The 58,456-nt window shown below is 32.7% G+C and overlaps 1 protein-coding gene across 1 annotated transcript; it reads right to left on the bottom strand.

Annotated features, from left to right (window-relative positions):
• Positions 1-18,014: 18,014 nt before the first annotated feature.
• LOC107442948 (uncharacterized) lies at positions 18,015-57,215 on the bottom strand. Its single transcript, XM_043046327.3, has 11 exons — positions 56,939-57,215; positions 36,877-36,983; positions 35,308-35,381; positions 32,878-33,024; positions 31,536-31,677; positions 28,580-28,728; positions 26,298-26,506; positions 24,966-25,067; positions 23,668-23,823; positions 20,883-20,933; positions 18,015-19,368 (listed from the first exon to the last, which is right to left on the bottom strand). Exons 2-11 carry the CDS (start codon positions 36,887-36,889, stop codon positions 19,080-19,082), a joined length of 1,332 nt encoding a protein of 443 aa, XP_042902261.2. The 5' UTR covers positions 36,890-36,983; positions 56,939-57,215; the 3' UTR covers positions 18,015-19,079.
• Between the last annotated feature and the right edge of the window lie 1,241 nt (positions 57,216-58,456).

Genomic DNA, 58,456 nt, shown 5'->3' with positions numbered 1-58,456 from the left:
TTTTGCTGCCAAAGCTTCTTTGTGTTTAATTGTAAGAATGTGATCTGCTATAGCTGTTCGTCCTCCACTTCCAACTGAAAACGTTGCTCCACACATTGTACATTTTACTTTGGAAGAATTATCAGGATTCGGTTCAATAAATGGAAACTCGTTTTTCCAATCATCCAAATAATGGCATTTTCCTTTTTTTGTTTCTGTTGCCATATTGACATCTATTTTAAAGAAATAAAAATATTTTTCTAAATATCTGTTACGATAACAAATTATGAGGTTTTCAAAATGTAGAATAATTAGAATTTATAAAAATTAATTAGTCGTAAGTGATAATAATAACAATTTCATGAAAAATGGTTTTATACTTTATTGGTTAGATATTTATAAAATGTTTACCTGATTATAAGATGTTTTAGTTATTTTTCTAAACTAAAACGGAAATGTAGTAATTGTTGTTGTTTTTAGTGGAAATTAGCTAATATTGGCAGTTTATGTAACCCAAGATATTAATTGTTTTAAAAGCAGCAACTAATATTCATGTTACGTCTTGTTTTAAACTTCTTTTCTTATATAAACATGTCTGGCGTACAGCCTAGTAAAAATGTAAACATAACTAGATATTAAAGTTATGTGTTCCAAAATTTCTGTAGCATAAGTTATAGTGTGTTCTTAAAAACTAGTTTACATTTAATTTTCAATGCTTACATTAATTTGTATGAAAATTTTTGAGAAAATAAAAATTACATATAACATATTTTTATCAAATATTTTACACAAAATTTTTCAATTTTATAACCGGGGACAAAACCGGGGACGCAAACCGACCGGGGACACGAGGTCCTCGCCGGGGACAATCCCCGGAAATCGGGGACGTCTGGTCACCCTACGTATAAGCTAAATAAGCTGTAGCTTGGGGCCCCGAGATGACAAGGGCCCGTGTGGTGGACCGTGAAGTGGACTCGTGTTCATGAGAATGGGAGTTTGAATTCAGCCAGCATAAGAATACCCATGTATAAAATGGTGACTGGTGCATGTTAAATCTGTCGGGGTCACAAAGTCCTCCAAGTTCTCATAACAAATAAATACCTCTGGTTACTAATCTAGCAGTTCCCTTGTCTTCTGGATTGGGTTCAAAATTACAAGGCTACGGAGTTAAACATTGGTAGCCGTAAACTCAAAATTGAGTCGATTGTTCAACGGCGGTTACAAAAAAAAAATAAAACTAATAATCAAACTGTATTTTGTTGTTTTCTTTCTAACTCTTTGCATATTTTCTTCGCACATTCAAAATTTCATGTTTCTTTAGTCTTATAGATTTTGTAACGTAAAGCAAAAAAATCGCGAAAAAATCATTAAGAATTGCAAATAAAATATATTCAAAATGAATCTAAAAAAAAGAACTCTGTTGAATATATAGTGGCCCAGCACGCCAAATTTTTACTCTGTGCTTAAAATGTGTTTCTTTTGTAACTTTTTCCCTCGTTCAAAAAATATGTGCAATAAAAGAAAGGTTCTACATAATAGTCTCATCACAATTAATATACAGGGTGTTTATAAATTCCCGGACCCATTTTGATGTTCAATAACTCATAAAGTAATAAAGATATAAACAAACTTATGGCATTTTATTGATGGAATAACTCATATATTTTCCTTTTCAGGTTGGAACATCTTTACTTTTGTAAATATCGTCTACGCGTGTGGTTAATTTCAGATAATTTCATTTTCCAGTCCGAATATCTATACTTTTCTAAATAACGTCTGCTTATTAATTGCATTTTTCTCTCTTTTGTTTTTGGCAACTATTGCAATGTTATGTTTTATTCGAGCGGATATTAAGGAGAATGCATACACCACAAGAGAAAGCACAGATTTTATGGTGGTTCATAGAAACGAAATCGATAGTGCAAGCACAGAGAAATTGCAGATGAATTTACCAAAAAGATCCTCCATCCAAAGGCAGCATCTTGCGGTGGAAAAAGAATTTTCTAGAAACTGGAAGTATCGCAGATAAGAAACATTCCGGACGTCCCTGCACAAGTGATTTTGACGTTGAGCATGTCAGACAGACATTTTTAGACAATCCTTGAAGATCTGTGAGATCAATGGCAAGAGAATTGGATATGCCAATTTCGACGGTGTATAAGGTTATTAAGAAACAATTAAGACTACATGCATGCAAAGTTCAAATTGATCAATGTTTGGAACCGGACGATAGGCCTAAGAGGATGGCGTTTGCAACAGATATGAAAGGAAGGGTAGAAGATGCTGCTGATTTTTTGAAGAGCATAATGTTCTCCAACGAAGCATCCTTTCATGTTTCTGGCATTGTTAATCGCCATAATGTGCGCATATGGGGATCTGAAAGCCCCCATGAATACCATGAGACACAAAGGGTTTCCCCAAAGGTCAATGTGTGGTGTGGACTAATGCACGACCGAGTCATTGGGCCTTTCTTTTTTACAGAAAAGATGGTCTCATCAGTCGTATACTTAGACATGTTGGAAAACTTCGTATTTCCACAACTAGAAGAGCTTCAGCCACATGTCTTTTTGCAACAAGATGGTGCACCACCTCATTGGGGTATCATCGTTCTTATTTCTTTGAATGACCATTTTCCAGGAAGATGGATTGGGCGAGGAGGTCCAATTCCTTGCCCACCCAGATCAGCTGATATAACGCGGCTGGACTTTTTTCTTTGGGGATTTATAAAGGACAATGTTTACAGGAGGATCGTGTCGAACATTGATGACCTAAAAGCCAGAATTACAACCGCAATAGCCTCTGTGGTTGCCGACATGTTTGCCGCTACCTGGCGTGAAATTGACTATCGACTTGATATTCTCCGTGCGACGAAGGGGGCACACGTGGAAGTTCATTGACAAGGGTCGTGAAATTTTTTGAGTCTATATAGCCATTTATGTTATTAATTTTAATCTATTATTTTATGAGTTATTAAACATCAAAATGGGTCAGGGTCTTTATAAACAATCTGTATTTAACAATAAAGTAATATTATCAAATTTTTTAATAATGTAATGTTAATACTCAACAATAAAAAATAATGACAGTTTACTTTAGGTGTATAGAAATGGAATTGAACTTATAAGGGCCCCATCATTTTCAGTAGCTTAGGGCCCCACCAAGCTTAAATCCGGCCCTGCTTTTGTGAGTTGAGTTGTTGATGCTGAAGATGATGACGATGAGATGGTGAGAGTGCACGCTGTTCTTGAAGAAGCGAAACAAATTTACAGTGGAGATCAAAATTAAATATTTTTCCAAAGCACTTTTGGAGAGGAAGATTAGAAAAAATTAAAATCTAGCATTTGGTGGTTCCAATACTTTTGGAGAAACACGTTCATCAAAACAAAAAAATAAGAAAAACATACTCTTTTTCCCAGGCGCTCAGAGAGGCTTAAACTAAAACTTAAAAATTAGTAACTGCATTTAATTATGAATTTGAAAACTGGAGGCTAGAAACGCTTAGTTGAAATTAAAAAATCCACTAAATTTTTGAGAAGATTATCGTATTGGTTATAACTAAGAAGATGGTGAAGGGAGAGTGGAAAAACTCCGATTGAGGCGCGCAATGTTTGTCTCTGATGCTCGAATTTTTTGCATTCAAAGAGAAGGTGGATAGCAGATTCTGGAAGTTGACAATGATCGCACAAAGGGGAGTCTACGAGCCCTATTTTTGCATAAATTTCATTAAGTTGGATTGTGTTGCTTCGGAGACGCGAGATTAAGATATCGTATTTTCGGTTTGGGAGTTGATTGAGGGAAGTTTTATTAACAGGGTGATCAAAGGGGAAACGCTTGTGGTATTTTGAATTAGTCCGGAGGTTACTGAGTTCGCGGTTTGAGTCTAAAACTGCTGAATATGACAAGTCTTCAGGTGAGATAAAAGGGATGGCTCGAGGGGCATTGGTGGCGTGTTTGGTCGGTGTCATAGTTGTTTCATCCTCGGGTGCAGGTTTTCATTTTCCCTCCCCTTCGACTCAAAGCCTCATATGATTCTACTGCTTAGCCCGTAAACTAGCTTGGCGCGATTATCGCCGCTTTTACACCAAATGTTTATTGCCGATGAAACTTATAGATTTTATTTTATTGAAATTACATACATTTGCTGACTTGTGTGCTCAATATAGGCTTATAAGTCATTATCAAGTAGAAAATACAGATAGAACAATTCAGAGAAAGACATCACAAAGAATACATCCAGGGTTACGGCGGGATTCGAACCCGCTACCTCCACGCTTAACAGAGCGTTTGAACCGACGATACCGCTCGGCCAGGGAGGCCCCTGAAACTTATAGAATAAAATATATAACGAGGAAGAGCATGACGCTCTTCCTCACCTTTGGGTGGTGCGCTTGTAACCTTTTCAGCAATTTCTTGGGGGAAAAAAAGATTACAAGATCATGTACTTACTTTGTTTGAAACTGAAAGGGGAACAAACAGTATTATGTTTTCAACAATCAAGAAGTTAGAGACATGCTTCGTTAAATTTTGTTTTTAAAAATTATATTTTTTAAAATAAAAGTTTGTTTTTTAAAAGAAATTTAATAGGAATTTCTTGTTTTTAAAAATATAAGCATTCTTATTGAAGGAATTTTTATTTTTAATAACATTATTTATAAGTTTAAGGAAATTCTTAATTTCAAAAATCTGAATTGATTTTTTAAAATCATTATTTATTTTTATTACTGGTTGTAGGGAATTATTATTATTGCTTTTTTATTTAAAGAAAATCAAATTTTTATTATTATTTATAGGAAAATTCTTATTTTGTTGAATATTATTTATTTTCAAAAAACATTCTTTGTTTTAAAAATATTTAATTGTTTTTTAAAAACCTTATTTCTATTTAAAAACATTATTTTCTATATTTAAATTTTTCTTAAAAGAAATTCTTTATTTTAAAATATAATTTATTTTTTAAAACTATTACTTGTTTGGGGATTTTAATTACATGGTACATTTATAAGTAAAAAATTTTATTTTTTAAATCTTATTTTACTCTTCCTGTTAGCGATTTTTCTAGTAAATTTTATTCAAACATTTATTTGATTACATGATTACCTCTTCTAATATTACTTAATATTTTATATTAATATTTTTAAAATATGAATATATATATATCTTAATATTTTTAAAAACTATTATCTTCATTTATATCGAAACACAGCTAAATTAAGTTAGTAAATTTTTAAAAAAATTGCGGTTAAATATTTAAACTTTTAATCAAATTAGACTTTGAGTTTTCTATACATGGGATGTCAATAAAACTGTGCAGTGAATACCTCTTGATCTAAGGGTTATAGAAACATGGTTAAAATTGCAAATATTTTTCAAATTAAGTTAGTATCATATAATAGTTATGATTGCGTGACTTGTTTTAGTAAGTTTTTAGAAAAGTAACCTTTTTAAACCTTGTTTTAATGCTTAAACCTAAAATCAGAAAAATGCTCATTAAGTACTTTTATACAATAGTCTGTAAAAAAAGTTTTTTAAAAAGAATGGTAAAATTTACCCCTAAAAAGAATTTAAAAAATCTTTTATTACTTTCTCACAAAGAAATAGGAGAAAGAAGCATAACATTTTAGAAACCACAAAAAAACTTTCTCACTAACATGGTTGCAAACTTAACTGAACTGCAAACTAATGAAAATTAAATTGAACTTCACTAAACTGAATATCTTATGATAAGAGCCATGATGGCTCAGAAAAAGAGCCTTCAAATTAGATGAACAGGTTTCAAAAGCGGTAGACGGATCAAGGGTTAGTGTCCCCTTGCCATCAGCCTAACCATGATATGTTTTCGTGGTTTTCCTCTCCATGTAACACAAATACGGATTAGTTCCATCAAAAAGTCCTCGACGAAGACGCATTTCTCCCAACACTTGGTTGAGGAGTTCCCTTGTCTTCTGGATTGAATTCAAAATAACAAGGATACGGAGTTGAAGTGGGACTAAACATATGAAAAGTTTAAAATAGAAATACCTAAGAATGAAAGATTTTTAAATGCAATGGCCTCTTAAATGGATTGCATTATAAAATTTATTCTTATTTGGTTGAAATTATCCAAAGCTATTAGCACTAAAAAATGTATAAATGAAATGCATTGATAGAAAGAAAATAGTTATAATTAATATTTAATTATTTTTACAAAGTTTATCTCGAAGTTGATGGTTGACAGTTAGCAATTTTTCATAAATTTGAAAGAAATAATGAAAATTTTACTTCTATTTACTTTTTTTTTGTTGAAATATTTAAATAAAACTTTCACTTAATAATATGAAGCATATTTATGAAAATTGCTCAAGAAAAATAAGAAAGAATTAAAACAGTGAAATCTCAATTAAGTAAAAATACGATTTTATAAATTTTGTAAAGTGTATTTTACAAATACTTTGAAGTATGAAAATATTGAAGTTATTTCAGTTAAAATTAAAGTTCGGTTAAAATAAATAATAGTTTAAAAAAATATCGAGCAATTTTATATCATATTCTAAATTTTTAATCTTGTTTTATAATCAGTTAATCCTTTTTTCTTAACTATAAACGAATGCATTTTTAGCAATAAATAAAAATAAATATTATTTCTCATTTTGACAAGTTTTTTTTTATAATTAATCCCCTAATCAGTCAATTTTGACATCTAAAAAATACTATTTATTAATATACTCTAAAACAACTATTTAAAAAACTGTTTAAAAAAATAAAAATCTATTTACACATTTATTTCGCCGATCTTCCTATTTCTAAACTAAGAAAATTGTCCTACTCATGAAGTGAAATTATGAAAGTTGCACCTACTAATTTTATTAAGAAATTACGAAGTTTACTAAGAATTTATTAAAATATTACGACATATTTTGATTCTCACAATCAAAATATAAGTCAGTGAATAAGAATTGATCTAAAATAATACAGCATAAAGTAAAATTAATACTTGACCCATGAACATCATGCGCTTTTATCACGCACTTTTAATTATACGAGAGTTTTACAAAGTTTTGAAATATTAAAAATTCCAACTCACAAAATTTTTTCCCAATTGAAATACGAAATAAAATATTCTTAGATCAAAAAATCATGACAAGTAAGCAAGCCTTTATTAATATGTAATATTAATATATAGTATAAATAAGGATGTATAATAAGTATTTGGATAATGAATTAGAGCTGATAAAAATGAAGTTAAGATTAAGGTATGAGTAAGAATTAGCTTAGGTAAAGCCATATTAGACAGGTCTCTTTAAAAAAATTTTTTTTTTTAAGTATGTTTTAGTCTTACTCTGTAATACAAGCTTGATTGTTAATATACAGGGTGTTTATAAAGTCCCGGACACATTTTGATGTCTAATAACTCATAAAATAATAAAGATAGATTAAAATTAATAACATAAATGGTTAGATAGACTCAAAAAGTTTCATGACCCCTGTCAATGAACTTCCACGTGTGCTCCGTTCGTTGCACGGAGAATATCAAGTCGATAGTCAATTTCACGCCAGGTAGCGGCAAGCATGTCGATGTATGTATTCTCCTTAATATCCGCTCGAATAAAACATCACATAGAAAGATCATCACAAAGTAATTGATTTCACTTTTGCACTTGCTGAAACTATCTTATTTTGTAAGAGGAGGATGCTGTGAGGGGATTTATGGGTGGCTGAGATGAGGGCAGTGATTGCGGACTTACTGTCCGATAAAATAACGTAATCTAGATACTCGGTAGTGAATTTTGTGACTGCTTACCAAATCGCTAAAACTTCTCCGGTGAAAACTGAGTTAATAGGATGGATTTGAGAGATATAAGACATGTTGTTCCTTGAGTTAATAGCCGCAATACCCGTGTTCGTACTGGATTTCGAGGCATCGGTAGCCAGGATGACAAAGTCTTTCCAAAGGGTGTGGAGGGTTTCCTGATAGAGAGGGAGGATTTCGTTGGGATTTTTCGTAGTTTGAAAAGGAAGATCGTGTACAAAAAGACAGAGGTTCGGGAGATCTGTGAGAAAAACTGGAATGTGGAAGGGGATGATATTGAATTTACTTATGCCTTTTTGACTGAAGATGTCCTGAAACTTAAGGAAAAGGTGGGGTTTCTTTTTAAGTCTAGTAAAATGGAATTTATGCAAAAGGCGATTTATTGGGGAGTGAGAGCCAAGGGAACAGTGACGGAGGTAGAATTTTTTAGCTGCTAAAACAAGTCTGTGAGATTGAGTTAGTGCCGGCTTCTCTGTGGAGGATATGAATTGGAGTCCATCGTGGGAGGCCCATTGCTGCGCGGAGGCTAGAGTTGTAGATTGTTTCAATTACTCGGAGATGTGATTTTGGCGCAGAGAAGAGGATTGGGCTGCCATACTCTAAGATACTTCTGATTGTGGCATTTACAATCTGAATGAGGTGGTAGGTTCGAGACCCCCACTGAGTGCTAGAGATGCAGCGGAGTGCATTAATTTTTTTTAAACATTTCTTTTTTAGGTATTGAAAATGACAGAGGAAAGAAATGTTCGCAGTGTAATGGATGCCGAGAATTTTGATGGAATTAACTGGGGGAATTCGTTCGTTAAAAATTGTTAACTGAATCGTAGGTGAGAGACGTTTGTTAGAGAAATTAATAGTTGCACTTTTTGAGGGTGAAATAGCCATTTTCCACTCTGTGCACCAAGTTTGAATGGTGATGAGGGCATCTTGAAGTTTAGCAATAACCCTGTCAAAAGATTTTGCAGCATAGTAGATGTAGATGTCATCAGCGAACACAAGAATTTGAACTCCAGTGGGAAGGTGTTTGTGAATGTCTTAAAGGTAAAACATAAAAAGAAGGGGGGAGAGGACACTGCCCTGCGGGAGGCCCTGGGGTTGCTGGAAATCTTTAGACCGGGTGTTGCGCCAAGAGATGTAGAAGGTTCTATTGGAGAGAAAGTTTTGTAAGAAAAGCGCTGTTTTTCCAGATATGCCGACCGAGAGGAGTTTGGTGAGGAGACCATCAATCCATACGTTGTCGTATGCCGAGACTAGATCGAGTGCAACACAAACGATAAATTTTCTCCGTTCAAGTGCTTCTCGTATGTCATGGTAGAGTATTGAGTGAGTTGTATTACAGTCACGAAAAGGGAGAAAGCCAGAGTGGGAGGGGGGGGAAGATATTTTGCTGAAGGCTAAAATTAAGGAGCCTTTGTAAAAGCATACGTACGTAGACCTTGGCGAAAGTCGAGGTGAGAGCAATAGGTCTGTAGCTGAGAATTTCTGATGGGTTTTTTCCTGGTTTTAAGATCGGAATGATTTTTGCTTGGGTCCATGAACATGGAGGTTGGGCTGTATCTTGAACGACATTAAAGAAGTTAAGGAGCTTAGTTGGGTAACGGGAGTGAATAAATTTAATGAGAATAGCCGGAATGCGGTCTGGCCCGGGTGCCGTGTTCTTTGTTCGATGAATAGCTGCTTCCAGTTCGGTAGACGAGAAAGGGGTATTCAAGTGGCTGTAGCCTGTACCCCAGAATGAGAAAGGGATTGGACAGGGGCTTTGAGCATGAAAAAGGTGCTCCCCAAAAAGGTTCGCTTGGTCGATTGGGCAGGTGATAGCTGTCGCTTGGTGGGTTAAAATCAAGTTTTCGGAGGGAACAGAGGAATTTCGAGTTGAGATACTTTTCAAGATTTTAAAAATGTTTTTTGAGGAACCTAAATTGGAGCAAATTTTGTCCCAATAGATTCTTTTTCTGATTTTAATGTATTGGCGGAGTTGAGCGGAGTAGTGTTTGTATTTAAGCCAAAATGTGGATGAGACTTGTTTTTTAGCCTTACGCAAAAATTTGCGCTTTTGACCTAGCAGAAACGCGCATTCTTTATCCCACCACGGAGTCGTGGGATGCGGGGAAAATTTTGTAAATCGGGTATTATCTTTGACAACGGAATTGCAAGTATATTCTATGTTCCTTGCGTTGAAGTTGTTCTTTAACAGAGCTTGAGTGATTTCATTTTGTGCGTTTTGCAAATGGAGGTACGGGCGTGGTATGTTAGGGTTGTTTAAGGAGAATTTAACTTTGGTAATAATTGGAAAATGGTCACTATCAAAAGGGTCTGGGAAGACAGAGTAAGAAGATTTCTGGTAAAGTTCAGGGGAAACTAGGGTAAGATCTAATAATGACTGTTGATGATGTGGGCCGCCAAAGTGGGTGGGAGTCTTTGTATTCAAAATAGTAATATTATTTGTAAGGATCCAGTCGAGAAAGATATCAGCAGTTTGGGAGCACGAGACAGAGCCGAGGGCTCGGTGTCTTACGTTAAAATCTCCGACGATGATGAAAGGTTTCCTAATATTGGGAAGGAAATTTTCCAACCATTGTGAGGAGTAATTGTCGTCTGGTGAATAGATATTAACTACCGTGATTTGTCTATTATTAACTTGAATTTTTACACCTAGGGTCTCAATTCGGGAAGGGGGGAGATTATGGAAATAAATTCTTTGAAATGGGATATGTTTTGAAATAGCTAAGAGGGTGCCACCACCTCTATGGTTAGGAGGGTCACGATCTTGTCGGAGAGTAATTTTATTTTTAAAGTTAATTTGATCATCGGTTTGAAGGAAGGTTTCCTGAATTGCGATAATATCGGCTTCTGAAAAGATGTTTTGACTCAGCTAGTAGCGTTTATTCCATAGCGAGCATTCCATTGCACTATATTAAATATCGGAATTGACATAGTTTATAAGAAATAAAAATAAAAGTTTTTTTTTTAAAGTTTTTCTAAACGCCTGGGACAGAGTATATAGTAAGAGTTTTTCTTTTAAAAGATAAAGCATTTTCTTAAGGCTCGAGAGATAATTCATCCTCATCGTTATTCAACGGTATTAGAGGCATTGATAAGGAGTTGTCCATAGGTATAGGCGGATCTTGGACTAAAGGGTGATCAGCTGTTAGGAGAGGATTTGTAGTGAATTGCACATAAGTTGGGGGTGTGTTCGATTTCTTCTTCTTTTTTGCCCGTACTGGAGAGAAGTCGGACGAGTAGGTTGGGATATTGGTATCTGTGATTGCATCCTGGGCAATGGTGCTTCGTTGGATGTTAGTTATCGCGGGAATAAGAACATTATTTATAGAGGTCGTCAAATTCTCAACTTGGGCCGCCAGTATAGAAACTTGTTTTGCGCAGGTATTCTCGACTAGTTGTTTCATGGAACCCGCGAACTTGTTAAGTTCCGATTTTAACTCTGCTTGGGTAATGTATTCTCCTGGCACAGACTGGGTAATTTCTGCGTATGATGGCTTTTTGAAATAAGCAATTCTCCTAGCTTCACTCATCGGAACATGATGGGTAGACTTAATTCTCATTAGTTTCTCAAAATTTAAAAATGCAGGACAATCACGCTGAGTTGGATTATGATTGCCGTTACAATTTCTGCAGCACTGGACCCTAGTACACGGGCCCTGATGTTCAGAGGATAGGCCTCCACAGTTGTGGCATCTGGTTGGGGATTTACAGTATTTATCGGGGTGGCCAAAACTCCAACAGTTTTTACATAAGGTAAAGCTGTCTTGCAAGAGTTTAGTCTCATAGTATTGATACCAGAGACGGATTTTCTCTGGAACAACAGTACCTAAGACATTGAAAAGGATTGTGGTTGTCGGTTTCCCTTGTTTTAAAAACCGACGAATTTCTAGAGCCTGTGTCTTGTTTTCTAAATTGAACTCCCGACTAATGTCCGAAACCGAAGTTTCAACAGGAAAGTTCCGGAGGAGAAATTTGGTAGAAATACATTCTAGAAGGCATTTAGCCGTTACAGGAATCTCTAGGATTGTGTTAATCTTTAAGATGTGTTTTGCAGTTTCTAAGTCGTCACATTGAATAAGGAGTGACCCGCTTTTTTGGAATCTGATACTTTTAATTTTTTTTGTCGGTACAGAAGCATTTAGGTCTGCTTTAAGGCGTACTGGTGAGGTCTGTGGTATAGTACAAGATTTTTCTTTTGCCTCAATATTAAACCAAAAGTCTGCTGAGCCGTTGTTTTTAGCTTGAGCCAGAATATCTTTTATGGGCTCTTGGAGCACCACTGGTAGTCTAGGAGATTGGTCATTTTGACCGGATGGCCCCCAAAAGGTAAAGAGAAAAAGGGGCTTACCTGTTTCTTTGGTAATCCGAAAATAAGGAGGAAATTTTTTAACATCTTACTTTAAATTTATGGATGCACGCTTGTCATCCATACAAAAATAGGGGAATTCAGAAAATATTCGCTTGAAATTTAAAGGGCTTTTTTTTTAAAAGTTCGATTCAAACCCGCAAATTCATTATTTTTCTCGTTACTCGGTTTTAATAATAAAGTAAGGCAGCAAACAACGATTCAAAACTCGATCCAACTCTAAAGGAAGTGATTAAGAGAATTCCGATACTTCATGTGTCCTCCCCTCGATGTAAATGATTATGACTGAGACTGACGATCAGTTTTGGAGCTTTTTGCAGTTTGCAGCTTTTAGCTCGCTTATATATAAGGTAGAAGAAGGTAAGTGGATGGTGATTATAAAAAAGAGGATAGACTTTAGGTATTGCGTAACAAAAAGTATCTTGCGTTTGTCCGATGTGTCAATTAAGTACGAAAAAGACAAGACCCAAAGTCCTTGCTGTTTTTAAAGGTGGTACACTGTTGTTCAAACAGAGGGCAAACTAAAATAATGTGATCAATATCGGAGATTTGAAAGACTTCTAGCGCTTCAGGAAATTATCTAAAACATGAAATTAATGAAGAGTTAAAAAAAGGCAGAGAGATAATAAACTACATGAAAGGTGGTAACGAACGTTTCGTGTTCTTAGCATGGCGTTTGACCAACTTCACGGTGTGGCGTAACTACCATTACGAAAATTAAACATCAATTCACTGGTATGTAAGGCATGCTAACTTGATTCAATCACGAAGTAAATCAACTGATATGGACTCAACAAAGTCTACAAACTCTACTTCTGATTCCCTTTCTCCACTGGTGAACTCCACTCCACCCCCAATGGAAACTTCGGAAGAGTGCAATGTCAAAGAACCAGACCCATCCACTAGTGTACAGAAAGCTCAACCAGCCAAGAACCTAAAAGTTCTCATCCGAAGACTCCCTTTGAACTTTAATACGGAAATCCCTAGAATTAGGGAAACAGAATTTAGAAATCCTGAAAGTTGTTCAGTTCAGGAAGAGAGTGGGAGGATTCTATAAGCCACTCCCACTTTTCCTCATCATCCTACCAGAGATAGCAAACTACATGAAGATCTACCACATCGAATTCATTAAGGACTTTCCGATCAGTGAAGAGAAATTTAGAGGCGGCCAAGGGCCGCTACAATGTTTCCGATGTCAACGATTCGGACACTCACAGCGAACCTGCACTTCCGAACCAAGATGCATGAAGTGCGCCGAAGGGCACTATTCATTCCAGTGCAAAATGAGCAAAGATTCTCCTGCCACCTGCTGCAACTACAGCAAGGGCCATACTTCCAATTTCTCTGGGTGCGAGGCCCGCCCCAGTAGAAAAAGACACCAGCCTAAGGATACGCCTGCTACCTCAGCTCAATCGTTGCTTGTTTCAATCGTGAAGGAACTGCGGGAGATCCTAAAAAACCAAGAAGTGCTCAGTTTACTTCAAACTCTAATCCAGGGGTCATCCCCTACAAAATGATGTTCTACTATTACAACTCATGCCATATCCCAACAAGGGCTTGATATTTTTTTTTATCTATATCGTCATTATTCCAGGCACCCACGGGCACCATCATAGATGAAGGAGTGAAAAGTGTCAGCTTCGCAGACAGGTACTCCGTAATTGAACTCAGCCTAAGCCTCAATCACGAGGTACCTTTTGATAAATGAAGGTTGACATGATCTATAAATCCGCCCCCACATTGGTGACCTCCGAACGTGATTTGAACAGGCAGTTAAGCCCACCTCGATCTGGTAACGCCTATCTCGATGGATGGTCTACATGAAACAGTTGACTTGCTGCTTGTGACTGCGACATTATCCACCTCCTCACACTGTTGCTACTCAGTCTCGTCTCGATTAAACACAACGTCTGCAGCATACGCTCGACTGCTAATGGCAACACAGGAGCGATTACGACTGTGAAGTTAATACACCTCTCACATTCAGCACTAAAAAACCCGGTGAGCTTAAAACCAGCTCTCCCGGTCTTCCACAAGTACAGCAACTAGTGGTATACGTTCATCGAATTCTATCCCTAATAAAATTCTGGTGTTGGAGTATTGAGGCGTAACTACCACTACGAAAATTAAACATCAATTCACTGGTATATAAGATATGCTAACTTGATTCAACACGAGGTACCTTTAGATAGATGATTTGATAGGTTGGCATGATCGATAACTCCGCCTCCACAACGGTACCACTGATAGAGACGTTTGGGCGAGATTGTAGAATTTTATTGGTTTATTGTATTATTTTAAGATGAGGCATTCTGTGTTATTGCGCTTGATGTTTGAGATGATACTGGAGTAGTGATCTCACGTTGTGGATAAGTGGAAAAAGATTTGTTGTTCAGAGGAGTTGGTTCGATAGCTGAATTAGTTGAGAGAGAGGTCACGGGTTCGGGAGCAGTCCGTATCGGAAGATGATTATCTTGATCCCTCAAGAGACGGAATTTCTTCTTTAATGGGTGTGATTCGGGTACTGAAGTATCGAGTCGAGAAGTGAGGTTGTCTATTACTGTAAATAGTTTTTCAAACAGGATATCTTGACGTTTGCCGAGTACTTGAAGTTTAGCGTCAAAAGTTGTAACAACCTCGGGTATGAATATGACGCTCTTGACAATATTCTTTATGTTCTCCACTTTTGTGGTATGTTCAATTGCGTAAGTGGATTGGGAATTTTCAGATTTCAATTGTCGCCTGGCTTCAAAGAAGGATAGCTGTCTCTTGCATTTAAATTCGAGGAATTTAGCTTCTTTCATCCAAGATGGAAAAGTCTGGGTATTCACTGGATGGTTCCCTGTGCAATTAGAACAGTGTGGTACTTTGCTGTCGCATTCTGAAAAAATATGTTGTCTGCCACAGTATGAGCAAATTTGAGATTTAGATGGACATTTTTTCACAGAGTCGTTAAATTTATATCAATTAGAACACTGACTCGGGTGATCACAGAAGAGAGTAGGCTGTACAACATTGTACCAGAATTTAACCTCAGTTGGAATTCACGTGCCATACATTGTGATTAGGCATATTTTTGACAACTCTGAAGATTTCCTCTTGGTGAATCTCCGAATACTGTGAACAAATAGATTATAATATGAGAGTTTTGAAGCTAAAGCAGCAAATTGAATGATCGGTGGGAATTTCTTCAAGGAATCTCGTTGTGATATTTCCTGGAAAAACGTATGGTTGGGTTGGGATTCCCTTTAACTTGGTTATTTTACTTATTTCGATTGCAGCCGCCACGTCATTTGTTTTTATTATCAATTTTCCTTGACGTTTGTGTATACACGAGATGATTTTTTCAGGGCAGCTAACTGAGTTATTTAATCGTTATTAACACCTGAGTTATTAACAGGATCGGTTTTTTAGAAATGAATTTTGGCCATTAGGAGTAAAGAGGATAGCAGAGGAGGTGGATAACCCACCAGTCGTTGCATATTCTAGTTGCTCGATAACTGATTCTTCAAATCCAAGTATTGTTGGAGTTGACACTTTGGTAGGTCTTTCCAAATAAGAGTCTGTTCCGAAGTCCATTTCATCTTCCCTCATATTAAGATATGATGGAAGATTGTATTCCACAAGGAGTACTTACATTAAAGTGAGTTGGGCAATTCAAGCCGCACCGGTGGACGGTGCCCGAGTTGATAACCAGGTTATTTTGCCGAATTTCTTGAAAGGAAATACTGTAATACTAATACAGTAATTAGTTAAATGCACTATTTGAAATACGATACTTTAAACTAAGTTTTTACTACAAACACAGTAGCAAAGTCACAATCCGCAATAGTTGCACTCGATTAGACTGGATGTACACACGCCGACGTGATTCCACCCTCGAATCTGGTATGTAAATAAGCTTCTTAAAACCGGAAAAATTTTAAAAACTTCCTATGTATTCCACCGCCCATGTTATGCTTACGAGGCGATGTGTTAACAGGCTTAATATTCTAAAAAAGTTTTATTATTGTGATTTATGCTTAAATTAAAGCGTAATTTTTACCATTTATAAGAATTTTCTGTTATATATAATTTGCAATAGGTAGTGATCCTAAAACAATATAAAGAAAATTAATATCGCAACATAAGTAAAGCGTAAGGATTGCCTATATTAGTTCTCAATTTCTCTGCTTGTTATTTTTCGGATAGAATCGAAAAATGTTTGTGGAGTTTTCCAACTTCCTCTGTTGTTTGTTTCGTTGAAATTTAAATTGAAAGAACGTGTTATTATGTAAGCACTACAAGCATAATAATTTCGGAAGGCGAGCTTTTCAAAGCTCAGGCGTAAAAATCAATGGAAAATAGTAACCTGGAAGTCTTGCGACGAATTTTAACCACCGCTGCTTGTGCTTAGCTTTTCAGGATCAACCACAAATTGCCTCGAACGGTTACATACACCACAACTCTAATACATTTTAAGTCGTCAGTTATTTAATAATTCAAAATTACTTACAATGACGGAATAAATACTTTATGAAAATCATCATGATCATTAATATTTTTCAATGAATGGTTAACCTCGTAAAGCTAAGCACAGATGATGCCGGGAGTTAAAATTTGTCGTAAGACTTCCGGGTTACTACTTCCGATTAACTTTAACACCTAAGATTGAAAAAGCGTGTCATTTTACACTTGTAGTGTCTACTATAGGCGATCGTAACGCTCGAATACGCCATCTGGGAAGAAGATCGTTTCCATGCCTTTGGTTCTTCCTCCTCCTCCGAATCAGATACAACTTTGAATTATATAGACTCTATGGACAGCCACAGATAGTGCTGGTCATCCGAAGCAATAGATTAAGATGGCTTGGCCATATCTGGGGAGTTCCAGAAAACAATGCAGTACGAATCGCCACCTTGAAAAATCCTTCTGGATCTCGGGCCAGAGGAAGACCTCCAACTAAATGGCTGGATGATATTGCTAAAGATCTCAAAGTAATAAACATTAACAACTGGAAAAAAGTCGCCATGGATAGGAGGCGTTAGATGCTACGCGTGGTTGAGGCAGCCAGGGCCTGTAAGGGGCTGTCGTGCTGAAGAAGAAGAAGGTTATCCTCGTAAATATAAGCACAGATGACACCGGGCGTTAAAATTCGCCGTAAGACCTCCGGGTTACTACTTCCGATTAACTTTAACACCTAAGATGAAAAAAGCGTGTCATTTTACAATTGTAGTGCCTACTATAGGCGATCGCAACGCTCGAATACGCCATCTGGGGAAAAGATCGTTTCCATGCCTTTAGCCCTTCCTCCTCCTGCTCTTTTCAGTTGTCTAGGAATGTACTATGATATTTATCCTTTTCTTAAAACTTTGGTATTTAATTCCTAAAAATATATATTTTTTTTTAATTTCTATGATGCTTCATTTTAGAACTATGTTTAATGCAGTTTTCAGTTCCATTATTTTCCTAACTTAAAAGATTTTAATCTATCCCCTCACTCCAAATCATGACCGATTTAATGTATACCTTGCTGCAGATACACGCCGGTTATTTAATTGGTTGCCAGGGTTGAACTCACAACCTCCAGCTCTCCAGCAGCAGAGTGAGCGAAACCTTTATCAATGGCATACACCTGAGTAGCAATATTTATGCTTTAATGTATAATATAATATAATCTTTGATTTAAAAGTAGTTGTTTTAACAGTTGTTTCAAATCTATAATTTAAACATATGTATATAATACCTATGCTAGTTACGCAGCAGTATTCTCAAGTACTGGCAAAATAGATTGGTTTTTAAAAAATTTATGCCAGATTGCCAGATAATTTGTATTTGACTACCACTTTTATAGTGAAGATGCAAGACCTATGTTAATGTTTTTCAAAAATACAAAAAGGCTTTTTATTACTATTTTTTGTCTTTATTCAACTTCAAGATAAATGTACAATTTAAAACTATAAATGGATATGATATTAGTTTCAATAATAAACAAATTAGTTTCAATTACAGTTCAATCATGTTTTAATTTAGATTAAGACTTCTTTCAGTTCAGGTTATTTTTTAGTTTAGATAACATAATTATAGGTCACATAATTATCTAATTTTTATGACAAAAACTTTAAAAGTGCATATCAAACTTTGAAAGTACACAAAAAATTAATTATGCTTGGAGATTTTTTCTGGGATGTACCTTACATATCTACCCCATAGTAGTTTATCTACTTAATTCTTTTGTCAGTTGTCTCCAAGGAGGAGGAACAATTTGAAAATGCAATTTTACAAAAGTTTTTTTTTTTATTAGGAATTCGAATAAAGTTATATTTACGCATTCGCATTTGTCACTATTAGTGACAAATGCGAAAATTTATGAAAATTTATATGAGCCAGAAATATCTTAAAGATATTTTTGACTCATATAATTTTTTTACAAAATGCTTTTTTTGACAAATAATTTTATGTCAGTGTAAAAAAAAACTATAATTTTAAAAGTTTCCCAGCAGTATAATTTTTAAATCTACTGAAATAATCTATAAGGCATGTTCTTTAAGCGTTAAAATCAATTTTTTACCCAGATAATCTCAAAATCATTTAGTGTGGACTTGGGTTTGATATGCACCGTCTTATTTATTAAATCATTGTCAGGAGAACATGCTTCAAAAGTTCGCATGAAATAGCTGCATTTACTAGTGATATATGTAATATTTCTTTCATCAAGGAACTAAATAGTATAGTTAAAACTGTTCATAGTTTCGAACTAGTTGTTTCAGTTTTGCTTTCGACTTCTTTATACACATTTTCTGAAGTATGTCTTTACATTTTGTAGCAACTAAATATCTTTCACATAGTTTGTTCCATTTCTTTGTCGTAAAATCCAACGAGCTCACACTGTTTAAGTCACATGTTACAAAACTTAACCTCTCAGTTTGACACATTTGGTTCGCAAACACATTAGTTTAAGGAGTTCTATCCTGTTTGGTTTATGCAGAGCCCTCTCCTCTTCGCACCACATTCACAACAGTATTTAGCTCCAATAAGGGGGAATTTACTATTGCACTGATGGCAATAGAAATTCAATGGTGTGTCATCGTTACTTTCCCTACTCAAGGGTGGAAGAGAACCGTTACTGCTACCACTACTGCTTCCATTAGAGTTCATTGATTGGTCCAGATCCCCATTCCAGCACATTTTACCCATCCAAGTCCCAGGCAGCTCGCTGCTTGACACTTCTGGAAGAGTAGGTCTCTTATTCCAGCTGAAAGTATGGGAACAACAATCAGTGGCTTTATAATTACTGTAAACTTTAACTTAATTTAAAGTTTGTTAATCTACCACCTGATGTGTTTTGTGAATAGTAAAACCACTCAAAGAGTTTGAAAAAGTTTTCGGTAATCCATTACGATTTGACGATATAAAAAGAGGTGTATATTAATTAAATCTGTTCTGACTTTATAATTAAATCCAATTAATTTTCTTAATGAAGATTAGTTATACTTTGTGTTACGCAAGAATAAATCTAAACAACGTGAATAAAGCACAAATCATGGCAGAAAAAGGGGTAGATTCGGTTCTACAAATAATAGCCTGGTTTCTTAGGACAGGTCGGCGCCCGCTGGAAATCAGCGCTAACCTCTGATTGATCCATTTGTGAGTTTGATAGTATACGTCATCGAACGCTCATCTAGAACTACAATTGCCATTCAACTCAACTGCAGTTGTATTACAACGTGACGTTAACCACAGAAGCAATGGCGGACAACATCCAACAGCTGATTGAAATCAGCCAAGATTTTGATTTTGACATTAAACATTGCTTCTTCATTAAACATAGCACTCGTCATTTAGCTCAACTATAATGTGTTTCTTCTTGGACAAAGTCATTGTTTGTTCTCTAAAACACTGGTCGACAGTAACAAAACCAATACAAATTAAAAATAAATATTTGTTTACGTTATTAATGCATGCGCAATGAGAGATAATGTCTGCGTTGGACCGATTGCTCACGCAGAGCTAACAAAAAGGTATTTTTTTGGCGTCCGCTCTACGTCAACTTTCAGCTGACGCCCAGATAATGTGCTTGTCCTAAGAAACCAGACCTTTAAGTGTATTGTTACATGACTGAATTCTGACATTATAATTAAATCCATTCCATTTTCCTAATGAAGATTAGTTATACTACTTTGTTAATCTAAACAACGTGAATAATGGCACAAAAGAGGACATACAACAGATTCGGATCTACAAAAAAGAACCTTTCCCAACGTCGAAACACAAAATTTTGACTCTGACATTGAGAAGGTTTCTTGTTTATAAAACAGAAAGTATAGTATGTCCGTTTTTTTTTTTACTTTATTACTTTACGTAGTTACTTATGTGCGTTACGTTGTTTAGCTTTATTCATTTCATTTTACATTGTCAAGGAAAAAAATAATAAGTTTAGATGAAATAAAGTTATTTTTGAAGTACTTTGAGTGATTCATCAAAATGTTAATTTGTCTTCGAGAATGTTACATAAATAAGAAATTAATAATAATATCTCTGATTTAAAATATGAATTTCTCTCTTATGAAAAAACATTTTCTGAATCAACCTCACCTTCAATTTTTTATTGTGCCTGTCACAACATTTCAGATAAAAATCTTTCAACGATCTTTGCATTGTATGAATATGATTATTATCATGCAAAGCTACATTCAACAATTATTGTAACAATTGTAAGTGAAAAAAATTATTTTATAATAATTTAATAAAACACTTTTTATGTCTTACCTATTGGATGAACCACCACTGCTGGATGCAGATCTGCTGACATCTGTGCTTCTACAAAGAAAATAGTTACTTAGTGGTTGCTAAATTTCAGAATGTTTCAAGCCTATGAATTCATTGAATAATATCTGTTAAATTCTAAAATCTGGTGAAATGAAAATATTATAAATACGAAAAGGCAACCACCAGTCCTTTTTGTCACCTTTACTTGAAATAATGGTGGTAAATTAATGTACCACGTTATTATGAGAAAATCGACTATGATGAGAGTTTTCAAAGCGAGGGCTTTGATATTTTTTAAACATTTTCGTGAAATGATTAGTAAAAAAAAATAAATATTAAGTTGATAAGAAAAATTATTTCAAAAATTAGAACTCTGGTGTGCATGGAACAACAAAAACAATTTCAACAATGGATTGCTTTTCGAATTGTTTGGACTAAATTCTTTCTGTTTAGTTGCGCATAAGATTTAAATTAAAATACAATAAGCTGGTCCATAAAGCTTTTTGTTTCTCCAAATATATTTGGCGAAACATAGCTAATATTTAATCAGAAATATTTAAGCAGAAATAATGTAATCAGAAATAATTAAAAAACAAAGAAAATTAGACTTGACATCGTAGGAAAAAACTTTTGGTTACAGATACTTTATTCGTTAAAAAATTGATAATATAGCACCAGTTTGTTGCAAGCAAAATAAATTACACAACCTGTTCGCTGCAAACAGAATTAATAACGCAATACACTATATTCAGCACTATATTCACTAATCTAAATGTATTTGGCAAAACATAACTAATTATAATTAGAAACACTTAAACAATGTAATCAGAAATATTTAAGAAACAAAGAAACTTAAACTTGACATCGTAAGAAAAAACTTTTGGTTACAGATGCTGCAACCAGTTTGTTGCAAGCGAAATAAATTACTCAACCTGTTCTCTGCAAACATCACTAATAACGCTAGAATTAAGGTATACGGGAATTACTCTTTCCTTATAGCATTTTTTATAGTTGTGACTCGCTGAATTAAATAATTTAAATGTTTTTCTTTCGGCTAAAAGATTGTATAAATAGAAAATTTTAGGAAAGTATAGAATAGAAGTATAGAATAATTTTTTTAGAAGTTTATTCATTTGCTAGCAGTCCTAATTGTAATACAATTGCAACGTTGAGTTAAGGCTTTGCAAAATTCAAATATTGAACCACACTCAATAATAATTCGTATAGTAAGATTGTTACTGACCCTTAATGATGAAGGTTTTAAAATATTGTTTGCTTAGATCCCTAGACATGCTGGAATCCTTGGAATTAAAGTAGCTGATTTTTAAGCAAAATCACGCACAATATTTTCCTCACACCAGTTTTGCGAAATGATATTGAAATACTTTAAATACCTACTTGCAGACAGAATGAAACCAATAATAAACTACATGAAAAAAAACATTTCTAAACTCTTTTAGGACCAAAAATAGCTCCAGAAAAATTAACTAATTAACAGATTATGTATTAGACATACACGTTTAACTCATAAGCATCTTTTACTGAATGAACCAGGACTAGCTGCAGAGAACCACGAGCCATTAAGCACAATTCGATACAATTATGTACAAATTTAAAAAGCATTGATATATCGATTGTGATTATCATAACTTAACAATTTTAATTGATGATGATTCTCCCATAAGTGTTGTTGATTATATTGAAAACACTGGATATCTTACCTTAATTTAACACATTCTAATATCAATCTAGTTTTAGCCCGGGTATTGCCTTTCATGGCCCTTGCCCTGAAAATAACGAACTAACTAGCTACTTGTGAAAGTAAGATTTTATTTTATTTTATAACCTTCGCCGTACAGCAGACCCAATTAAGGGTTTACGACAACCAATGTTTAACTTCGTAGCCTTGTAATTTTTAACCATATTCAGAAGACAAGGGATCAAGTATTGGGAAAAATTCACCTTCGAGGACTTTTTGATGGAAATAACCCGCATTTACGTTACGTGGAGAAGAAAATTTCGAAAACCTCCCATGGTTCGCCTGACGGCCAGAGGACTCTAATCCATGATACGTTTACCATTGTGGTGGTTGGTGCGAGTCGGGTGTGGAATTCGAATCGACCAGCTATCGCTGGGATTCAAACCCGGTTCATCTCATTGAGAGACTAGCGCTCTGTCCACTAAACCACCACAACTTGAAAGTAAGATTTTATATCATAACGGTAGATGAACAACCAATCCAATTTTTGGGTTTACGACTTCCAAAATTCAACTCCGTAGCTATGTAATTTTGAACCTAATCCAGATGACAAGCGAACTTTTGGATCAAGTAGTGGGAGAAATTTTCCTTCGTGGAGGACTTGTTGCTGGAACTAACCCATATTTGAGTGACATGATCACGAGAACCTCCCACGGTTAGCCTGACGGTAAAGGGACTCTAACCCATGATTCGTCTACCACTGAGTATACTTCACACCAGTGCTGTGGTGGTAGCAAGCCGGGAAGAGATCCAGCCATCGCAGGGATTCGAACCCGGTTCACCTCATTGGAAGGCGAACGCTCTATCCCCTGAGTCAGCGTGGCACCAAAAGTAAGATTTTGTTTTATTTTATAACCGTCGTTGAGCCGCCGACCCAATATTGGGTTTATGACTACTCATGTTCTACTCTGTAGCCCTATAATTTTGAACCAATCTGGAAGACAAGGAAACTCCTTGAGCTTTGATTGGAAGTAAGATTTGTTTGCATTCATAATTAGTAATGGTGATTTGATTTAATTTTTTTACCTGGAATTCCAATTATCATTATGATTTTTCTCGTACTGATGTCCACCAGTCAATCTGACTCCTGGTACAGTTCTCGGAATTCTATCAGTTATTCTGCTACAACTGAGTAGTTCACGTAACTGTTCAGAAGTGAAAGATTCTTCCAGATCCACATTCCTTAAAGTAACAAACAACATTTAACCTTTTAAATGGAAGCTTTGCAGAGACTTTTAAAAATAGCACAAAATTCAAACAATACTCAAGCCAATTACAATGTAAATTGAGAAGTAAAACATTTATTTATTCCAAAATATTGTTAAATCTTCCATCAATTGTAAGAACATCAGAGAATGTGCAGTGTAAGTGCAATGATGCAATCTTTTAAGTTTTTAGACCTCAAATGATATTATAGTACAAATATTTGAAGCAACACCTTTGATGTTCTTATAATAAAACTTCTTTATTAATTTTTTTTATTGAGAATCTCATACGAGAGAGTATTAATACTGTTGACTTTATATTTAATAAATATACTTTCTTTTATTTAGCAACAAAAATTAAGTTTTTATTTCTTTTATGCTATTGAAAGTGTGAGCACTTACACAAATAATTTCCTTTTTTTATTTTATTCGAAAAAAATAACTTAAATTCGTATATGTTATTCGTATAAAGACATGATTATAAAAATTCAAAATGATTAGACAAGTTCAGTCTAGCAACAAAATGTATCTTAGTGGCGTTGATGGGTATTTCGATCCGAAATGTCTGTGTCAGGCGGTAAAAGATATAGATGGTTTGGTTCACCGGGAGTATTTAACATAAACTTCTACTAGGGGGAAATGAAAATTTTGTGGCTCGAAACCGAGTTAATTTTGTAGAAGACCTCATCGCTGGCATTTCTGTTGATTCAGGGAGTGCCAGGTATCTGATTTGAAGTTATACTTTTCATGTAACGTCGTTCTGAAGACTGTGTCATTGCTTTTTAACGGAATCTCAAGATATTGTTATAGAAACATGCATAAATCGAATAATTCGTATAAAATTTATTTCTGAGACAAACTTATGAATTAGAGAGATTTAGAACTCTTCTTTTTCCTATTAACTTAGAATCAAATAGATAAGTTTGGTACAATCTCTCCTGGTCTGTAAATGTCTTCTCATTTGCACAGAATGGCTTTAAGTAAAAATTTAGCATAACGGAGAGTGATGCAAAATCTCATAAATACATTAGCTGAAAGACGTAGGTATCGTTGGCTACTCTTTCAGAGATATTTCCACTCAGTGAAAATTTTACCTTAATAATACTGTAAAAATTTTACCTTTTATTGTTGTGGTTTGGAAATCTCTCTTTGAATTTAATGATATGTTGAGGAAGCTCCGGTGAAAGCAGTTGCTCTTTTTCTCTACTTCTACTTCCGCTCCTACAAAAAGTATGTAAATCAATTATAAATCAAACTACTAATAAAATTTCAGGACATACAGTTTCTTTAAAAAGATCAATTCTTTGTTTTGGTTTATTTGTATCAAAAATTAAGTCTAGGTGGTTTTCCTCTAATCACGGGGATTTAAATTTCCATAGAATACATAGTTACTTTCTAAAGGAAATGAAAAGTTTGGAACGTGAATCACTTATAAATCATAAACTATTAATATAATTTCAAGACATACAGTATCTTCCAAAAGGTAAATTATTTGTTATGGCTAATTAACTTCCTGTTATGGCTTTAATTCTTTGTTATGGCTTATTTTAACTTCCAGGGAAAGCATAGTTATTGAGAGGAAATGAAAGGTTTGGGACATGAATCACTTATAAAATCATTAACTACTAATACAATTTCAAGACATACAGTCTCTTCCTAAAGGTCAATTTGCTGTTACGGTTATCAAAAATTATATCTAGGTGGTTTTCTTCTAACAACGGGGATTTTAACTTCCAGGGAAAGCATGATTACTTTCTAGATGAAATGAAATATTTGGGACAGGAATCCCTTTTAAATCCTAAACTATTAATATAATTTTAAGACATACAGTCTCTTTAAAAAGGTTAATTCCTTGGTATGGGCATCAAAAATTATGTCTAGGTGGTTTTCGTCTAACCACGGGGATTTTAACTTCCATGGAACACATCGTTACTTTCTAGAGGAAATGAAAAGCTTAGGACGTAAATCGCTTGTTAATCATATACTACTAGTAAAATTTCAAAACGTACAGTTCCTTCCTAAAGGTTAGTTTTTTGTTATTATTTTTTTGTATCAAAAATTATGTCTAGACTGTTTTCTTTTAACTACGGGGATTTAAACTTCCAGAGAATGCATCGTTACTTTCGAGAGAAAATAAAAATCTGGTCCAACATAGTGATAAGCTAAAAGGGTACACGAAATTATTACACCAAATTGTTCCTTGGCATATTTTTCAGGTGAATTACAAATTTTCAGAATTTTACGCTAGATACTAAACAAATTAGATTAGATACCAGCCATAGGAATAATGGTATTTTTCTCCAAAAACCTATTTATCAGCATTCCAGAAAATGTACAGTTGTAAATTATTAATTTATTGCTTAAAACACTTCAAATAAACTTCTTCGCTTGGAGAGATGTAGTCCTTACCTTTTGAAAGATACTGTTCTAAGTTTTACATTTGTGTCATACCTGTGCTTCACATTCGAATATGCCACATTATTGTTCGCTCGATCAAGACTACTATTTCGAGATCGCCTGTTGTCTAGTACAGGTGGTGAAGAACGTGGCTGTTTTTCCCTCTCTGGAGGGGTTTTTTGTTTGGTGTTGGAAATATGATTAGATTCTGCTGTTTTTGTTTTTCTGTTTAAGACTCTCGATTTTCCTTGTGGTGGACGGTACTGAAAAAAATTAAAAGAATATAAAAAAACGTATCAAACACATGGAAAACATCTTTATGGTATTATTAAAAAAAGTTATCTAACACAGAATATTCAGGGCCTTTTTATCACCTAGGCCCACTAGCCTTGGGCCTACAATTTCTGTGGGGCCTCAGAAATTAGTAAAAAGTCCTCCTTATTTCTGTTTCTTTTAAATACTGAAAAAAATAGTTTTTCTCAAAAAATGCATTTCTTTTTATTTCAAATTTTACACGCCCGGTGGCTGAGCGGTAGCGCTTCGCGCTGTCGTGCCACAGGTCCCTGGATCGATCCTCGGGCGGGCAAGGTTGACTCAGCCTTTCATCCCTTCAGTGGGTCGATAAATGAGTACCAAGCATGCTTGGGAACTAAACACTGGGGGTTCCGCGTTCGGCTGACCACTTGACCGGAACATCTGCTTCTGCACCCCAGAGCCCAAGGTCAAGAAAACTGAGATGGGCACAGTAGGCCTTGGCCCTCTAGGGCGCCGCTGAGTTTAGTTTAGTTTTTCTTTATATCCTGATGCAACCAAACTCATATAAACATTGCACTAATCAAATTCGAAAGTACAGCTGAATTTCAATTAGTGCAATTTTTACAGAAACGGCTTAAACGAAAGCACTGAGAATGCACATCTGCAAAGTCTCTTATGATTAGTGTCAACAAGAGCAATATGCTTTTCGAGCTACAATCTTTGATGTTGATAATTTAAACTGATTAATACAGTTCGACAGTATTGGAATTTTGATTTACTAGATAGTCTTGGAATCATGAAACCTAATTATCAATCTAGTTTGCTCAAAAGAAAAGAAACAAGCTTTAAATGATGAATCTAGCAAAAAAAAATCAGAAATTCTCAATCAAAATATTTCTCTATTGTCAAAGTAGAGCCCCCTGTTTCTGATGAAGCTGCTCTCATTGAGAGTTTGATTAAATTTATTGTTTGAGAGTTTTAATTGAATTCATTGAGAGTTTTAAATGCATCAATATTTTGAATATAACTTTTTCATTGAATATGAATTTTAATGTTTTAAAATGTGTTATATCTAAATATATTGTTATTTAAATGTAATTTTAATTTTCTATGACTAGATATAATTTTGGCTCTTTTGGATTTTTTTTCTGTGTTGAACTGCATTTTTCAATAAAAATTGTAATTAATAACCTTGATATCTTGGCATACATGCTGAACTTATCGTTAAATTTAATGAAAAGTGGGATAGCTTTGTGTTGGTTTAAGTACTAAATAAAAAATAATTACAGCTTACAATAAAAAAAAATTCAGCTAATCAGTGGCTTTTAGCAAAAATCACTGATTTCAATCATTTGTGATCATCAAAGTATTTTTATTTTTGCATATATTACATTGTTTTTGATATTTTGCTTTAACTTATAGATGCGTTAACTTTATCTTACAAAAATAATCTTCAATTGTTTGCTTTCAAAATTTCTTAGAATGTTTCTCTTGAATCATGCAATTCAGTAAATTCTTTTTTATTGTTAGGACTACTCTTCAGTAATATAATTTTAAAATATTTTGTAAGAAGCCCGGAAAATTTGGGGGGCCTTGGGCCTGAATTTGTCTTGATCGATCCCTGAGAATATTCTATTTGTACCACAATACTGAGTATCCAAAGGAGGGCGTTTTTGGCGCATTGTGCACTCTGAATATTATTGTTACCATACTTTAACACTAGATTGCCCAAGGAAATCATTTTAACTGCTTTTTTTAACTGTTTTTTTCATTTGCAAAGCATATGCAAATAATAATGGATACATTTTTTATTGTTAATATTTACTAATAATTTGTTATATAACTGTAAATAATGCAAAAAAATATTAAAAATTAATAGAACAAATTTCTTTACACATTAGCTATTCTATCACATTTGCAGTCATTTTGACTGCTTTTGAGCAATATAGGTATATACTAAGTTTCAGTCTTTCTAGTGTTAATACATACAGGCACATTGATACCAGATATTAGTTTTTTTTCCATTTAAATAAGATTGTCAAAAGTTTCTTGAGATTAAGAAACACTTTGGCTAAACATACTTTTACTCTAGCTATAAGTTTTTGTTTGGCTTCATCCGTCGTCTCTGCTGATTTTGGAGTTAGAGCTTTCTTTTCTTTGCACCAAGGAATATGACGTTCAGCAGCCCGCTGATTGAAATGCCTTTGACAAGATGGGCACTGAACGTAATCTGAAGAAGAAAAGAATTCCATTAGTTTAAAAAAAAGAGATTATCTAGTAAAACTATTTAATTTTCAGTAATTATCTACATGAAGACAGGTTTTCATGTCTTCCAAACAAAAATTTGTCATGACCATAAATGATTTAAAAATTAATGTGTATCACACGATAGCTTGCAAGTAAAAATTTTTTAAAACTGGAGGGAAAATCGGATAACCGAAGAAAATATTTACTTAGTTTTAGTTTCCATAGGTTTGAATAACTCCATAAAACATTAAGGCTGTTTTTTTATAAAATTAACAGGGATAAAACTTCACGAGTATATGAAATTTCGTTGAGAACATGCACTTTGCTGATTAATTGAGTTTGAATATTTGTAGTTTGATTGTGTTTTTCAGAACCTTTTCAAAGCATTTAGGTTTGTATTAAGGAAATAATATTACTTTTTTTAAATTTCCAATGGCAGGCCAATTTAAAAGAATAAAAAGGATAAAATAACAAGAAAAACAAGGCAAAAAGAGATAAATAGACCCGTACGGGCCCTAGCCTCCCAGTAGCGTCCACGCACAGTAGTGGAGATGAGCGCAGGACAGACGGAAATATGGGGCAGGTCCATGTCCTCCCCAAGGTGACAGAGTTTGCATTTAGGACAGTCAAAAATTTTTATACTGAAAAGGTGTTTGGCCAGACAGTTTTATAAAAGTTTACTATTATAAAAGTTTACTATTTTGATATAGTTTTTATTTTTTTATACAAGGGTTGTCCGTAAAATAAGGTTTCCAGCGAATTTTCGCAATGAAAAACATGTTTATTGGCATTGAATAATACATGTTTGGAAAGTTTAGTCTTCCCTTTTTTTCTCGACATAATCGCCGTTAAGATCAATGCATTTTCACATAGAGTGTACCCTCTTCTTTATGCCTCAGTCGTAGAAATCTGCCGCCGAGCCGCGAAGATAGCTTAAAACCTCTTCCTTCAGCTCTTCGTCGGTTGTGAAATGCGTCCGTCCCAAGTGTTTCTTTAATTCAGGGAAGAGATGGTAATCACTGGGGGCCAAGTCTGGGCTGTAAGGGAGGGTTGGTGACAGTATTCCACCCAAATGTGTTGATGAGATCAGTTGTGACACGGGCGGTGTGTGGACGAGCGTTGTCCTGATGGAGACGCACTCCATTTGTGAGCATGCCTCTCCTCTTGTTTTGAATCGCGTACCGAAGGTTCTTCAACGTCCGACAGTAGCGATCCGCATTAATTCTTGTGCCGGTAGGCAGGAATTCGCACAACAGCAACCCTTTCCTGTCCCAAAAGACACTCGCCATCACTTTGCTGGCAGACAGAATTTGCTTAAACTTCTTCGGCTTCGGCGAGCCTGGATGTTTTCACTGACAGGATAGTTCTTTTGTTCCCGGTGTCATGTAGTGGACCCAGGTCTCGTCCCCAGTGACAACAGAGTCCAAAAATCCCTCGCCATCTGTTTCGTAGGCATGAGGAAATTTGTTTATTGTCATCCGTTTGTTGTCATCCGTCAGCATTTTCGGCACCCACCTTGCACAAACCTTGGCATATCCTAAGCGGTCTCTCAAAATGTTGTGAATGCAGGACTTACTGACATCAGGGATCATTTTGCTGAGGTCCCGAATCGTCACCCTTCGATCTTTCAGCATTGCTTCTTCCACTTTTGCAATCACTTCTTCCGAAAACGATGGCCGGTCAGAACGTTGTTCGTCATGGACGTCTGTACGCCCGTCTTTGAATTCTCTGCATCATTTGCGCACATGTTGCACACTCATACACTTTTCCCCGTGCGCCTTACACAGTTGGGAATGAATGTCCACCGGAGGAACGTTTTTTGCACACAAAAACAAATCCCAGAGCGTAATTCGCACCTGGCGTGAGAAACAAATGGAAGAGCTATCTTTCAAGGCTACCAAGACTAGAATTAACGTTGTACATAGCTCGCCGGAGCGGGAACTTGGGGAAAGGGAGCCAAGCTACACGCCAGTCTCACCAAACCCCGCTTAACAGCGATCCTAACGTCCGCAGCTTCTTGGGAACCTTATTTTATGGACAACCCTCGTATTTAGTTGAATAAACTCGGGATTCGTATTGCTAATTAAGAAAAAGAGTAATTATTTGTGGCGTAACTACCACTACAAATATTAAATACCAAATGACTAGTATATAAAACATGTTATCTTTAATTTCATTTAGAGGTATCAATTGATAGATAAAGGTTGACAAAGTCGAAAATAAATATCTTCATATTTAAGGGGGTAATTATAACAGATATTTTAGTAACTGAAAAAATTATTCTTCGAAACTATTTACTTTTAATCCTAAAGGATTTATTGATCGTAAATAAATAAATAATATATAAATGTACGTGTGTGTGATTGAATGGCTGTTGGACATAGTTTAACTTACTGTTAAAATTTCATTCATAACAGTGAAAAAGTTTGCTTAATATGATATTTATAACTAATTAAGATATTAGGTTTGGCGAAGAGGTTGAAGAATTAGAATATTCAAATTCAGTTGTGCCCGGCATTTGGCTTGATATTACCATTAAATTTTATGCGTTATTCAAGAAAATTTTTTAAGGTGAATAAACTGATCGGCAAAAGCTGCTAGTATTGTTCTATTTCTTTTTCATTATTACGTTATGACAGTGTTAAAAAACTGTCTCTTATTTTATAACACCGTTTAATTTAATCAAGTTGAGTTAGTAATGACGTTTATAATTTGCACAGTGCAGCCGCTTCCTGCTCATGAACCATTAAGCTCTACATTCAGCCAACAATAGTATTATAGTACACGAACCTGATGGTACTTTTTTACGGTTTTCTTTTCCGGGTGGGGGGTTATCTTCAGGCTTCCCCCGAGCTTTCTTTATGGTATCTATCAATTCTTCATGCTTCTCTCTCCAAGTATTCTTTTTTTGATTAGTCTTAGCTTCGGCAGGCTAGAAAAAAAAGTAGAGAAATTAGGTTTTCTTGATCTAAAAATCAAAATGAAGATACTTAGTGTAAAAAAAAGTTAGGAAACTGTCAAATATCTCTAGAAATATGTATTGGATCGAAAAAGTGAAGCTGAGCCTATTCAATATTTTTTTTAAAGTGCTCTGGGGGCAAGGGGGGAGCAGCTTTGTTATCCTAAATATAAACACCTATTTTTTTATTGCAGATTTGGATTCTCCAGAAATACCTAAGCCTATTTGAGTTATAAGTTTATGCATTTTGCTTAACAGATGGCTCTCTAACTGAAATTTTTTTAAAATAATTTTATTTCCTATCTAAATGACTTTCCTCTAAATAATAAACAGGTTGTTTAAATATTTATGCAAAAAACTACAATTTGGTGGTGGTGTATCACTTTGCATGGTTGTATTTTAAATTTTGGTTAGATTTTTAAAAATTAAATTCGATTTACCAGGAAGAAAACGAGACTTTTTATATTTTTTTTCTCATATCTCTATTTTTATTTACCTGTTTAGCAATACTGATAACACCTGTTGCTCTCACATGGGTCTCAGAAGAAAAAAGAACAATAGGAGAACAAGAACTTACTTTACAACGCATTTTGTGAAATCAATTAAAAATATTAGGGATTTCTGGATGGGAACAGGCCAGGTCTGTTATAAAGGACAGAATTAAAGGGAGAGAAGATATTCTGAGGGCCTAGGAGCACCAGTTACGTGGTCGGAAAAAGCATTGCTCACTTCGTTGATATAGAGCCGGGGTTCATGAGTTCGATCCTGTCATTCATGTAACTGAATAATCAGCATTGATACTCATCAAGATAAGTCAGTAGAGTATGAAAGTCACTGGTTGTGAAAGCCCATCACTGGTTGTGATTGGGACGTTTAGAGAGGCTGGTACCAGCACAGGCACTGTCCGTGTCATCTGACCAGAGTCATAAATAGGTGGTATTCCTGCAATGAGGCTAGGAGCTTGGTCATGGTTGGGTGGTGTGCTGAAGGCATTATGCACCAGAATATAGCAATATTGATATCTTGAATGATTAAAAAAATTACCAGAGCGTAAATAGTTGTTAAACATATAATAAACCCCAAAAAATAGATTAGTATCATTACATATGTTGACGTGTTACATATGTAATGTATTGAAAAAAATTAGTTAGTCTTAATTTTTTAAATTCCTACCTTTGCCTTCGCAGCAACTTGCTTTGTCGGTTTCGCTGCTGCTTTAGGTGCTGGTGGTGGTGCATCTTCAAGTGCTCGTTGTTTGGAAGAATCGAATACTTTGCGTTTCTTTGCCGCGTTTTTCTCGCAGACTTTCTGATGTCGTACCTTTGACAAGAAATAAATAGTTTTCAATTTTTTTCAATTGGTAGTAAACGGAAAAAAAAAGTTTAAACAATATATTTTTGACAAGACTGCAGCTTTTAATGTTTAGGGAAATAAAATCAACATAGTGCACACACTGCACACACTCTTGACGTAGAAGTTATCAAAATTTGTTGGAGTGATAAAATATTCCTCTGATAACATTTCTGTGGTTGACAAATAGTTATTCGTTGCCTGTCTATTTATTAAGCAGGGAAAGAAGTCGATACCATTGCTACAATGTGTGCTTAAACTAAGACCTATTTTGAAATGTAAAAGTGTTCACTGCATTGCTTAAGTTGAAACCACTTTCGATTTTTTAAAATTGAATTTAAAACTACATTATTTAAAATAAAACTGCCATTTCTATGTTAAATCGATCAGTGATCAATCAGTTTAGATCATAGGTTCTTTTTTGGTACACAACCACTTATAAAGAATTTTCAACGCCCCCTAGAAAAAAATACTCTTCATATCCCCCCGTTTTTTAATTTTAATATTTTCAGAAAAACACCCTTATGAAATTACTATTTGGAAAGATGCATCATACAAATCACTATCGACCAGTGCATTCATATTAGAAAAAATATTTTACATCAATTTGTATGAAGATATACTACACTTAAATGAGCTTTCAAAAAATAAATTTATTATCTTGCAGTTCGAATTAAAAAATTCAAACAATATTTTTAATAAACATTAATTTAATATTTTATATAGTTTCATAAAAAAGTGTTGCGATTCAAGATCAACTTTCGATCCGTCACCCATGCTATTCAGTACACTGATGTTATTTCAAAATCAATTCAGACAGGTATATTTCTTAAGCTAAGAATCTTAAATCCAAAGTTTATAAAAGGAAATTTGAAAGGCAAGATTATCTTAAGTTAATCGAATCAAAAAATTTGGTATTTCTTTTTTATTAAAAAATTTGTATTTTATGAAATCGAAAAGTACACCAGATGTTTCGGTGAAATTGGACAGACAGATGATTTAACCTATGATTTAGATTAAATCCTAAAGTTTCGATTAAGGCTACCATTATTTTGATTAAAACTGTCCTTCAATTATTTTGATTAAAATTATCATCGCATTATTGAAATAAAATTTGTTATTTCATTGCTTAAACTAGCTCTTAACATATAAAATGGTTTAAATGTAAAAATATGAGTCTATTGATGAGATTTAAAGTACACAAACAATATAGTAATAAATATAAGTATACAAACTTTTATAATGAGTGTACTCAATATATAATAATAATAATTTTTTTCTCTAACTTGTAACTTATTCTGAAGAAAATTCTTACGCCCCACTAGAAGTCTTCACGGAGCTTATGATTTAGATTAAATCCTAAAGTTTTGATTAAGGCTACCATTGTTTTGATATAAACTATCCTTGAATTGCTTTGATTAAAATTATCATCGCATTATTGAGATAAAATTTGTTATTTCATTGTTTAAACTAGCTTTTAGCATTAAAAAATGAGTCTAGTGATGAATATCCAAACAAATACAGGTTGTTTTCTTACTTATACAATATGAAAAAAAGAGAAAATAACGGACGAAGGCTCCTTAATTATAATCTGTGCTAAAACTTAACAGACTTAGAAACGGAAAATAGTGTCATTGCATTGTTTGCATTAAAACTATCATTACACTCTTATAATCTATCATTATAAAATTAAAATGACTGTTTATTACTGCGAGCAATGGAATATATTAAGCTAGAGTTCAAAAAGCTAAGTCCTAGTGAGTAGAATGTCAATTCTTTAATTGACTATTTAAATTTCCGTGATTTACTTCTTTTCTCAAAAATAATTATTTTATATTTTAAAACTTGTATAAAAAGAGTTAAAGGTTTTTCTTTCTTTCACAAAATATTTTGGCTGCTAAAATTTCCGAATATCTACACGCAAGACATTCGTCAATCTATGTACAACTTTTCGAATTGATGGATGTTTAAGTAAATATTTAATTAGAAAAACTATACAAAATTGAGAAACAGACATCAAAATTGAAAACTGAAATATCTATATGTTAGATAATCGCCTGTCTATGAAATAAGTATAACTTTTCAAATTGATAGTTGTTTAAGTAAGTACTTAATTAAAAAAACTATATAATGTTTACAAAATTAAATTTACATTTAATAGTTTTTAGTTTAATACATGTATATTAAGTAACTAAATTTCAATGTGGAATTCAAAAACAAGGCAAATATTTAAATTCATTTTTGAAAATTTACCAAGGCATCAGGGCGGAAAGTCCTTCCACATATTCCGCATGGTCTCAACTCCGATGGGCTTTCATCAGAAGGCTCTGCGAACAAATTTATGAAATTAAAGAGGTTTCAAGTGATTCTGAAATATTTAAAAAGTACACTTGATAATAGAAAAACTTTATTAGCTTCAAATATTTAGGTGGGAATAGTCGTCATGTTTAAAACAAAGGCGTTTTACAAAGGCCCAAAGAAAAAATTACATCTGTTGTGCTTACATGGGCCCCTGATGGTAAAAGAACAAGAGGAAGACCCAGACTTACCAACCAGCGCATGTTTTGGGGCGAATTAAAAGAATGTAGAATATCTGGCTGGGAGGAAGCAAGATCTATTGCTAGAGACAGGAGGCGTTGGAGGGATATGCTAGAGGCCTTAAGTGCCCAAAGGCACGTAGAGGATAAGTTAGTAAGTAATGGTCGTCATGTTTAAAACAAAGGCGTTTAAAGCCCATTAGACTCGACAGATTAAGACCCAACAGAGTTTCACATCTTTTGGGTCCTGGGCAAAGTTGTGGAGTTGGAATCAGAAACTTTTTTGCCGGAGTCGGAAAATTTTGCTCTACTCTGATTGGTTAAATATTAGGTCCTAGTCGCTTAAAAGAAAAAATTTCAAAATCAAGTATATATATAACAAGAATATGAGCAAAAACATTACTAAAAAAGTATATTATGACAATCATTCAACTCATAACTTATCTTAAATTTAATTTATCGCGTTTGGATGTTTTTGAGCCTATGTTTGGTTTGAAAAAGCAAATATATTCTTTTCATGCTCCGAGAGCTCAAAACTAAGGCGCTTAAGATCCATTAGATGTGAATTTCACATCTGTTTCGTCCTGGACTTTTCTTATTAAAAAACTATTTTTTTCCAGTGAACTATTCGATAGTTAAGCTATTCTTAATTTTCTAGAATTTAAAGTACATGTAGTAAATAACGAAAAATAACATTTTTTATTATATTATAAGTTGTAAAATTCGCGAGTATTTTTCATATCTCCTCGAAATGTAGAATTGCGTCCTGAATTAATTATATATTAGACTGATTACAATTCATATTTTTCATGCCCATGACTGTTTTTTTCTTATTGCTATTTGCTTTTTAAAAATATTGAAAATTTCAATGATTGAAAGATTTAATATAAAAATAGGTATGTTTTCTATGTTTACCAACTTAAAATGCTTTACGTCAGAGGAGTAAATTTTGCATCATTCTAGATTCATTCTAAATAGCATATAATAATTTAAAATCGTCGAAATTTAGATTTTGCGCTTTTGAAATGGCTGAGTATAGCTTTACCTAATCGCACCTGGTTTTTGTGCTGTAGATTCAAGCCAGTTATTAACGCAATCAGCAAGCAGACAGTATTGTCGAATACAAACTACTCAGTTTAATATATAGAATGAATGTAATTGACTACTATGCATTGCAATAACTAATGCATTGCAATAAAAATTAAGAAAAATAAACAAGATAAATCAACAATGTTTTGTATTCAAAAGTGAATCAAGTGAAAAGCTATCAAAGAATAACATTTACCAGGATGTTCCATGCTTATTAGACTTCATTGGGATGCCTTTGAATTTCTTTCCAAACAATGAAATAAATTTTTTAGATGATCAGGGTTTGTTTATTATCAAGAGTATCTAAAACAGAATAAAGTTTGTTAAAGTAAAAGAAATGATCAGTTTGCAATTAATGATTTTAATTTATAATTATAATATGCAATCATTGATTTTAAAATTGAGACATTAACCCTTTATTGTGTATATTACTGTGTATGACATAAATTTTAGTTGAAGTTTCGAATTAATTATTAAATTTTTCTTTATTAAATATATTCCACAAGCTGTTGATATTTAAGAATTTTCAGTCTGTTAATTTTAATACTCTCACCGTCAAAGTAAGTTTTAAACAAAAATAGATTATTTTATTTTTATTTTAATTCGATAACGCTCATTAACTAAACTGGTTTAACAAGTCAAAGAGCTAATAAAATATATACTCTATTACCCTATACCATATTAAATAACTTTTTTTCAATCAAAAATGCATGTAAATAGTTTTCGTAAACATAGCATTAGAAAATATTACTACACCACAAACTATACAATGCTATACAGAAATGGAAGAAAAAATGTTCATTTAGTCCATAGATCATAAAGATCAAAATTGATGTTTGCGAAATGATTTATTAATATAATTTATCCTTTTTAAATGATAATTTACTAGAATTTGTCCTCTCATAAACATCACTTATAATTATGTTCCAAATTTTTTTATAATTATAATATGCTATTAATGATTTAAAGCTTCATTTTTCACAAATAACAAGTTAGTTTCTGCACATATATGTTCTCTTAAAAGAGTAACTAACTAAAACAAAATTTTTCTTATTAAAAATGTTTCAGGAATTAATATTCATTTAAACTAGTTTTTAATTTGTAACACGATTCATTGAATCAATTTAAATCTAAAAGAATCTAAATATTTTAAAATATACAAAGGAATAAAATTTTTGATTCATGTAAATAATTTTATGAACAAAACTATTATTTTATTTTTCGTGTATTTCAAATTGAAATTTCATTAAATTAAAGTACGAATTTTCTATATCCAGATGCTTTTTCTTATAAATTTATTGCTTTATTATTCGCGTGAAACTTTGTTTGGCATTCTCAAGAGTTTCCATGACAACCACTTAATTTTTTCTTATATCTCTGAGAAAAACTTCTAGTTCTTCGTAATGTTTGCATCAGTTATTTATTGAATATCGACTACTTTGTTTTCAATATGATCAAGTTTTATATATATTATTATTAAATAAATTTTCGTACAACGGAACAACATGAAAGACGTAATTTAATATTTCTTTTTTGTTCGTTGATTTTTAGCAGTTTAAATATGAATTCACACATTGCAATAAACTTTAACGATAATCATATTATTAATGAGAATGATTTAAATAAAGTCGAAGAAGAACGTTATATCCAATATCATAGTTTTGATAAAATAAGAGTTATACTTTAGATAAAAATTGTTTATAAAGTGCTGTTTTCAAGCTATGTGGCAGCGCGATAAATGTACCTGACTTGGACAATGATCGTGGGTTCAAACCCACTCAGGACATTAAACGTCTTTCTCCCTCTCTACCCCTTTGTCCGCTGTTGTGTTTTTTCTACCTTTGTCCTCTGTTGTTCGAATGTGGATAGGTAACTGGGACAGTGGGGAGTGGGTAATATTGCTCGTAAAGGCTAAATGAGCAACACTTTTAGCATGTTTCGTGGCGAAGAACGTAAAAGACTGATGGAAACAGTTAAATGGAGGGATTTCCTTCTTAAACTTTTTTTTTTAAAGAAAATCAGTAACGCTTATACGCAAATAAGGTATCAGATGATAGCTAAGTGCTTCTCTGTTACGCAGTGGTTAGTGAAGAGGTAAGGCAATGGCTCTGTCATTTTGTGTAAAGCTATCTTGATCCAATTTTCTTATTTATAAAGAAAAGTTTAATTGAGATTTTCCTCATTTATTTATTTTGCTAGGTGACAGACCATACCGAAATGCTATTGATTATCTATCATATCAATTCAACTACTTTATTCAGCATAAAAAATGCACAGAAAACAATACCTAATTTGTCTAGATAGCAACATTTAACTTGTTCAAGTCTGGCGAAAGGAGAAAGAAATGCTTTCCCAGATCCATACGATCCGAGAGTATATGTACTCAGGAGAGAAAGTTGGTTTTCTCGTTAAGCCTAATTTAGTGAAAATTTATGTAAAATAATTACTACAATTTATTGCACTGAAATATAAATTTTATTATCATTGATACTACCTGAATACACTGTAATAAAATATTCACAATATTTAAAAAAATAATTGCAAAACTTACCCAAAATTTACAAAATACCATCTAGCAAACCACAAATTGCATAAAAACAAGTCTACATCCCTATAAATCAATAAGCATTCCAAACGCTTCTCACTCAGACAAAATGTAAACAAAAATCCAGTGTTTAGTAAATTCCGTTTTTAAGACTCTAAATAGAGCCAAACACGGTAGTTGTTAATATGTTCAAATTTCATAGATAAGAAAACAAACATGAAACCGAAAGCTCATATTGAAGGAAGGCCAACTCTCTGAGATTTTTTCCGAAGTTATAACGGACTTTCCCCACCGCTTGTTGTTTAAAAATTGAAATAAAACGTTCCAAATTGAAAACGCGTCCATGTGATCATGCACTGCTGGTGTCAAAAAGTTTCGTCTCAAATATGGAACCTTGGGCCATGAAAGGAGAACCGTATCATCACGTATGTATGATCACGGTCTTGAGGATTTGAAAACATTAGATACTTCAAAAAATTTAAATCAGATTTTTAACACAGACTTAGTGTGAAGCGTAGTTTTGGCACTTGCGTCAAAACTATTACGAACGTAATTAGTTTTGATCGTAATAGTTATCGTAACTATTACGAAAATCTTTTATATCAAAATTGAAAGTTTGAGATTATGTTATTGGACCTTGTAAACCATCAAAGAAACCATTAAAGATGAAACTCCCTAAGCACTCTAGTAAACTTTCTCCTTTATTTGTTACCTCTTTATTTTTCTTTTGTTTTAGGTAGAATATTGAGCATAGTTTAAAAGCGCAATGATTTATCGCAAGTTTTTTCCCCATATAATTTAATCTAGTTTCGCACATTTCATCCATATTCGGTCTTTAAACGCTATATTCAATGCTGAAAAAAATACATTGAACTCTAAATTCGATGCTATCGGTACTGTTATATTCGATATGAAATACAATATTCTAAGGGCTTAGAAATATGCAGTTCATAGATCCATAAAAAATAATATACTGGTTAAACGTAATTTCAGTCAGATTCTGCAACGGCTCAACAAACATTCGTGTTATCACGTGCTTGAGGTAAGCTACGACAGATAACATAACGAGGGTATCTTAAATACGAGATGTTTCGTTCGATTCACGAAAAGTAGAAAAAAAAGAAGAAATTTCATATAAGACATTCTAAAAAACCTCTTATGTGTGCCTATTTTACGTTTTTTATAAAAACTTTAAAACTGGTACAAACTGAAAAAACAAAATAATTTCAATAAACTGAATAAAACAATAGACTAAGGTTTTCACGTGAATGAAATGTTTCTTCGCAATTATCTCATAACTTCTGTATAAGGGTTGAGCGGGTTATGCGTCACCATTGTCACTATTGTACTCTATTTTCAGCAAACTATTATTATTTTTTTGTTTTGTGATATATTAATTTTTATAGTAGGTTTGAAACTAGCTCGTTCTACAAAAAAAAAAAAAAAAAAAAAAAAAAAGTGAACCTCTACATAACACATTCTAAGAATTCTGTTTTGTTGAGTTGTTTATGAAACACCACGATTGGACTTCATTTTATGAGAAAAATCTAACTTTTTATCTCTTTAAACTATCTTGCAAAAATCGGTACAATGCTGAATCATAATATCAGTACCATAACCCATGATACGGTTGAAATTTACAGCAATCTTAATAAGCCGCTAAAATGAACAATGTTTACTGCTAAGTTGAACCATAGTATAGAGTAGCCAAATTTAAGAAGTCCCATAATATGGTTCAGCACACTATAAAATTCCGAACAGTGCAGAATCACGATTAATACGTGCAACAGAAATAACCAAAAATGTAGGCCGTTAAAGTTAAGTATTAGATATGCTTGTATAAAGATACACGCTCTATAAAACTTGATCGCTGTGCGCTCTGAATGACCGAAAATGCCCCTCACATTTATTATTAAATAGCAGCAGCAGGGCCGAAGTTCGACGCACTGGTTATTATGGTCCACTTTCCACTCGTTGCATTTCCGTACCTTCCACTTTCTGTACTTCGATTTTTGTAATACTGTTCGATTCCTGAAGATACTTGTCTATGCATGTCTGTTCTTTAAAACGTGATCTATTAAGTTAATGGCGTGCTTCTCTTAATTTTTTTGGCAAAAGCAGTGACACATAAAGTAGCGAGTTTTTAAAATGTTCCCAAAAAGGGAAGAGCAAGACTTGCAAAATGAAGATTTAATTATTTAAAAAAGATTTTTAATTACTTTAAAAATTCATGATATCTTTATTTTTCATTAACGAAAAGAAATATTCAGGTTAATATAATTGAAAAACTTTCTTCATACTGATCCGTAACTTTAAGTTCTGCGATTGTATAAAAATGAAAAAAAAAAATTAATTTTAAGTGGTCTAAATCAAAAAATTTGTTTCAGATGATTTTGTGAACAAATAAACACAACTGATTAGTTAGTCTTTTGTGTTCATTACTTATTTTAGCATTGTCCAATAAAACTGTTTCTTCAATTAATTACAGTAATACTGTTATCTGAAATTTAATTTCTTGAAAGTTTAAATACCGAGGTCTACCTCTCGATGAGCTTGCTGAAAAGGTTTCTTGCAGCTGCGATCTTTGGGCGTTTTGGTCAAATGACCAACCAATTTAATGATGTATTTATACTTATGTATTTACTACAACAATGTTTTTTTTACATTTTATATATTTAATGTATTTAAAAGTACACCTTCCTCGTCGAAAAATATTTGCACGAACTTCAAGAAAAAAAGAGCTTCACAATATGTAACCATAATAGCTATATATACATTAATTTTCTTGGAAAAATATTACAGACGCGACAGGAAGCATGATAAAGATTAAAAGTGCATTCCGAATAAGGAAAATTACTGTAAACAGCATAGAAAGCAGTTGCCGATGAATCACCCAGTTATTGAAATTCAATAACTGGAATATTAAACTTTGCACGCGAAAATCGAATTCGGCGACTTTTTGTAGTCATTGACCTCAGTACTTAAAATGCCTTCTCAGAAAATAAAGTAAGACAGACATGTAAAATTTGAGGGTTACAATATAAGTTACTATTTGATAGTTTTCTTTTAAGCTAAATTCCTTTTTAAATAGATTGACTGTCAAAATCGTTTTTAGTCCAGGTTCATTCGGTTTTAATTCGAGAAAAAATATGAGTCATAGTGTTTTAATTCGTTGATTCAATTTTAAATAATCGCACATTATTTCATAATTTAGAGGTTGAGACTTCACACTAGCGTTACCAACGGAATGGTGGCACTAATGTAGTCAGCATTGTGCAAGGGCACATTTATTTTTTCCGACACAAGCTGTTATTTGTTGTTGTTGTCGGGTCTATGCATACAGTGCTAGTGCAGGAGATTAGAGTCCTCCAAAAGTCTTGATAACAAGATTTGCAAGTTCTGGAGCCCGATGGCCATGGAGAATTTTGATGGGGGAGCTCCAAGTTGAAAGATGGAGCCGGTAATGGCCTGGCAGTCAAAAACATGGTCTGGAGTTAGTTGCAAATGAGGACAGTACTTGCAGATGGGATAGGATTTTATACTGGTGCGTGAGGCCTTTGAAATGTCTAGTACGTAACCTAACTATTATAGAGGAGAGGTTTCTTGGATAGTTTAGATCGGGGATTGTTGCCTTGCTAAAAAGCTGGTTGTATATCCTTCGCCTGGCGACAGCATTCGCATCTGCACAGGTGGCAGCTCCAGAAGCAGTTATTTAAAATTAATTAATTAAAATATTAATATCAAGAGGTTTTGTAAACTAAGTCTGACGTGGGGGTGGGAAAGATAACCGTAGAAAGAGGTTGTCGGGATCAGTATTTATCTAAAAAAAAAAGCAAATGCTAAGAGCGGTCTTAATTTTTAAATTTTGAAAAAGTTCAAGGTTGACTGTTATCCAGTCTCCTGTTTATTCCGTGGAAAAAAAGTAGAATCAGGAAGCAAAACTATCTCATGTCTAACTTTTTTAAAATTTCTTTTCTAGCAAATTAAGTGCCGTTTCTCTCTCTGTGATTTGCATCCATCCAGCCAAAGAATTTATTTAATTGCAACTCTTAAACAATTCATCTAAAAGAGGAAAGAATCCTGTGGATCTTTTTTTTGGAATCTGCTTTCGTTAAAATTGATCCTGGAACTTTTTTTATAATTGAACCCTTTATTTTTTTTTAAAAAAAATGTGCTTGGTTTCGTAGTTTTGTTATTTGACCATCAACCAAGCTGATAATCGGATAAAAGTGATATGTGCATGCGTAATTTTTCTTTATCCCTAGATGGGACGTCGGTGTCCTTTTTATATATATTTCTATAATTACATGCTACAATTACAAACAAAAAAATATTTTAGTATTTTTTAATTACAAAAAATGGTTAAATAGTTACTAAAAAAATTGCTAGATAACCGGAATTATATTTGTACTAAAATATAATTCGAAAAAAAAGTAGTTTGAGTTTTTTTTTTCATTTATGTTCAAAACCTTATCAATAATTGCTTTTGTAAATTAAAAAATTTCAATGATGAATAACTGTTTCTCTTAAATCTGAATAACTGCAAATAAGAGAAAATTTGAAAAATTATTTTTTAGAAGTGAGCCATGTGTAGAGGAATTTACCCTTAACTCAAGTAAAGACACTAGTGTTTCATAATATATTTCCTAACCATAAATTATTAACCGGCTAATTATAATATTTTACCCTTATTTTTGATCTAAATTAATACAAAATAATGAAAAAGTATAAAAAATATGTTTAATAAAACCTCTGTGTCAATGAGTTTTTAAAAGAATTTATATACCTTTAAAGAAACCTAGTTTGGCTTGAAGTAAATAAGGGTACATGACCACAATTTAACTTCTCTTCACTCCTCTTTTAGTTTGTTTTATTTCTTGTTTTGCTTCAGCCTTTGTTTACTGCACCACACACCTTTAGATTTTGCTCCATTGAATAAGTGACAACATTTCTATTTTCCCTGTTTTGCTGCTGGCAGCTCTTGTGGTATTAAATTCTACTTTCAATTGTTTAATTGTTATAATCTTCTTAATTAGTTAGTTTTATGATGTTTATAAAGTTATAATGTAATACAATGTGACGTGTTTAAAGTTCATCTTCGGTTACTTGATATCTAAATTCTGTGTGAAAAATTTTGTTTAGTAAACAAATTGACAATAAATAATTGCTAAAAAGCGAGTATAAATGTTATAGTGAAAAAGATCATGATCCGACAGGTTTGAAATACGACAAAATTCAACATTTGATGAAATTGTGATTGTTATTTGACACAAAAAGTAAAATCTTGTGTAAATATACTGTTACAAATCTTATAGTTTCCCTTTTGATAGAAGTAGGCCTAACTTGTCTCAATAGTTTATACGTATGGCCCATCAGGGCTAAAGAGAATAGAAGGGCTAGTTCACTCCACTCTTAGAGCTGAAGCTACGATTTCCCTCCTCATGACGTCACTGTGTCCACAGATCTCGGAGATCGCAAGCAAATATATCATGATAAATTTGCATCTTTCTCTTTGTAAAAATAAGTTGGACTTTTTCTGGTTATTAGCTTTCAAACTTTGCGTAATAAACACTATATTTCCGTTCATAAACATAGTTCAAAAAAACTTTCTTGGCCATTATATTAAAAAAAATACCATTTTAAACTCATAAAAATGTTTTACTAGTTGGCGAAAATGACACTATAAATACTTTATTTTAAAAAGTTCAGTTTTAACTTTAACTATTAAGTTTAACTAAGTTTTAACTTTAACTATTAAGTTTAATTAAGTTTTAACTTTAACTTTTTTATCTACATATTCTTTTATAACAATAAGTTGAACTAAATTTAGAATCTCTGATTTTAAAATATGCCGTTAATAACAATTTGTTCATACTTAATCATTAGGAAACATCAACCTTAAACGCTAATTACTGAAACAAAATAATAATTTAGGTTCATAATGACATTAGAAATTTTACAATTGTTTATAGATGATTTACGATGATATAATTTATAGATATTTAAATTTAAGAGAATATAATTTTTAAAAGAAAATCATAAATATTTAGAATAACTACATTAAAAAATATGTTACGAAATTAGGAGAATTTCAACTATATACTATATATTTTATTTATACTTTTTATTTACATTTTAATTCTCTTTGACTTTATCCATTTTTTAATTTTTTTCACCTGCCATTCTTTTTGAAGTAAAAAGGCGGTTTCTATTTAACGAATTTTTATAAAAGTTCTTAACGACAGAATAAATGTATTGCTGTTTTATATTAACTGTGTCATTTCGGAATCCATTCTTTACATAGCTGTTCATTTACTTTAGGGAACGCGCGGAAAATTATATTTTTTCCTTTTGTTTTTCTATCAGAATTTATGCAAGTTGCAATCGTGCAAACTGGCATTTCGATAATAGTTTTAAATTCTTGTAAATTCACTGCAAAAACTGAAGAAAGTCATTATAGAAAATAACAAATGTCTTAGAATATCTCGCAAAAAGAAATGCTCCAATATTAGTTAGAGCTAGTAAGGCCGAATGCTCTGTTCTTGAAGTAAAAGTGCGAGCTTTGCGCCAAAGTGACGTCACTAGAAAAAATCGGAGGATTGGCGCGGCGAGAGTTTCTTCAAAGGAGTGAACCAGCCTTTCTATTATCTTTAGCCCTGATGGCCCATAGCCGAATTTTTTCCTACGTCTTCTGCCAATCGTTCTGATTATGTTTTCGCAAAACTGTTGCTGTTATTGCTAAATGTATTTTTTCAGTCGTGGTAGCTCGGGGGATAGAATTCTCTCCTCACCATGATGATAGACAGGTTCGAACCCCAGTGATGGCTGGTCGGATGGCCAATTTTGTGACTGACGGGCAGCCATATTACTTCAAAATGGATTATGAGCCACTAAGACACGATGAAAGAAAGGGCAACCCAATTGAGCACTTAGCTTTTAGTAAGGATAAACAAACCTTGCCCTTAAGCCAAGGCCAACGTTTTACTACCAATTCTGTGACTGATGGCCATATTTCATCAAAATGGATTTTCGAACCACTAAGACACGATAGGAGAAAGGGCAATCCGATTGAGCACTTAGCTTTCAGTAAGGATAAACAAACCTTGGCCTTACGCCAAGACAAACGTTTTACTACCAATTCTGTGACTGCCAGCCATATTACATCAAAATGGATTATGAATCACTAAGACATGATGGGAGAAAGGGCAATCCAATTGAACACTTAGCTTTTAGTAAGGATAAACAAACCTTGCCCTTAAGCCAAAGCAAACGTTTTACTACCAATTCTGTGACTGGCTGGCGACCATATTACATCAAAATGGATTATGAACCACTAAGACACGATGAGAGAAAGGGCAATCCGATTGAGTACGTAGCTTTTAGTAAGGATAAACAAACTTTGGTCTTACACCAAGACAAACGCTTTACTACCAATTCTGTGACTGGCTGGCGACAATATTACATCAAAATGGATTATGAACCACTAAGACACTATGAGAGAAAGGGCAATCCGATTGAGCACTTAGCGTTTAGTAAAAATAAACCTTGGCAGAAGCCGTGGTTGACAAAGACTAAACCTACCACTGTGCGAGCTCCTGTGTGAGATGTTTGATACGAGCTCCTCAAATTCAAAAAGCGTTACTTAAGTATTGTCATTGAAGGTATTGCTAAAATTGGTTAACATCTAAAAAACCAGTCCCAACATTCTTTACTATAACATCGTTGAAAAAATTCACATTTCACTTATTCATAACATATAGTTATAATATCTTACGGTTAATGAACTTCCAGAAATACCCGGAAAATATTTTCTTAAAATACTCACGTCTTTTCTTACCTTACATTATAATTCTAGTCAGCAATTAAATGCTGTGCTTCCTAGATACGGTAAAGCATTATAGCCAGTTCCATCAAGGAAAAAAAGGTCTATTTATTATCTTTTGTTGCAATAAATTTCTTCGATTTTCCCTAATGAAAAGAAAATCATTTAACTGAAGCCCGGTTTTTAAAAAAAGAAAAATAAGGCTTAAATATTAAATAAAAAGACTCCATTCCAAGTTCAAGTTCTTTTGTTGCTGGAAGGCTACTAACCATCCCCATTTCCCCCCTCTCTTTCCGTTACTCTAGACAACGGACTTGAATCACGCGATTTCGGACCAAGTCACGCAAACTTGATATCTTTTTGATAGTCTACTAAGACATTTGTTGAATTTGTCTAGTCAAATAGTTTTTAAAGCAATAATGTAAACAGTGCTGTAAATATAACGTCTCAGAACTAGTAATAGTATATTTTTTTTCAAAATGGAATAACTTCCATTAGTTTAAAAATGTGATATAATGTATTACTAAGAAATACAGTCGGTGTTCTTTTGCGCTGAGATCAGTTAAAAAAGCACTTTTCGGACACACTATACATAAACCAACATTATGCGCCGTTGTGCCCAAGGATAAATGGGTTTTTTTAGACTCACTCCAATGTGTACTTTTTTTTTTGGAAAGTTGACGCATATGAAAATTTTTTTCCTGAAACGTTTTTACTTTTTATTACCGCGTCGTTGAATAGCCGACAAAATTTTGAGTTTACGACTACCTATCTTAAACTCCGTAGCCGTAATTTTGAACAAAATCCAGAAGACAATGGAACTCCTGGGTTAAGCATTGGGAGAAATTTCACCTTCGTGGAGTTTTTGATGGAACTAACCCGCATTTGCGCTACATAGAGAGGAAAACCACGAAAACCTCCCACGGGTAGCCTGACGGCAGGCGGCCTCTAAGACATGATCGTCTACCGCTGAGGATATTTTACTTTAGCACTGTAGTTGGTGTGAGCCGGGAGAGTAATTCGTATCAGCCAGCCATCGCCGGGATTTGAACCCGGGGCACCTCATTGGGAGGCGAGAGCTCTATCCCCTGAGCAACCACGGTTCCCTGAAACTTTAAGACGAAATTCGCCAAGGTGTTTCACAACTAGTGGGACAAACTTGCAAGATTTGTAAAAAATGCAAGTACGCATCAGAATTAAACCGTCTTGCAAGGTGCAAAACACTTCACTTGCGGCAGGAGTCGGTGTTTCGGTTTATTGACGCTCTTGATCACCGGACCTACCTTTTCTGGATTTTTTCTGCTTAGCATCAACACAGAATTATCTGTATGAAACCGAACTGTTCCATTTACGAAAGAAAAAGAAAAACCCGCCGTATAAAAAAAAAAAAAGAAAGAAGGAAAAAAACAACCTTGTCTGTAACTAATTTTAAGCAGAATATAGACTAATTTTAAGAAAATGAAAATTTTAACTTATGAAGATTATCAGTTTTCAAACTTGACTTAATAGTTAGAGTAAAAAAAGAGAAATAATGAAGAAACTGGAATAGCCGGGGTAGGTAGTTTCGACAAGACTCCTAAAAATTTTATTTGAATCTGAATTTTAAGAACAAAACATTATTATTTGTCTTATATTTTTATTCCTAAAACAAAGTTCCACTTGACTCAGTTTAATATATTACAGGTTGGTTTACTTTGTATTGGTAAACACGGGCTCCACGACTCCAAGGCATCAAGTGATTCTTTAAGTCAGACTTAGTTTATGACACCAGGTTATGATTTTGTTGCATTTATTGCTCAGTGACGTTAAAGTTAGCCGTAGTATAGAGGATTATCTCTACATTAGGTTTGGAAGTACAGTTAAATGGGGCAAATTCCGAAATCATCTATGCTGCGCAAAATTTGAACAATGCAGTATTGCAAATAACGAAATTAAACGATGTTACGAATTAGTTAAACGTGAAAAAAAAAGAAAAAGGAAAAAAAAGAGATATTTTTGGCGTCGTAGAAATTACGTTTCTTAAAAGAGGCAAATTTCCTGAAGGGTTCATTTCGGCTGTTGCGTCATTGAACTCAACATTCGATTACTTTCCTCTGCTAGATACAGTTAGCACAGTGTTTGAAAGCTTTTTCGATTTTCTTTTAAAAAACAATATTTTATTTTTAAGATTTTTTTATGTTAGCCTGGTAGCAGAAGCCTTTCAGCATAGCAGCTTGCACTGCAGTTAATTATAACCTCTGCAAGTTATTTTTCATTTAAGTTTTCTCTTCATATTTAAAAAGCAAGCAGACAAATGTGAGAAAATTGGTGAGACTCCTTTCTAAAATACATCTATAAATTTGCTTCAAATAAAAATTAAAAAAGTTGAATGAAAAGAACATAGAGAACAAAAAGTAGTATTTTTTCCCCCTTCACTTAATTATAGACTTAACTGTAAAGAGATTTATTCCATTTTTTCCTGTATCACTGTATAAAATCGAATTTAAATTTAAATAATATGAGGTTTATATGTATAATTTGTAAGGACCTTATATTTGGAAATTTGGCAACATGTATATAAGTTTAAGTTGATTTTTTACTAAAATCTCCATCTGACTGCATTAAGGTAGCAGACAAATTTGGATTTATGAAGAGAGTGCTACAGATTCACTCCGCAAATTCTGCAATCCAGAACTTTTTAAAAACATTTAATCAAACAAAATGTATATTAGTTAAAGCTAAATTTTTACAATAATAATCTCTGACTGCAGTGAGATAGCAGACAAATTTGAATTTATTAATATACTGCTGCAAATTCCCTACGTAAATTCTGCTACAGGGATCATCCATACCATTTTAAAATAATTTAATCTTATAAAATATGTATTAGTTTAAAATATATATTAGTTTAAGCTGACTTTTTATCATGACAATCTTCAACTTCGTTGAGGTCGCATATAAATTTGGATTTATGCTGCAAATTTACTCCTTAAATTCTGCTACAGGGATCATCCGAAACATTTTAAAAACATTTAATCTTATAAAATGTATGTTAGCCTAAAACTTTTCACAATTATAATCTCTGACTGCATTGAGATCTCAGACAAATTTGGATTTATGAATAAGATTATTGTGTTAGGACAAATTTGGATTTATGAATAATATAGTGCTGCAGATTCACTTCGTAAATTCTGTTACAAGGTAACATTTAAAACACATTTAATCTTATAAATTGTTTGAATCTGATCGGAAATCTCTTCATGTGAGAATGACGAATTCCAACTTAAGGAAACTATTAGTTTATTTCTATTGCAAAGCATAAGATCAAATCATTTATAAGTCTAAACGTAAAAGATATTTTTTTTTTCAAAAGTTATATTATTTCTAAAGAAAAATATATTTGTTTACGACAATCAGCTACTGTTTACTAACTATGCTTTATAGCATTAAAAACATACAAAAAGAAAACAGCAAAATACTTCCGGATTTATCTAAAGCTTTTAAAAACACGTTATAATAAAAAAATATAAAATTTCCATATTCATGCTTTACTTTGGCTATCAATATATTCCAGGTAAATGCATCCAATCATAATTCTAGTAACAGACAAACGGTGTAGCGAGTCCGTTGCTAGGCAACTATGAGCAATAAACAAACGTCCTGATAGAGATGACGAAACCCTTAATAAATAACTGTCAATGCATCGAAAGGAAAAATTGATGAATTCTTGTAAAAACTCAATTTCTTTTTTTGTTTATTTTTATATATTAAATATTTTAAAAGAAACTCAGTTTTTTTTGGGGGGGGGATAAAAGTCACATTGAGAAAAATATTAATTTTAAATCGAAATCATTAATTAAAAATATTTTATTTCGAAACATGGTATTCTCCATTTTTTTAAAAAAAGACATGAGGTATTTATAATTTTAAATTTTTTTTCTTCGGTTTGAAAAAGTATACTTCAATTTTTTTCACATTTATTTCTTAATTTATTTTTATTTGTGGTAAAAATATTTACATTTTTCTTCGAACAGTTAGCTAAAGTTTTTTTAAAAGTATTAAAAGTATATTTTAGTGTAAGTATATTTTTGTGCATATTTGTATATTTTAGCAATTAAATTGATAAGTTAAAATTAGTTTACTTTCTAATTCCTCAATATAACTTTTAACTCGCAATATTAGAAATCTTTTAATGAACTTAATTTTTTTATTTAATTAATTCAATCTAAGTATTAAAAAAAAACAGATTTATGCAGTAAATTATTCATTTTAAGACATTGAATTGATTCAAATGCTAAATTGCGAATTATTTAAAATTTGAACCCTATTAAAGTATTTAATTAATTGCTTTAATAATTAGCATATTTAAATTCAAACTATTTTTGGAAAATTCAGCATTTACTCTGAAAAATGCATGAACAATTATTGTTCATATCAATTTTTAATATTTTTCTACTTGAATTATGTTTCGATGTTCAGATGAAAATAAATGATATACAATATTATATTAAAATAATTAGTTATGTAGATGAAGCAAGTGATTTATTGTATTCAGATGAAATAAATGATTTGTTATGTATATGTCACCGGCAAAGTATGAAATACGGCATTATATAGAATGCCTAGACATTGTATATAATGCCTAAAACTAGCCGGCAAAGTATGAAATGATTTATATTTCACTCATTGCCTAGGCATTCTATAGAATGCCAAATGATATTTAGGCAAAGTATGAAATAAACGTCCTGATGAGGTTATTATGTAAATGATGTGCATGTTACTGTGAATGACCGAAATCGGTGGTAGTTGACTTTCATCGGTGAATGTTGACAATCACATAGTCGCTTTGGTGAATGTTCGAAATATTTATTACATCCGATTTGATATTAATTTATTCGTGGATATAATTACATTTATTCAATAGTTTAATACTTACTGACGATAGATTAGAAGAAACACCAGTGTTTGGAGTATCGGGCAAATATAAACCGGGCAATGGCGCTTGACCTTAAAAAATATCAGTGTAGGGCAGTGTTTCCCAAACTTATGAATTTTGTGTACCCTTTCTAAATTTTTCGTAACGCTGTGTACCCCTAATAAAAAAAATGAATGTATTTTTTACTATAAAATATGCACAAAAGTTAAAAATCACAACTGGCTGTTGACACCACTAATTATTAATTGTTAACTCTGCAAAAAATAGCCAATAGAAAAATATGTAATCGTTAATTTTCATGGCTGGTTTTGTTTTGAAATAAAAATTTTCGAAATTTTCATATGTTGCAAGATATTTCGCATAAGAACACGTACCCTCGCTAAACTGTTTCCGTACCCCTGGGGGTACGCGTACCACACTTTGGGAAACACTGGTGTAGGGCATACCGGGCAAATGTATACCGGGCAGTGGCACTGAACCTTAAAAAAACATCAGTGTAGGATATACCGGGCAGTGGCACTTGACTTTAAAAAAAACCTCAGTGTAGGGTATACCGGGCAAATGTATACCGGGCAGTGGTACTGAACCTTAAAAAACATCAGTGTAGGATATACAGGGGATTAGAATGCCTAGGCATTTTATACAATGCCTAGGGAAAGTATGTAATACTTCTCATATTTCATACTTTGCCGAAAAACGCCCAGCATTATATAGAATGCCAAGGTATTCTATATAATGCCGGCGTTTCATACTTTATCGGTAACATATAGATTAAATAAATGACTTAGATCAGTTAAAATGAATTATTTTTTGTTTCATCTATTAAATTTTATTGAAATTGATGGCAAATCATTTTTAGCTTTAGCAATGGCAAAAAAAGGCCTTTTTCATAAAACTCTTTTTTTAAAAACTAAATACATATTCATAGCATATATTTAAATTCGATATTTTCATAGAACAAACCATTTCATATCTAAAGATGAAAAGGAATTTAACATTAAATTCTACAAAAACAATTGATTTAGAACTTCTTTCACAATTTTCGTTACAAAAATGTAAATTTGTAGTGAATCCTAAACATTAACTTTCCATAATGATCGTTTAGGAAAAATGAGGATGGTATTTCATGTATCACCATTTTAATAAGTATAATGCATTTTTGGAATTTATAGGCCATAAATGTCTCCACCCAATTCCTTTCTGAGTAAAATGAAGTAACTGTAACTAGTACATCGTAACCGCGAAAGTAGTTTAATAATGTGCAACCCTCAGAGCTTTTATAAGGTATTTTCAAAATTCGAGGTTGTAGTGATTAAAATGAAGTAGACTCTTTAATTCGAACTCAAAAGAGAAGGGGGAAAAGTTCAGATTAACAAAGATTTAAATATTTCTAAATTGAAAAATAAGCACTGGTTGAAAAAATAACAAAATTAAAATTGTTATGTAGATTTAAATTTAATATAACATTTATCAGAAACAAACTTCATTCAAAATTTCATTAAATTTTAATCCTTTGAAGCTGAGTCTTTAATAAAATATATTTTAAGTACTTTTTTCATTAAAATAAGCACTGGTTGAAAAAATAACGATTGAAATTATCAGGTAGATTTAAATTTAATATAACATTTATCAAAAACAAACCTAATTCAAAATTTCCTTAAATTTTAATCCTTTGACGCTGAATTTTTGTAAAATATATTTTAAGTACTTTTTTCATTATTTTGCATTAATTCAGATCAAAATAAAAGAAAAATATAATATTTAGCAGTTCAATAGTTTCTGGTTATGAAATAGGGCATGGAACACCGGTGTCTTTTTCTCCGTTAAAGGTAAAATCTTCCAAACACGACTGTCTTCCAAACAATAATTTTTTTCAAATTTGAACTTATTTGTAGTTGTTTAGATCTCAGAAAAAAAATCACCAATGAAACTTCTTTAATTTACAAAATCAGGTATTCATAAATTTTTGTATATAAATGAAAAAAAAAACTACTTTTTTTGGATTTTTATATTTTATTGTAAACTTAACTTCGATAATTTAACAGATTTTTTCAGCAACTATTCGACCAAAATATAATTTGACCTGCCATTGCAACTTTGATCCTCTGTGGAGGGGATAGCTCCCCTGTTTTTGTAGCCCTACGACTTGCGAGCGAATTCGAACACTTTACGGTAGAACAGTTTAGCAAAGAATCGATAAGCAACATGTTCGGTCCTACAGCAGGCTGATCAAAATGGTCACCCACCGGCTCACTGACCGCAGTCTTGACTTCACGATCAGTTCACCGTACTTTAATATATATATTGTTTTATTCGCTGTATCAGATAATTTCATATATCAGCAATATTAAAAGAAGTATAGTATTAATTCCCTTAGGAAAAACGGAAAAAATTTGCTAATGATAATTAATTTTGGTAATAATTACTAATTGAAATAAAAGAAATGGGCTGTGTACTAAATGTCAAAATTAAAGGAGTAGAGGTTCTTACTTGTTTAGAGAAACCGTTAAAAATCGTCATACTATTATTGACGACAATGATACTTAATTAATGTTGATAATACGTATTTATTTTATAACCGTCGTTGAACAGCCAACCCAATTTTTGGGTTCGCGACTATCAATGTTCAGCTCCGTAGCCTTGTAATTTTGAACATAATCCAGACGGCAAGGGAACTTCTAGAACAGGTATTGGGAGAAATTTCGTGGATGATTTTTTGATGAAACTAACCAGCATTAGCGTTACACGGAGAGGAAAACCACTTTTTTTTCGGAAATTAGTATGTGATTTAAATAGAGTTTTTTTTATATCGGTAGAACAGATATTTTCAAATATACTCCGATACGTAATATTTTCATCACAGTACCTTGATAAACAGCTTATTTTTGAGACTAAATATTAAATAACAGAAAGGAAAATTTGAAATTCCAGTATTTATTTATTCTTTTTAATTTGCTGATTTAATCAGTTTGAAGCTTTATAATTAATATCTTACAGACTTCACGTTAAGTTTTAATTCCATGAGCCGTTGAACTTTTCGTAATCTGGATAGACACGTGACGGATCCACATGATTTATTCTCTATAATTTTTAGAAGTAAAATAAAATAGTCAAAACACATATAAAATAAAAAAAAAAGTTTACGATAATTATTTCATAATTGATTATTTATCATAATTATTACAGCTGATAGTGCCTTTAGTCTTTACTTTCATCACCGATGTTTATGAATTAGTCTTTTTTTTTTTGTTTGCAATCTGAAATAGAAATAATACTCGCTCCATACTTCAGTTCTACCAAAAGTAAAAGAACAATCTCAAAAAACATTGATATATAATTTCTTAAACTATAAAAGGAAAACGATACAATTATTCTAACGTTTGGAAGGTTTTTATGATACCTTCTTATTTAGTGATGTTATTATAACAAAACAATAATTATTCGAGTTATCTAGTTACAAAAGTGAGCCTTATAGGATTTTTAGAAATAATTTTTTGATTAAAATATTTTTTTATAAAAATTCTTCACTTTCTCTTAGGAACTGCAGAACAAAACAAACATAAGTTATTGCCAGTTTTTACAGAGTATGTTATATAACATAAGTTATTTCCCCCTTAAGCATAAAAATTCAGATTGTCTAAATTGAAATTTTAAACAGGGAAACTTATATTAATAGTATTATATTAATAGTACTTATTATTATATATTAATGGTATAGTTTTATTTTACGATGCACATATTTTTATTTTAAAGAAGCTGCAATAGAGATACCTAATCCACCCATGTTGGACAAGGTCAAATTACACGAACAGATGAATAAGCCAATCATTTTGAGTGAAAATGTGATTTCAATAAGCACAAGATATATTTTATTTTATAAAGGTCACTGAACAGCAGACCCAAATTTTGGGTTTACGACACAACCAATGTTCAACTTCGTAGCCTTATAATTTTGAACCTAATACAGAAGACAAGGGAACCCCTGGATTAAGTATTTGGAGAAATTTGTCTCATGGAAGAATTATTGATGGAGCTAACCGCATTTGCGTTACACCCGCATTTGCGTTACATGCGTTACATACCGCGGAAACCTCCCACTGTTAGCCTCAAGACAAGGGGACTCTAAGCCATGATCGGTCTGCCAACAACAGCACTGTGATCAGTGCGAGCCGGATACTAAAAATACTACATGAAAATACTAAAAGTATTAAAATTTCAGCTCTATCTAATTTAAAAATCTTATATGTAATGAGCTACAGAAAAGTTTCATTGTTTTAACGAGAAAAAGATAATCATGCATTTATGACTATTTTACATTCTTATTTTATAAAGAAAATATATATGTATGAAATTTCTTCCCTGCTGAACATTGATCTCCAAACATTAAAGTGGAATTTTAAAAAATGAAATTTCAACTAGCATCAACGTTAACTTTCTACCTTTATCAAATTTTTCTAAGAACCATATATGCGAATTATATTACATAAGAATTTGTTTAATAACTTTGTGAACAAATTATATACATCTGTAATTGCAAAAACAATTCAAACAATTTCTTCTCAATTAAAAAAAAATGAATAATAATAATAATAATTTATTCATTTTAGTGAAATTCTTATTACTCCTGAATAATCCTTCATTTATCTCTTGTATTGTTAAAAATATCTAGATCATAAATATTTTAATGAATCAAAGAGTTAGTAAAAATAGAAAAAAAAGGTCTTAATTTTCATTGTGAAGTCTTATGCGAAAAAACAATAAAATGTTTTATTATTGTTATTTCAATTTAGTTTTTTCATCAAATAAAATTCAAATAAATAAAACTTATATACAGCTGTCGTATATATTTCAAATCGAGGAAATAATTTTCTGAACATGTAATATAATGTTAACACAAAATAAAAACAACGGATTTATAAAACTGTTTTTATACCTGAAAATTGGAGTTCATATTAAGGAACAAAAAAAGCACTTACCAATGAATATTATTCACACGGAACGATAAACTTTTCACATTGTAAAATATACTGCAAGTTTATCATTTTTTCACAACAAAAGTATTCGGTTTTAAAAGTCGATGTTCGAAAAGGTCACTCAATCCACGTGACAATCCAACTGACTATCTATCATAAGAATATAATGTAGGAAGTGTTCTCTAAAACAACTAAAAAACGAAGTTTTAGCGGAAACAGACCATCCACTTGTATCATCGACCGAAACACACAAGCGATTGAACAGTAGTACCTGGACAACGCTCAAACATAAAAATCCCTTTTCTCCCGATACATGTTTTCCCTGCTCGGCTTTTTTGAAAGGAAGAAAATCCCTAATGTTGGATTCTCCGTATCACCCGCAGACTATAATTATTAAAGACGAGAATCAAAGCTCAATAAGATATAGCAATGAAAAACAGGTAACAAATTTGATTTAAAGCAAAATTAATTTTAAAATAGGAAATATAATTTGACACTGAAGTAATTTTTGCGATGCTTTGCTCTTAATTTTCTTGTTAATGTACAGTATGCAATAAAAAAAAAGAAAAAAAGAAGAATGAAAGAAAAAAAGAGAGAAAAACGGACCACTCTGAATAACTTTTTATCTAATGAATGCATCTTCACGTTCTCGGAATCAATCCTAATGTTTCGATGGAGTAACTTCAATATGCTAATTAATTAGTTCTGACGATATTTTAACTTGCCAAATTAGACACAAAAACTCACTTTCTCTGGATAAACATGCTTATTTTTCACCTCATTTGGATTTCTGACCCTGAAAATATAGGGGTAGCAGCAATCTGGGAGAGATTGTCCAAATAGTTTAGTCAGAAGAGCGGTCCGAAGTTTGGACCCCTTAATGTTAATTTTATTTTTTGCGTATTTCGCATACTTCTAAAAGTTTTTAAGCGAAATGGAAAATGTTTATACACAATTATATTAATTGAATAAATGTTTACACACAATAATTTACTAATACCGAGATAATTCAACGAAAAAAAAAATACATTTTAGTAAATATTTATTGTTTTTAACTATTTTATTTACAAATTGTTTTCAAAATACAAATTTCGAATGAAATCAGTCAAACAGTTCCTGAGAAATCATACATTTAAAATTCAATTTCTCAGAAACTAATCGACCGATTTTGCTCTAATTTTGCACTTTGGAATCGTAAAATTACGTTCTTTTTAATGATGGGGAAAATTATATACCTTACAATTCAAAATTTGTTCAACTATTAATAAATAAAATTATTAAAAATAATAAATACTTACTAAAAGTTATTTTTAGCATGGAATTATCTTAGGATAAACAAATTTTAAAATTGTGCGTAAAAATTTCTAAATTCACTTGAAAAGTTCTCGAGATATGGAAAAATACGCAAAAAAGTAAAATTAACATTAAGGGGTTCAAACTTTGGACAGCTTTCCTGACTTTCTTTCCCAGATTGTGGTATATTTTGAGGATCAAAAATCCGAATCCATCGAAAAAAAGATA

The sequence above is a fragment of the Parasteatoda tepidariorum genome, chromosome 10 (genome assembly GCF_982258835.1).
Source record: "Parasteatoda tepidariorum strain Cologne lab strain chromosome 10, Ptep-v5.0, whole genome shotgun sequence".
NCBI lineage: Eukaryota > Metazoa > Arthropoda > Arachnida > Araneae > Theridiidae > Parasteatoda > Parasteatoda tepidariorum.
The sequence above is the reverse complement of the archived record's forward strand: the minus strand, read 5'-3'. Positions and strand labels throughout refer to the sequence as shown.

Excerpts from the sequence above, each read along its gene's own strand:
- LOC107442948 (XM_043046327.3), bottom strand. Across the intron at positions 33,025-35,307 it reads CTTTCCGCCCTGATGCCTTG|GTACGACATCAGAAAGTCTG; the intron begins GTAAATTTTCAA and ends TTCTTGTCAAAG. Across the intron at positions 20,934-23,667 it reads AATGATAATTGGAATTCCAG|AAGCACAGATGTCAGCAGAT; the intron begins GTAAAAAAATTA and ends TTTTCTTTGTAG.